Source organism: Phyllobates terribilis, unplaced genomic scaffold, assembly GCF_046119375.1.
Source record: "Phyllobates terribilis strain yellow unplaced genomic scaffold, ASM4611937v1 Scaffold_2__4_contigs__length_985480577, whole genome shotgun sequence".
Taxonomy (NCBI): Eukaryota; Metazoa; Chordata; class Amphibia; order Anura; family Dendrobatidae; genus Phyllobates; species Phyllobates terribilis.
Window position 1 is genome coordinate 13125245 of NW_027362762.1, and position 72089 is coordinate 13197333.

Genomic DNA, 72089 nt, shown 5'->3' on the forward strand with positions numbered 1-72089 from the left:
CGCCAATGTACTATATGTGCTAGATCTAAGTCCTCACATACTCCTGCTGCGGGGTTGCTTTGTCCTTTGGAGGTCCCCAGTGCTCCTTGGACACATTTGGCTATGGACTTTATAACTGACCTTCCCTCCTCTGAGGGTTTTACTGTCATCTGGGTGGTCGTGGACCGTTTTAGCAAGATGTGTCACTTGGTTCCCTTCGTCAAACTGCCCTGCGCTAAAACTCTCGCTAAGACCTTTGTCAAGGAAATTGTCAGACTTCATGGCGTTCCTACTGACATTGTTTCTGATAGGGGTCCTCAGTTCGTGGCTCGTTTTTGGCGTGCCTTTTGTGACAGGTTGGGAATTCATTTGTCGTTTTCGTCCGGATATCATCCTGAATCTAATGGCCAGACAGAAAGGAAAAACCAGGATGTTGAGCAGTTCTTGCGTTGTTTTGTGGCAGACAATCAAGAGGGGTGGTCTGAGTTTCTGCCACTTGCCGAATTTGCTCTGAACAATCATACATCTTCTTCTGCTGGTTGTTCGCCTTTTTTTTGTTGTTCTGGGAGACATCCGTCGTTTGGGTCGTTCTCCAAGTTGGGATCTGCCGTGCCTGAGGAGGAGAATTTTTCCGGTGATTTGGAGAGAGTTTGGATGGATGTGCGTGGTAATCTTCAGGAGGCCAACAGAAAATCTAAAGACTACTTTGATAGGAAACGACAGGAGGTTTTGTTCGCTGTTGGTGACATGGTTTGGTTGTCCTCTAGGAATCTGCGGTTGAGGATTCCTTCTAAGAAATTGGGTCCCAAGTTTGTAGGGCCCTTTAAGGTGCTTCAGGTTGTCAACCAATCTGCTGTTAGGTTGGAGGTTCCTACCTCCTGGAGAATTAATCCGGTCTTTCATGTCTCTCTGTTAAAAAAAGCTGTTGTGTCGGATTGTGACGCCTCTGCCTCTGTTCCTCCGGTGGTGGAGGACGGGGAATATGAAATTTCTCGCATCCTTGACTCTAGACAGTATAGAGGTAGTTTGCAGTATCTTGTGGCCTGGAAAGGTTTCGGACCCGAGGATAACTCTTGGGTGAGGTCAGATGATGTTTCCGCGTCCAGACTTATCAGAGCGTTTCACAGGAGATTTCCTGATAAGCCTGGTCCTAGGGGATCCGGAGGATCCTCTTAGAAGGGGGGGTACTGTTAGAACCTTGCTGTTAGGTTTTTTTTCCTTTGCTGGTCACATGACCTTGTTGGCCTATTTAATCCTGCTCCGCCCTTCTGGCTTTGCTGGACTTCATTGTATATCTACTTTCTAGCTAGCCTGTGCTCTGTATCTAACTCTGTTAGTTTGCTTGGTCTACGGACCTCTATGTTCTATCTATTTTGTTTGTTCGTCTGTCTGCTACTATTTCTGTTAGGAGGTGTCCCATATTCCTCCCAGTCCTTAGTACTTGTAGGGATTCCCTCCCCACATCTATAGGTCTCCGTACAGACTAGCTTAGGACTTTAGCAGGTCTGATCGCAGGATCAGGTTCCCTGTTACATCGTAGGGATTCAGCTGAGTCTTATAGTAGGGACAGATCTCCTCTCTTTCCTTAGCTTTGGTAGCAGAACATAACAATAACAGCTTTATACAGGGGCTGACACTATAACGGCTTTATACAGGGGCCGACACTATAACAGCTTTATACAGGGGCCGACACTATAACGGCTTTATACAGGGGCCGACACTATAACAGCTTTATACAGGGGCCGACACTATAACAGCTTTATACAAGGGCCGACACTATAACAGCTTTATACAGGGGCCGACACTATAACAGCTTTATACAGGAGCCGACACTATAACAGCTTTATACAAGGGCCGACACTATAACAGCTTTATACAGGGGCCGACACTATAACAGCTTTATACAGGATCCGACACTATAACAGCTTTATACAAGGGCCGACACTATAACAGCTTTATACAGGGGCCGACACTATAACAGCTTTATACAGGATCCGACACTATAACAGCTTTATACAAGGGCCGACACTATAACAGCTTTATACAGGGGCCGACACTATAACGGCTTTATATAGGATCCGACACTATAACAGCTTTATACAGGATCCGACACTATAACAGCTTTATACAAGAGCCGACACTATAACAGCTTTATACAGGATCCAACACTATAACAGCTTTATACAGGGGCCGACACTATAACAGCTTTATACAGGATCCAACACTATAACAGCTTTATACAGGAGCCGACACTATAACAGCTTTATACAGGATCCAACACTATAACAGCTTTATACAGGGGCCGACACTATAACAGCTTTATACAGGGGCCGACACTATAACAGCTTTATACAGGATCCTACACTATAACAGCTTTATACAAGAGCCGACGCTATAACAGCTTTATACAGGAGCCGACACTATAACAGCTTTATACAGGATCCGACACTATAACGGCTTTATACAAGAGCCGACACTATAACAGCTTTATACAAGAGCCGACGCTATAACGGCTTTATACAGGATCCAACACTATAACAGCTTTATACAGGGGCCGACACTATAACAGCTTTATACAGGGGCCGACACTATAACAGCTTTATACAGGATCCAACACTATAACAGCTTTATACAGGGGCCGACACTATAACAGCTTTATACAGGGGCCGACACTATAACAGCTTTATACAGGATCCTACACTATAACAGCTTTATACAAGAGCCGACGCTATAACGGCTTCATACAAGAGCCGACACTATAACAGCTTTATACAGGAGCCGACACTATAACAGCTTTATACAGGATCCGACACTATAACGGCTTTATACAAGAGCCGACACTATAACAGCTTTATACAAGAGCCGACGCTATAACAGCTTTATACAGGATCCGACACTATAACAGCTTTATACAAGAGCCGACACTATAACAGCTTTATACAAGAGCCGACACTATAACAGCTTTATACAGGAGCCGACACTATAACAGCTTTATACAAGAGCCGACACTATAACAGCTTTATACAAGAGCCGACGCTATAACAGCTTTATACAGGATCCGACACTATAACAGCTTTATACAGGGGCCGACACTATAACAGCTTTATACAGGGGCCGACACTATAACAGCTTTATACAGGGGCCGACACTATAACAGCTTTATACAGGGGCCGACACTATAACAGCTTTATACAGGGGCCGACACTATAACAGCTTTATACAGGAGCCGACACTATAACAGCTTTATACAGGATCCGACACTATAACGGCTTTATACAGGATCCGACACTATAACGGCTTTATACAGGGGCCGACACTATAACAGCTTTATACAGGGGCCGACACTATAACAGCTTTATACAGGGGCCGACACTATAACAGCTTTATACAGGGGCCGACACTATAACAGCTTTATACAGGGGCCGACACTATAACAGCTTTATACAGGGGCCGACACTATAACAGCTTTATACAAGGGCCGACACTATAACAGCTTTATACAGGGGCCGACACTATAACAGCTTTATACAGGGGCCGACACTATAACAGCTTTATACAGGAGCCGACACTATAACAGCTTTATACAGGAGCCGACACTATAACAGCTTTATACAGGGGGCCGACACTATAACAGCTTTATACAGGAGCCGACACTATAACGGCTTTATACAGGAGCCGACACTATAACAGCTTTATACAGGGGCCGACACTATAACAGCTGTATACAGGGGCCGACACTATAACAGCTTTATACAAGGGCCGACACTATAACAGCTTTATACAAGGGCCGACACTATAACAGCTTTATACAGGGGCCGACACTATAACAGCTTTATACAGGGGCCAACACTATAACAGCTTTATACAGGAGCCGACACTATAACAGCTTTATACAGGGGCCGACACTATAACAGCTTTATACAGGGGGCCGACACTATAACAGCTTTATACAGGGGCCGACACTATAACAGCTTTATACAGGGGCCGACACTATAACAGCTTTATACAGGAGCCGACACTATAACAGCTTTATACAGGGGCCGACACTATAACAGCTTTATACAGGGGGCCGACACTATAACAGCTTTATACAGGAGCCGACACTATAACGGCTTTATACAGGAGCCGACACTATAACGGCTTTATACAGGAGCCGACACTATAACAGCTTTATACAGGGGCCGACACTATAACAGCTTTATACAGGGGCCGACACTATAACAGCTTTATACAGGGGCCGACACTATAACAGCTTTATACAGGGGGCCGACACTATAACAGCTTTATACAGGAGCCGACACTATAACAGCTTTATACAGGGGCCGACACTATAACAGCTTTATACAGGGGGCCGACACTATAACAGCTTTATACAGGGGCCGACACTATAACGGCTTTATACAGGGGCCGACACTATAACGGCTTTATACAGGAGCCGACACTATAACAGCTTTATACAGGGGGCCGACACTATAACAGCTTTATACAGGGGCCGACACTATAACAGCTTTATACAGGAGCCGACACTATAACGGCTTTATACAGGGGCCGACACTATAACGGCTTTATACAGGAGCCGACACTATAACGGCTTTATACAGGAGCCGACACTATAACAGCTTTATACAGGGGCCGACACTATAACAGCTATATACATGGGGCCGACACTATAACAGCTTTATACAGGAGCCGACACTATAACAGCTATATACATGGGGCCGACACTATAACAGCTTTATACAGGGGCCGACACTATAACAGCTTTATACAGGGGCCGACACTATAACAGCTATATACAGGAGCCGACACTATAACGGCTTTATACAGGGGCCGACACTATAACGGCTTTATACAGGAGCCGACAGTATAACGGCTTTATACAGGGGCCGACACTATAACGGCTTTATACAGGGGCCGACACTATAACGGCTTTATACAGGGGCCGACACTATAACAGCTTTATACAGGAGCCGACACTATAACGGCTTTATACAGGGGCCGACACTATAACGGCTTTATACAGGGGCCGACACTATAACGGCTTTATACAGGAGCCGACACTATAACGGCTTTATACAGGGGCCGACACTATAACGGCTTTATACAGGAGCCGACACTATAACGGCTTTATACAGGAGCCGACACTATAACAGCTTTATACAGGGGCCGACACTATAACGGCTTTATACAGGGGCCGACACTATAACGGCTTTATACAGGAGCCGACACTATAACAGCTTTATACAGGGGCCGACACTATAACGGCTTTATACAGGGGCCGACACTATAACGGCTTTATACAGGAGCCGACACTATAACGGCTTTATACAGGGAGCCAACACTATAACAGCTTTATACAGGGGCCGACACTATAACAGCTTTATACAAGGGCCGACACTATAACAGCTTTATACAGGGGCCGACACTATAACAGCTTTATACAGGGGCCGACACTATAACTGCTTTATACAGGAGCCGACACTATAACAGCTTTATACAGGGGCCGACACTATAACAGCTTTATACAGGGAGCCAACACTATAACAGCTTTATACAGGGGCCGACACTATAACAGCTTTATACAAGGGCTGACACTATAACAGCTTTATACAGGGGCCGACACTATAACAGCTTTATACAGGGGCCGACACTATAACAGCTTTATACAGGGGCCGACACTATAACAGCTTTATACAAGGGCCGACACTATAACAGCTTTATACAGGGGCCGACACTATAACAGCTTTATACAGGGGCCGACACTATAACTGCTTTATACAGGAGCCGACACTATAACAGCTTTATACAGGGGCCGACACTATAACAGCTTTATACAGGGAGCCAACACTATAACAGCTTTATACAGGGGCCGACACTATAACAGCTTTATACAAGGGCCGACACTATAACAGCTTTATACAGGGGCCGACACTATAACAGCTTTATACAGGGGCCGACACTATAACAGCTTTATACAGGGGCCGACACTATAACAGCTTTATACAGGGGCCGGAGGATTTCCTTGATACACATTACATTGGGGGTTGCGGTTACATTAGACACAATGTTGCACTTATAGTTGTACATTAGTGCGGTAATAGTAATTACATAACTAGTATCATAATTCGGATGATTCGGGGGTCTAGGAGTTTTCGCCTTTTCTCGGGGTCAAGAAGGAATTTTTCCCCGTGATGTAAATTGGCTGAATGTGTCCGGGGGTCTTTGCTTTCTTCTGGATGAACAGATTTAGGCGCAGGGATTGTAGTAATACCATAACAGTAAGACAAAAATAAAAGTAATTAAAAAATGATAAACTGGTTTATTGGTAATTGTAATAACTAATAATACATTGTGAGGCCGAGTCCCAGTAACTAAGTGTAATGATGGTATGGGGGGAGGACAATTGGGGGAGGAAGGTTGAACTTGATGGACCGAGGTCTTTATTCAACCTACGTTACTATGTTACTGTGTGATGGACCGTAAATCAGTGGCAAAGTTAGGGGTCTCGTCCGCTACCATCTGCTCTATACAAGACTGGTTAAGTCTTTTTTTGGTAGGAATCAGGCAATAGATCTCTGCACAGCGCCCATTCCTTGTGCTTAGACTTTGCTGTACACTTCTTTCCTTGGCAAATAAATGACAAGAAAGAAAAAAAGCCACATCACCAAGAGAACTTTCAAGAAGATCACTTACCAGCGCGAGGCAATGAAATGGTACCGGAGTAAGAGGGGGACAAATCTCAGCCGAGAGACCATCTCAGGGAGACTGAAGACTCGTCCACTTCACTGGAGCTTCTCGGACTGGATCTTCTGCGGCCTGCAGAACTCCGTTTCTGACCGGTACAGCCGCCACTACTGCCACAGGGTCGATGCCGCTCCACCGGCTTCTGGGGCTTCCCATCCGGCAGCTGCTGCTCGGTGACATCCGTTATGCTGGAGGGGACAACGAGCACGGAAGCGGCGAACCTAAGCTCCTGCCACACTTAAATACTGGAGCAACGCTCCCCGCCAGTTCCAGGTCATCAGGCTCTTGTGCACTTCCGGTCACGCCCCTTCCGGCGCGTTTTAGCCCAAGCACGCCGAAATATTTGGTGAGCACCCGAGCATGCTCGCTGGCAAGGGTTAATGAAACATACTCGATCATCACTATTCACTGCATGTCCATAAGTATGTACACCACACACGTTGTTGGTCTGTTCTGGAATATAGTTTTGCCCCTTCATAGTCTCTCTGCGATCCCTGGCACAGTTGTTCTAGGCAGATTCCTCCTTTTCCATATTCTCCAGGTTAGTCATCGATTCTCCCTTCTTGAAGCCGTTCTCTTGTATCCCTCCCCTCACTGCGATTTTCAGTGATCTCTGCACCGTGGTCTGCAGGGATCTTCATTCTCATGTAGTGGCTGTTGACAGATCCAGTGTAGCATCGGCATCTCTGCCTCCTGCCGGGCAGAGACGCCGTTCCCCTCACCGCTGCGGTCTCGGTCCGGGGTCTTCCTGCTCTCCTCCTGCTGTTGCTGTGGTGCGCACCATGCACAGCTTCCCGGGCACTGTGCTTAGGGCGCGAGCGCGCTCCCTCCTCACTTCCCCTTTATAAGGCACCTCCTCCAAAATGGAGGTGCATGTGCAAGGTTGTTGTTTTGTGTGCTAACACGTTCTTCAGCCCTCAGGTCCCGCTGCCTGTCAGCCCTGCCTACCAGTCTGTCTATGAGCCGTGCCCGCCAGTCTACCTACCCGGAGCACCTGCCGTGCCCACCAGTCTGCCTACCTGGAGCACCTTCCAGTTACCTGCCGTGCCCGCCAGCCTGCTTACCTGGAGCACCTGCCAGTTACCGGCTGTGCCCGCCAACCAGCCTACCTGGAGCACCTGTTACCTGCCGTGCCTGCCTACCTGGAGCACCTGTCTGTTACCTGCCGTGCCCGCCAGCCTGCTTACCTGGCGCACCTGCCAGTTACCTGCCGTGCCCGCCAACCTGCTTACCTGGAGCACCTGTCTGTTGACTGCTGTGCCCGCCTGCTTACCTGGAGCACCTGCCAGTTATCTGCCGTGCCCGTCAGTCTGCCTACCTGCAGCACCTACCAGTTACCTGCCATGTCCGCCAGCCTGCTTACCTGGAGCACCTGCCAGTTACCGGCCGTGCCCGCCAACCTGCCTACCTGGAGCACCTGTCTGTTACCTGCTGTGCCCGCCAGCCTGCTTACCTGGAGCACCTGCCAGTTACCTGCTGAGCCCACCAGCCTGCTTACCCGGAGCACCTGCCAGTTATCTGCCATGTCCGCCAGCCTGCTTACCTGGAGCACCTGCCAGTTACCTGCTGTGCCCGCCAGCCTGCTTACCTGGAGCACCTGCCAGTTACCTGCTGTGCCCGCCAGCCTGCTTACCTGGAGCACCTGCCAGTTACCGGCCGTGCCCGCCAGCCTGCCTACCTGGAGCACCTGCCAGTTGCCTGCCGTGCCCGCCAGTCTGCTTACCCGGAGCACCTGCCAGTTACCTGCCGTACCCGCCAGCTTGCCTACCCGGAGCACCTATCTGGCTATCAGTCATACCTGCCTGCTTATCTACCCGGTCCACCCATCAGCCTTCCAGCCGTGCTCATCCGCTGTACCGGTCAGCTCCTGTCATCTGACCCGTGGGAGTCACCTGCTCTCATACAATGTCGGTCCCAGAGTGGCACCTGGTTCACGTGCCCGGTCCCTCCCTGGTTCACGGAGTCGACTAAGCCGCCGTGTGACCTGGGTCGGTCCGAGTAGGCACTTAGTCACACCCCTCTGGTTCCTCCTTGCACCGCAGCACAGAGGTTCCACCACCCGGACCCGTAACATACCAGTATGTTTATCCTGCAATGACTGCACCATTTTGGATTGTCCGACTGTCTCCACGTTACTGGTTTTGCTCTTTTGGGTTTGTGGTCATAAGGGGGTTAATACTGCTGAGTTTCGCCTTCTCTGCCTCATTGAATAAAGATCAATTTACAGAGATCTCCCTCTTGCACAGTAGGCCGCGCGCTTGATGGTTACAGTCTTCTTCTACAGGATCTACGAACGAACTCTGGTCCTTTGTTGCAGCCGCTTGACCTCTGTGGCCGGCGTCTCATCAGTGCCTCTGCTGCTCCCCAAGGCCTCGTGGTCAGAACTGGGTGCAGCGAGGCGTTTTGCTCCTATGGTCGCGGGGTGTGAATATTGGGCACAGGCGCTGCAGCTACAGCAGATACAAGAAGTCTGATAAACTTCAGGTTTTTATCATGTAAAAAATCCTATAAAGAAGAATCATTCCAGAACTTTTTCCCCCTTTATTGTTGCCCATAATCTGTACAAATCCCCTGAGAAACAAACTGAAATCATCCTGAGGGGAAAATATAAATAACAAAACTACAATAATGTGGTTGCATAAGTGTGCACACCCTCTTATAATTGTGGATGCGATTGTGATCACATTCCCCTCATGTTACATAGTTGTCGGCGCTCGGCCGTCGTCATTTACTGCGATTCTGATTAACCCCAGAGAACGTGTCGCTGCTCTAGGATTCTTCTGACATTTTCTGGTCTGTAAACAGCTGACAACACAGCAAAGGATCTCATTGTGGAAAGGTGTCAGTCAGGAGGAGGTACAAAAACATTTCCCAGACATTAAATCTAACATGGACACCGCGAGGACGACATCAAGAAGGGGCAGAAATACGGCAGCAGAGCGACATTACCGAGAACCGGACGTCACTCAGAAACTGATGAGAAGAAGAGAATCGGCCCTGGAGGCCACAAGAGGCGGCAACAACATTAGAGGAGCTGCAGGGAATCCTGGCCAGTCCTGGCTGTGCGCTGCATGGACCACAATCTCCCGTATTCATCATGTGTTCGGCCCATGGGCTCGGGGAGAAGATGGAGGTTCTGGAGCGGCCGAGCCCAAGGGGCAATGTGTGGTGACCTGAGGAGGGCGCTGTACACAGGAGATGCCCCCGCAGTCTGACAGATGAGGAGCCGCCACATATCGCCAATTGTAGATGTGCCGAGACCCCCGACCCAAAAACACTGAATGTCACAAATACACAGGGGACGGCAACAAAGGATCAGGGCACGTCCCCGGCACCACGGCGACCCCAGAGCAAATAATAGAGAAACCACAGAAACGCCCTCACACTCCCAGACCGCAGCCATGCTATACTGACACGTCAGTGACGTCATACGGCAAAGCCACAACTGTCCGTGACGTCACGGCACTGCCCATTGTCGACCTCCCCCTGGCGGCAGAGCGAAGAACTGGCGTCTACGAACTGACCAATAGCAGCAGAACGCGCGTGACGTCACGGGGAGCCCGGCAGAGCAGCGACACCTGGTGGACACGGCGAGCAGGACAGAGCGCGGAGCGGCGGGATGAGGGGAGAGGTGAGTGCGGGCGGCGGACCCGAGACTTGTTCTTCTGTCCTCTACACCCACCGGTGCCAGATGGTACACTCCACCCCCCGCAGGGACATACATGGTCCAGTCCCGGGCTCTTCCGGCCGCAAGGCATTACTGGGAAAGAAGAGCAGCCCCTCCCCCAACACCCCAACTTCATCACATCATAGCCCGAGTACAATACAAAGTCTGTGCCACACTCCGACCACCGGAGAGGGACAGAGACCCCCAAATACTGACACAGAGCCCCCCGGAGAGGGACAGAGACCCCCAAATACTGACAGAGACCCCCGGAGAGGGACAGAGATCCCCAAATACTGACACAGAGCCCCCCGGAGAGGGACAGCGACCCCAGGAGAGGGACAGAGACCCCAAATACTGACAGAGACCCCGGGAGAGGGACAGAGACCCCCAAATACTGACACAGAGCCCCCTGGAGAGGGACAGAGACCCCCAAATACTGACAGAGAGCCTCGGAGAGGGACAGAGACCACGGGAGAGGGAGAGAGACCCACAAATACTGACACAGAGCCCCCCGGAGAGGGACAGCGACCCCGGGACAGGGACAGAGACCCCCAAATACTGATAGAGAGACCCAGAGAGGGACAGAGAGCCCCGGAGAGGGAGAGAGACCCCCAAATACTGACAGAGAGCCCCGGAGAGGGACAGAGACCCCCAAATACTGACAGAGAGCCCCGGAGAGGGGCAGAGACCCCCAAATACTGACAGAGAGACCCCCGGAGAGGGACAGAGACCCCCAAATACTGACAGAGAGACCCCCGGAGAGGGACAGAGACCCCCAAATACTGACAGAGAGCCCCGGAGAGGGACAGAGACCCACAAATACTAGAGAAACCCAGGGAGGGACAGAGACCCCCAAATACTGACGAGACCCCCGGAGATGGACGGAGACCCCGGGAGAGGGACAGAGACCACCAAATACTGACAGAGACCCCCGGAGAGAGACAGAGACCCTGGGAGAGGGACAGAGACTCCCAAATACCGACAGAGACCCCCAGGGAGGGACCGAGACCCCCTAATACTGACAGAGACACCCAAATACTGACAGAGACCCTCCCCCGGAGAGGGACAGAGACCCCCAAATACTGACAGAGAAAACCCGGGAGAGGGACAGAGACCCCCAAATACTGACTGAGACCCCCGGAGAGGGACAGAGACCCCCAAATACTGACAGAGACCCCCAGGGAGGGACCGAGACCCCCAAATACTGACAGAGACCCCCAAATACTGACAGAGAGCCCCCGAAGAGGGACAGAGACTTCCTGAGAGTGACCAAGACACCCGGAAAGAGACAGAGACCCCCAAATACTAAGAGACCCCCGGAGAGTAACAGAGACCCCTGGATAGGGACAGAGAACCCCAAATACTGACAGAGACCCCCGGAGAGGGACAGAGACCCCCCCCGGAGAGGGACAGAGACCCCCCCCCCCGGAGAGGGACAGAGACTCCCCCCCCCGGAGAGGGACAGAGACCCCCCCCGGAGAGGGACAGAGACCCCCCCCCCCGGAGAGGGACAGAGACCCCCCCCCCCCGGAGAGGGACAGAGACCCCCCCCCCCGGAGAGGGACAGAGACCCCCCCCCCAGGAGAGGGACAGAGACCCCCCCCCCAGGAGAGGGACAGAGACCCCCCCCGGAGAGGGACAGAGACCCCCCCAGGAGAGGGACAGAGACCCCCCCCCCAGGAGAGGGACAGAGACCCCCCCCCAGGAGAGGGACAGAGACCCCCCCCCAGGAGAGGGACAGAGACCCCCCCCCAGGAGAGGGACAGAGACCCCCCCCCAGGAGAGGGACAGAGACCCCCCCCAGGAGAGGGACAGAGACACCCAGGGAGGGACAGAGACCCCCCCGGAGAGGGACAGAGCCCCCAAATACTGACAGAGAACCCCAAATACTGACAGAGAGACCCCCTGAGAGTGACCAAGACCCCCGGAGAGAGACCCCCAAATACTAACAGAGACCCCCGGAGAGGGACATAGACTCCCAGAGAGTGACAGAGACCCCCATATACTGACAGAGAACCCCAAATACTGACAGAAACCCCCGGAGAGAGACAGAGACCCCCCAGAGAGAGACAGAGACCCCCAAATACTGACAGACTCCCAGAGAGTGACATAGACCCCCATATACTGACAGAGACCCCCGGAGAGTAACAGACCCCTGGAGAGAGACAGAGACCCCCAGGGAGGGACAGAGCCCCCCAAATACTGTCAGAGACCCCCAAAGAGGGACAGAGACCCCCTGAGAGGGACAGAGACCCACTGAGAGTGACCAAGACCCCCAGAGAGTGACAGAGACTCCCAGAGAGTGACAGAGACCCCCAAATACTGACAGACTCCCAGAGAGTGACAGAGACCCCCATATACTGACAGAGACCCCCGGAGAGTAACAGACCCCTGGAGAGAGACAGAGACCCCCAGGGAGGGACAGAGCCCCCCAAATACTGTCAGAGACCCCCAAAGAGGGACAGAGACCCCCTGAGAGGGACAGAGACCCCCTGAGAGTGACCAAGACCCCCAGAGAGTGACAGAGACTCCCAGAGAGTGACAGAGACCCCCGGAGAGTAACAGAGACTCCTGGATAGGGACAGAGAACCCCAAATGCTAACAGAGACCCCCAAATGCTCACAGAGACCCCCTGAGAGGGACAGAGACCCCCAAATGCTGACAGACCCCCTGAGAGAGACAGAGACCCCCAAATGCTGACACAGAGACCCCCAGAGAGGGACAGAGACCCCCGGAGAAGGACAGAGACCCCCGGAGAGTAACAGAGACCCCCGGAGAGTGACAGACCCCCGGATAGGGACAGAGAACCCCAAATACTGACAGAAACCCCCGTAGAGAGGCAGAGACCCCCGTAAAGAGGCAGAGACCCCCAGAGAGGGACCGAGACCCCCAAATACTGACAGAGAGCCCCCGAAGAGGGACAGAGACCTCCTGAGAGTGACCAAGACCGCCGGGAAGAGACAGAGACCCCCAAATACTAAGAGACCCCCGGAGAGTAACAGAGACTCCTGGATAGGGACAGAGAACCCCAAATACTGACAGAGACCCCCGGAGAGGGACTGAGACCCCCCCGGAGAGGGACTGAGACCCCCCCGGAGAGGGACTGAGACCCCCCCGGAGAGGGACAGAGACACCGGGAGAGGGACAGAGACACCGGGAGAGGGACAGAGACCCCCAAATACTGACAGAGACCCCCGGAGAGCGACTGAGACCCCCCAAATACTGACCGAGAGACCCCCTGAGAGTGACTAAGACCCCCGGAGAGAGACCCCCAAATACTAAGAGACCCCCGGAGAGGGACAGTGACTCCCACAGAGAGTGACAGAGACCCCCATATACTGACAGAGACCCCCGGAGAGTAACACAGACCCCTGAATAGGGACAGAGAACCCCAAATACTGACAGAAACCCCCGGAGAGAGAGAGACCCCCCAGAGAGAGACAGAGACCCCCAAATACTGACAGAGACTCCCAGAGAGTGACAGAGACCCCCATATACTGACAGAGACCCCCGGAGAGTAACAGACCCCTGGAGAGAGACAGAGACCCCCAGGGAGGGACAGAGACCCCCAGGGAGGGACAGAGACCCCCAAATACTGACAGAGACCCCCGGAGAGCGACCGAGACCCCCCAAATACTGACAGAGAGACCCCCAGAGAGGGACAGAGACCCCCTGAGAGTGACCAAGACCCCCAAATACTAACAGAGACCCCTGGAGAGTGACAGAGACTCCCAGAGAGTGACAGAGACCCCCGGAGAGTAACAGAGACCCCTGGATAGAGACAGAGAACCCCAAATGCTAACAGAGACCCCCAAATTCTGACAGAGACCCCCGGAGAGAGGCAGAGACCTGCGTAGAGGGACAGAGAGCCCCCACATACTGACAGAGACCCCCAAATGCTGACAGAGACCCCCAAATGCTGACAGAGACCCCCTGAGAGTGACAGAGACCCCCGGAGAGTGACAGAGACCCCCGGAGAGTGACAGACCCCCGGATAGGGACAGAGAACCCCAAATACTGACAGAAACCCCCGGAGAGAGACAGAGACCCCGGAGAGAGACAGCGACCCCCGGAGAGAGACAGCGACCCCCGTAGAGAGGCAGAGACTCCCGTAAAGAAGCAGAGACCCCTGGAGAGGGACAGAGACCCCCGGAGATAGAGAGAACCCTGTAGAGTGACCGAGACCCCCGGAGAGAGACAGAGAGCCCCCAAATACTGACCGAGATCCCCGGAGAGCGACCGAGACCCCCGGAGAGAGACAGAGAGCTCCAAATACTGACAGACCACCGGAGAGAGACCGAGACACCCAGAGAGAGATGGAGACTCCCAAATACTGACACCCCCGGAGAGTGGCAGAGACCCCCAGAGAGGGACGGAGAGCCACAGAGAGCTTCCAAATACTGACAGAAAGACCCCCGGAGAGGGATAGAGAACCCCAAATACTGACAGAGACCTCTGGATAGGGTCAGAGACCCCCTGGAGAGCGACAAAGACCCCTGGAAAGCGACAGGCACGATAGAGACCCCGGGAGAGTGATAAAGACCCCCGGAGAGTCATAGAGACCCCCCCCCTGGAGAGTGACATACTGCCGGAGAGTCATAGAGACCCCCTGAGAGCGACAGAGACCCTGAGAGTCCCCTGGAGAGGGACAGTGACCCCCTGAGAGGGACGAAGACCCCTGGAAAGCGACAGGCGCGATAGAGACCCCCTGAAAGTGACAAAGACTCCCTGAAAATAACAAAGACCCCCTGAGAGACACCCGGAGAGTCATAGAGACCCCCCGGAGAGTGACATGCATACTGCTGGAGATTCATAGAAACCCCTGAGAGACCCCAGGAGAGTGACAGAGCAACAGACCCCCGGAGAGTGACATTTGCTTTCGACTAGAGACCCCCCCCACCCGGAGAGTGACACAGACCCCCCCCCCCCTGAGAGTCACGGAGACCCCCCGGAGAGTGAAGAGAGACCACCAGATACTGACAGCGACCCCTGTAGAGTGGGAGCGATCCCTGTAGAGTGACAAGAGACTCCCAGATACTGATAGAGGTCTCTGGATAGTGACAGAAACCCCCAGACAGTAACAAAGACAGCCAGAGAGTGACAGAGACCCCAGATAGTGACAGGGACTCCCAGAGAATGATAAAGATCCTCCCATACTGACAGAGACCCCCAGATAGAGACAGAGACCCACAGATACTGAAAGACCCCCTGATAGTGATAAAGACTCTCGGAGAGTGACAGACAGGGACAGGGACTCCCAGATAGTAATAGAGACCCCCGGAGAGTTGTAAAGACCCCCAGATAGTAACAGAAACCCTATGAATAGTGGCAGAGACCCCCTGATCATGGCAGAGACCCCCCGGAGAGTGACAGAGACCCCCAGGGTGTCGTCACTGAACCCCCCGCTGTTATCTTTGTGTTGAACAGCTCTCTGCTGCCCCCTATCGTCTTGACAATTATGCGATTGACTGATGACCAACGGAGGAGGCCGCAGGCTGTTTGCACTAATAGGCCGGTTATCGAGAAACTTAACAGTGAGTGTATGGAATATACACCTCCGATTCCAACGCATGGAATATATGTATATACCCTCGATACGGTCACTGCGAATTCTACAATAGCCCAAGACTACTCGCTACCACCACCAGTCGTGTTTTATACTGGCTGACTGGAGGCCTGGTGTGACAACACAGCTTTTCTTCTTAATTATGCCAGACATATTTCTGATGGCCTAGAGCAATATACCTTTATTTTTATGTTGACTTTTTTAACCTGTGTCCTTCTTTGGTTTCTCAACACCGACTATTGATCGGATGAACCTGAACGCTGATCACTTGAGTTGATATGGGTGATTGATGAATGGCTGCTATCCACATCTTCTATCAGCTCTTACCATGTATCGTCTGCCATACAGGGACTCTGGACAATGGATGTTTGTTAGATATGTTCACTACCATTGTAGGGTCTTTGCCAGTCAATCTTGGGGGGGGGGGGGGGTGAGCTTTGGATACTCGAGCCCTGTGGAATAATATCCCTAATCCTTGACCTGTGAATGTGTGCTTGAAAGAACAATTGTGAACGATTTAAGGGACACTGTAGCAGAGAGACTTGACAAAGACACAGCCAAGACAGACTATTGAGGACAGAAACGAGAACATATGGCTCCATCAAGAGGAATACAGATCTGCTCCAGTGAATATCACTGAACTCTTAGAGACGTCATGAAAAAATCCAGGTTGGGACACTCAGGTCACCTGGCCACATATCTCACTGTTGTATCCCAGGCGGGCCAGCGGACTTGTGAGGACTGTGTAATGTTGTACCATCTTGGGTATTTGCTGGGACTGTTCTGTGTGTTTATTGTCCTATTTTGTGGTTCAATAACGTTCAAAGGGCTCCACAACCAGGGAGGCATGTAGACAGACCCAGCAGACCATAGGTGAGGCATACAGCAGGCTTCGGACGCTACCAATTCTAACCCCACCAGCCCAGCCTTGGGAGGAGGACCGGAGGGAAAATACAGCCGCAATAATAAACAGAGACTACAGGAGCTATGCCTGCTTCGACAGATCGAATACCGGGCCACCGACACTCGGTCGGATTTGATACAGGAATTGGTCCGTTGGGATGCCCAGAATGTCGTGGAGGACAATGGAAACTCCACTGAGGTGGACCCAGGGGGATTAAACGGTTTGCCAAATCCAGGATCCGGTGGTAATCTGGAATCAAATACGCAGACCGAGTTCCAGTACCCCTACCGCCAGCTCGGACCCTACTTCAATGATGGCCCACAACCAAGGCAGTCTTCTTCGCTACAGTGACGTGCCAGTGTTTAATGAGTTCAACACAGAGGTTGATTGACATCTACAAGATTTTGAGAACCTGATGGTGATGCACCAGGTACCCACAGCTGACTGGGCTAAATACCTGTGGACTAGTTTGACTGTCCGGGCACGGGATGCTGTCCGGTCGCTTGGGCCTCAGGACTGCCTGGACTATTGGACTGTTAAGGTTACCCTGTTGGCACTTTTTACTGTTACCCCCGAGAGATATTGCACCAAGTTCCAGACTTTGTCTCGCCAGGGGGCCTCCTATGTAGAGTTTGGCAGCCAACTCCGATGACACTGCAACCGTTGGCTCAATGGTCGCGCTGCCCACTCAGCTGATGCCCTCCGAGACGTGATCATTCTGGAGCAACTTATGGAGAAAATGGCCCCAGAAATACGAGAATGGGTAGCCGACCGGAAGCCTGAAACCACAGAGCAAGCAGCCCGATTGGCCGACGAATTCACAGCCAATGATCCCCACTGGAGACCCTATATGCCCACCGATCCCAGGAAACCCCTTATCAAGGATTCAAGCAGCCACCAGCAATTCGAGTAGGACTATCCCGCTACCCAGCAGAACCCCAACCAGGACAAAGGTTTACAAACAGGACTCGTGATTTGCTCAACTCACAGAGCTGTTTTAAGTGTGGGCACCTGGGACACATGGCCAAAGATTGTCTACAGGGCCGGGACCCCATGCATGGAGCAAGTCTGCTGGCCCATCCGATTAACGTCTGCCAAGACGAGCCATCGGGGTCTGAGGGACCCTACGCTCAGGATACACCAGCAGAGGAGGAAGTGATATACCCTGTTCACACTATATGGCAGGTTCACCACCGTACCCCAGCCAACCTTCATAACCACATCCAGCCGGTCAGGGTCAGTGATATTAAGGCACAGGGACCTCAGAAAATTGAGCCTTCCATCACTCTAGCCAGTTCAGATATTGCACCCCCAGAACACCATTTACCAGGCCGCCAAGTGACTATCTCCCGGGCTTGGGGTCAGCACCCAGGGATTGTGGGCAATTTACCGGCCAATGTACGGAAAAAACAGCTGGTGGAGTTCCATCGGATCCGTACTATCGAGCTGAAGAATCGTGGGGGAGGTGGTGCCACACCGTTCGCCTTCATCAGCTTTAAGGATCCGCAGGGTGCGGAGGACGTAGTGTGTGGACGCAATGGATATGAGCTTGGTTCTCGTCGATTACGTGTGGAGTTTCCCAGGTCAAGCCAGAGACCATAGGGAGAATATGGAGGAGTCCCCAGGAGGAGCGGACTCCCTCCCCGGCGAACTGAATACAGAGTCCTCGTCTCCTAAGCTTCCACCATCGGGAAGTTGGCAGGATCGAAAAGATCATATGAGAGAAGCTGGAAGTGTCTGCTTTGCTGATGTACACAAGGATGGAATGAGGATTGTGGAGTTTATCCGCGTGGAAGATATGGAATATGCTTTGAGGAAACTGGATGATACAAAGTTTCGTTCTCATGAAGGTGAGACCTCTTACATTCCTGTCTGTGCTTAAAGACATACCCAATAAGGGTGATAGGAAACATATCATCTCTGGCTAATTAAGAAGGGGGAGGTATATGACAACCCAGCTTTTCTTCTTAATTATGCCAGACATACTTTCTGATGGCCAAGAGCAATATACCTTTATTTTTATGTTGACTTTTTTAACCTGTGTTCTTCTTTAGTTTCTCAACACCGACTATTGATCGTATGAACCTGAACGCTGATCACTTGAGGTGATATTGGTGATGGATGAATGGCTGCTATCCACATCATATATCAGCTCTTACAATGTATCGTCTGCCATACAGGGACTCTGAACAATGAATGTTTGTTAGATATGTTCACTACCATTGTAGGGTCTTTGCCAGTCAATCTTGGGGGGGGGGGGGGGTGAGCTGTGGATACTCGAGCCCTGCGGAATAATACCATCCCTAATCCTTGACCTGTGAATGTGTGCTTGAAAGAACAATTGTGAACTCTTTAAGGGACAAGACCTCTGTAGCAGAGAGACTTGACAAAGACAGACTATTGAGGACAGAAACGAGAACATATGGCTCCATCCAGAGGAATTCAGATCTGCTCCAGTGAACATCACTGAACTCTTAGAGACATCATGAAGAAATCCAGGTTGGGACACTCAGGTCACCCGGCCACATATCTCACTGTTGTATCCCAGGCGGGCCAGCGGAAGGGTGAGGACTGTGTGATGTTGCACCATCTTGGGTATTTGCTGGGACTGTTCTGTGTTTATTGTCCGCTTTGTGGTTCAGTAAAGTATTGCCACGCTGTTTTACCCTCACCCTGTGTTGTGAGAGTGGTAGTACGCCCACGGAAGACCCCGGGTCTTCACACCTGGATTCTTGTTAGCGTATGGCTTCGAGACGCAGTTTTACGGAACAGAACTATTAAATTTTATATTTAATCCAAAGGGAGGCAGCGTTTATGAAAAAATATACAAAAGATGTTACAAAGGGGACAAAACCCTACAGAATAGACAGTTACATAAAATAAAACACATGAAACTGACTATGCTGACCACAGAGACGAGTCAACGTAGTGGATGGAAGCAATCGGTTGGAAACGTCTGGTTAACGAGATCAAGCCTACACTGACATGCATCTTCCTCAGCATTGAACACAGATCATAATTTGCCTTTATCTTTTCTGAGCACCTGAGTTACCCCCACACGCCCTCACGTGGGGCGGGTTGTGAGCCGTCCTCCGCTTTTCAGGATTTTATGAAAATCCCGATTTATGCGATAACTCCTTTAGGGTTTGGTACTCACTTGGCTGCGGTTGAGGTCGGCACAGAAGCGTTTTCAGTGAAATCCAGGCTTTTTTTTTATTAAACAGCATAAACCGCCCAGGAAGCAAAACAATAAAACAGCCTTATCCAGCACAAAGTGGAACCAGTAAGTAAAATGTCCATGCAACATTGCGGGTTCGCTTGCTCGGGTTAGTGTCCAGTCCTCAGGTCCTAACAAACCAACACTCTGGAGATCCACACATCTCCAGACACAGACTTTATTTACACAAAACCACTCCCCAGGGTAGGGATATGTGAGCAGTCATTACCACCCATCTCTTATGACTGCACGTAAAAACCGGCCCTGATACACCCTATTAACCCTCTCAGCACTACACGTTCTGGAGCATGCTATCCTGGTTTTACATCACCGATGTTACCAACTTCGGTGACACAGATCTCCCCTCAAGGACCTGACCGGCGGCCATCTTACATACCCCCCCTCTGCCCAAAGCCGGGGGGCTTGGCACCTTCCGCTAACAAACAGTGGACCCTCGATAATGCGTCAACATTGCCATGCAGTTTCCCAAACCTATGCTCTAGATGGAAGCTGAAATCCTGACACGCTGCGAACCACCTGGTCACTTGGGCATTGTTCCCCTTCTTCTAGCTTATCCACCTTAGAGGGGCATGGTCTGACACCAGCCTGAACTTCCTGACTAAGAGGTAGTATCTTAGGGTGTCCAATGCCCACTTGATGGCCAAACATTCCTTTTCCACTATGGAGTAATTTCTTTCACAATATGTCAGCTTCTGGCTTAAATACATTATGGAGCTCTCTTCCCCGTTCATCTCTTGTGATAGGACAGCATCCAGCCCGACTTCTGACTCGTCCATCTGGACCACAAACTCCTTCGAGAAATCCGGTGCCACCAACACCGGCTGTTTACACGGGGCTTCCTTGAGTTCCTGGAAGGCCGTTTCAGCTTCTGGAGACCACTTGGCCATAGCTGATTTTGTCCCTTTAAGGAGGTCTATCAAAGGGGTGACTATCAAGGCGAAGTTAGGGATGAACCGGTGGTAGTAGACCACGATGCCCAGAAACTCTCTGACCTGCTTTTTTGAGAGAGTTTGAGGCCAACCCCGGATCGTGGCTATTTTATTTATTTGGGGCTTAATCATGCCTCTACCTACGACATAGCCCAAATATCTGGCCTCCTTCATGCCCATGGCATATTTCTTCGGGTTGATGGAAAACCCTGCCTTCCGTAAAGCATCGAATATCGCCTGGACTTTGCTCAGATGGCTTTCCCAATCCTGGCTATAGATCACGATATCATCCGGGTAGGCTGCTGCATACTTCCTGTGGGGAGCTAGGATCCGGTCCATGGCTCTCTGGAAGGTAGCTGGTGCTCCTTGCAACCCAAATGGCACCCTGGTGTATTGGAAGCACCCAACTGGCATTGAAAAGGCCGTCTTCTTCTTGGCCTCTTGTCACATAAGAATCTGCCAATACCCTTTTGTGAGGTCAACGGTGGTTATGTACCTGTCCGGCCCTAGCCTTTCAATTAGTTTATCTACCCTGGGCATTGGGTACGAATCGAACTTAGAGATCTCATTCAGTTTCCTGTATTTATTGCAGAAGCGCCACTCTCCATCTGGTTTCGGCACTAAGACTATGGGACTGGACCAGCCACTCTTGGATTCTTCAATGACCCCCAGATTCAGCATGCACTTCACCTCTCGGCGGGCTTTGGGAATCCGATATGGCTTCATGTTCACTCGGACATGAGGCTCCGTAAGCACCTCATGCTCTATGACCTGAATACATCTGAGCCGCAGATGTATTATTTCCCTTACGTAGACAAAAGTGTCTAGTGTAAATGTATAACATTCCTCCTGACAGGACAATGTATTTCCTGTGAACAGAAGGCTTCTTCCACTTCTGTTTCTATGTGTAAAAACATGTCCCTGTTGTTGTCCAACCCTATGAAAAGACTTCTGTGAAGAATATTGTAAACATAATCCCATGTCAATCATTCTGCCCTGTTTGTGGCGGATTATACAGATCTACAGTGTACAGCTGTAGCTGTACACTTTTGCAGCAAGCAAAAGGGAGGGGGCTGAGGGACAGTGAGTGACAAAACCCCCACCCTCAGCTGTGGAGCTGCCACAAGAAGACCCCCTGTGGACTCCAGCCATGCGGCTCCCTTTGTGCCAGATACTATAATTCAATACAGAGTTATGGGAATACTACACTGCTCAAAAAAATAAAGAGAACAGTGAAATAACACATCGTATATCTGAATGAATGAAATATTCTCATTGAATACTTTGTTCTGTACAAAGCTGAATGTGCTGACAACAAAATCACACAAAAATCATCAATGGATATCACATTTATTAACCAATGGAGGCCTGGATTTGGAGTCACCCCCAAAATTAAAGTGGAAAAACACACTACAGGCTGATCCGACTTTGATGTAATGTCCTTAAAACAAGTCAAAATGAGTCTCGGTATTGTGTGTGGCCTCCACGTGCCTGTATGACCTCCCTACAACGCCTGGGCATGCTCCTGATGAGGCTGAGTGTTGTGTGTGGCCTCCACATGCCTGTATGAACTCCCTACAACGCCTGGACATGCTCCTGATGAGGCTGAGTATTGTGTGTGGCCTCCACGTGCCTGTATGACCTCCCTACAACGCCTGGGCATGCTCCTGATGAGGCTGAGTATTGTGTGTGGCCTCCACGTGCCTGTATGACCTCCCTACAACGCCTGGGCATGCTCCTGATGAGGCTGAGTGTTGTGTGTGGCCTCCACGTGCTTGTATGACCTCCCTACAATGCCTGGGCATGCTCCTGATGAGGCTGAGTATTGTGTGTGGCCTCCACGTGCCTGTATGACCTCCCTACAACGCCTGGGCATGCTCATGATGAGGTTCGGGTGGTCTCCTGTAGGATCTCCTCCCAGACCTGGACTAAAGCATCCGCCAACTCCTGGACAGTCTGTGGTGCAACGTGACGTTGGTGGATGGAGCGAGACATGATGTCCCAGATGTGCTCAATTGGATTCAGGTCTGGGGAACGGGTGGGCCAGTCCATAGCTTCAATACCTTCATCTTGCAGGAACTGCTGACACACTCCAGCCACATGAGGTCTGGCATTGTCCTGCATTAGGAGGAACCCAGGGCCAACCGCACCAGCATATGGTCTCACAAGGGGTCTGAGGATCTCATCTCGGTACCTAATGACAGTCAGGCTGCCTCTGGAGAGCACATGGAGGGCTGTGCGGCCCTCCAAAGAAATGCCACCCCACACCATTGCTGACCCACTGCCAAACCGGTCATGCTGAAGGATGTTGCAGGCAGCAGATCGCCCTCCACGGCGTCTCCAGACTCTGTCACGTCTGTCACATGTGCTCAGTGTGAACCTGCTTTCATCTGTGAAGAGCACAGGGCGCCAGTGGCGACTTTGCCAATACTAGTGTTCTGTGGCAAATGCCAAGTGTCCTGCACGGTGTTGAGCTGTGAGCACAACCCCCATCTGTGGGCGTCGGGCCCTTATACCACTCTGATGCAGTCGGTTTCTAACCATTTGTTCAGACACATGCACATTTGTGGCCTGCTGGAGGTCATTTTGCAGGGCTCTGGCAGTGATCCTCCTGTTCCTCCTTGCACAGAGGCGGAGGTAGCGGTCCTGCTGCTGGGTTGTTTCCTTCCTACGGCCCCCTCCACGTCTCCTGGTGTACTGGCTTGTCTCCTGGTAGCGCCTCCAGCCTCTGGACACTACGCTGACAGACACAGCAAACCTTCTTGCCACAGCTCCCATTGATGTTCCATCTTGGATGAGCTGCACTACCTGAGCAACTTCTGTGGGTTGTAGAGTCCATCTCATGCTACCACGAGTGTGAAAGCACAACCAACATTCAAAAGTGACCAAAACATCAGCCAGAAAGCATTGGTACTGAGATGTGGTCTGTCGTCCCCACCTGCAGAAGCACTCCTTTATTGAGGGTGTCTTGATAATTGCCAATAATTTCCATCTATTGTCTATTCCATTTGCAGCATGTGAAATTGATTGCCAATCAGTGTTGCTTCCTAAGTGGACAGTTTGATTTCACAGAAGTTTGATTTACTTGGAGTTATATTCTGCTGTTTAAGTGTATATATTCCAGTTATTCATAACCTAGATTTTTGAGATCCCAAGAGAATGGGGAATGTCACTCTGGCTTCCAGTCCCGTCTAGCGCGTAGGGTAGGGAGATACATGGCACAGCCTTTCGGAAACCTCTAGGGCCACTGTGTTTGGCCTCCACGCGTAGCAGGGGCCTGGCTGGATCCAATGACACCAGAACCGGCTCCCTAGGACTGTCTATTCAGGAAGTATAGCCCAGTTTAGTTTTTGGAGTTTTTAGCTGAGAGAGACCAGGGGTGGAGATTTAGGTTCAGCCAGGGAACAGGAGGGGGAGTGACCCAGAGGAGTTAAGAGCTCCAGCAGCCCTAGCTTTGGGTTTTTTTTTCCGGAGAGGTCGTGATGACACGTCATGTGGGAGAAGTCCTGCAACAAAGGGTACCACAAGCCTCCCATGTGGCAGCAAGCCATGCCTTCCATCTGACTGGTAACTGACTCTTAATATCTGCGTATATCTTTTGTACCACTACTATTGTGTTTGCATGTATTACCCTTATGTATATAATGTAATGTCTAGTGTGCCCTTAAGGAGATTAAATATATAATTTAACCTTGGGCTGCTCTTTTATCTTGATCCACGAACTGTCACGTTCGTTGTTCGGTCCCACGAACACACTACCGGGCTGGTTTCTGGCCCAATATAATCCCCTGGTCCTAGCGGGAATTATATCTAATAGAAACTGGTGCCAGCTCTACCAGGCCAACAAGGTTCTTCTTCACTGGGGCTAGTGAAGGGGCCTCTCAGCCTGTCAGGGGTGTGAGCGAGTATGGTGCCACATCTGTGATTGAGTGGGCCACCTCTTCTCACTCCCGGTGTCTTCCTGTACCCGGTTGGACAGCGGGTGTCTGTGTAGAACTGTACCAATCTGACCTTACACGTCCCCGAGGAATGTCATGTTGGTGCAAAGGGCAGATTCGTATCACGTGATCCATCTGACGTAATTGTGACGTCAGGCGGGTTGCGAGGTGTGGATCCTTCACAAGTACTGGCAACAGTGGGATTCTGCGGGTTCTCTCTGCTGCCATTCTTCACAACTTCTCTCGTCTCAATTACCTTCTCAAATCACAACTCTTTGTCTATGCCCAATAGACATCTTCGTTAGTAATGCTGGTGTCTTTTGTCCCAAAAGGATCTCTTGTATGTTAATTAAGATGGTTCACTATCTCGTTGCATCTAATTTCCTACTAGTATTAATCTATTCCAAGACTGTCAAATTGCAAACTCTTGTCCTACTGCTAATCTGTGTGACAGAGGAGGAGGGGGGGTGGATGTGGTTGCAGAGATTTTAATATTTTCTATGACACTGACAGAGACCCCACTGAGGGTGATAGGGACTCCCTATGTGTTATGCTGCCCCTCATGTCATGCAGGGGGCGGTGACCTTCGAGGACGTGGCGGTGCGATTCTCGGAGGAGGAGTGGCGCTGTCTCCGCTCTCAGCAGAAAGATCTGTACAGAGAAGTGATGACTGACAATTACCACAACCTGACGTCTCTGGGTAAGAATCAGACGCAGTGATGTCACGCTGTGCGATGGTGGGGCGTAGTGATGTCACGCTGTGTGGTGGTGGGGCGCAGTGATGTCACGCTGTGCGATGGTGGGGCGCAGTGATGTCACGCTGTGTGGTGGTGGGGTGCAGTGATGTCACGCTGTGCGGTGGTGGGGCGCAGTGATGTCACGCTGTGCGGTGGTGGGGCGCAGTGATGTTACGCTGTGCGAGGGTGGCCGTGTGGGGTTGGGGCGCAGTGATGTCACGCTGTGCGGGGGTGGAGCGCAGTGATGTCACGCCGTGGGGATGGGGTGCAGTGATGTCACGCTGTGGGGTGCAGTGATGTCACGCTGTGCGGGGGTGGGGCGCAGTGATGTTACGCCTGTGTGGTGGTGGGGTGCAGTGATGTCACGCTGTGCGGTGGTGATTCGCAGTGATGTCACGCTGTGCGGGGTTGGGGAGCAGTGATGTCACGCTGTGCGGTGGTGATTCGCAGTGATGTCACGCTGTGCGGGGTTGGGGAGCAGTGATGTCACGCTGTGCGGGGGTGGGGTGCAGTGATGTCACGCTGTGTGGGGGTGGGGCTCAGTGATGTCACGCTGTGCGGGGGTGGGGCTCAGTGATGTCACACTGTGCGGTGGTGAGGCGCAGTGATGTCACGCTGTGCAGTGGTGAGGCGCAGTGATGTCACGCTGTGCGAGGGTGGGGCGCAGTGATGTCACGCTGTGCGAGGGTGGGGCGCAGTGATGTCACGCTGTGCGGTGGTGGGGCGCAGTGATGTCACGCTGTGCGGGGGTGGGGCGCAATGATGTCACGCTGTGCGGGGGTGGGGCGCAGTGATGTCACGCTGTGCGGGGGTGGGGCGCAGTGATGTCACGCTGTGCGGGGGTGGGGCGCAGTGATGTCACGCTGTGCGGGGGTGGGGCGCAGTGATGTCACGCTGTGCGGGGGTGGGGCGCAGTGATGTCACGCTGTGTGGGGGTGGGGCGCAGTGATGTCACGCTGTGCGGGGGTGGGGCGCAGTGATGTCACGCTGTGCGGGGGTGGGGCGCAGTGATGTCACGCTGTGCGGGGGTGGGGCGCAGTGATGTCACGCTGTGCGGGGGTGGGGCGCAGTGATGTCACGCTGTGCGGGGGTGGGGCGCAGTGCGGGGGTGGGGCGCAGTGATGTCACGCTGTGCGGGGGTGGGGCGCAGTGATGTCACGCTTCCCTCTTGCTCTGCTCACAGGACTTACGTGTTCGCCCCCGGGGATCGTGGTGAAGATGGAGCGCGGGGAGGATCCGTGCCTTGTGGCTGCAGGTGTGTGATACTGCTGATGGGGGACACGGTACTGTAACTGTGGCACCGATTTTAGCCACGCCCCTTTATTGGGAGTGTTGGAGTCTCCGCCCCTCGGATTCCTGCGCATCATCTGACACCCAGGACGACTGTGATCGCGACGCTCGGTGCAGGCGACGACTCTGCTGCCGCCACATTTTGCTGTAATGTCACGGTGCAACGCAGAACAAATCTACCGGATCCCACGCGCTGCCCTGCGCCCCCCGGCTGTGACACCGTGTCGCCACAACCTTAAAGGGGTTGTCTAGAGCCGATCACCTCTGTACAGGGGCGTGCGCGGCGCTGACAATGGCAGATTTCCTCCAGGACACGAGCGCGGCAGCGGCTGATCGTGGACAACCCCTTAATCAGCCACATTCAGGCCGCGAGCGGTGGAGGGAATGTTACCACAACTTCCAGCCACCTCCAGAACTCCAGCCACCACTGTGTCCGCAGCTCTGGAGGTGACTGGAGGATAAGACATGATGTAACAGCAGAATAGTGACTGCAGCTCTGGAGGTGACTGCAGGATAAGACATGATGTAACAGCAGAATAGTGACTGCAGCTCTGGAGGTGACTGCAGGATAAGACATGATGTAACAGCAGAATAGTGACTGCAGCTCTGGAGGTGACTGCAGGATAAGACATGATGTAACAGCAGAATAGTGACTGCAGCTCTGGAGGTGACTGCAGGATAAGACATGATGTAACAGCAGAATAGTGACTTCAGCTCTGGAGGTGACTGCAGGATAAGACATGATGTAACAGCAGAATAGTGACTGCAGCTCTGGAGGTGACTGGAGGATAAGACATGATGTAACAGCAGAATAGTGACTGCAGCTCTGGAGGTGACTGGAGGATAAGACACGATGTAACAGCAGAATAGTGACTGCAGCTCTGGAGGTGACTGGAGGATAAGACATGATGTAACAGCAGAATAGTGACTGCAGCTCTGGAGGTGACTGCAGGATAAGACATGATGTAACAGCAGAATAGTGACTGCAGCTCTGGAGGTGACTGGAGGATAAGACACAATATAACAGCAGAATATTAACTGCAGCTCTGGAGGTGACTGAAGGATAAGACACGATGTAACAGCAGAATAGTGACTGCAGCTCTGGAGGTGACTGAAGGATAAGGCACGATGTACGGTAACAGCAGAATAGTGACTGCAGCTCTAGAGGTGACTGGAGGATAAGACACAATGTAACAGCAGGATAGTGACTGCAGCTCTGGAGGTGACTGGAGGATAAGATGTTATGTAACAGCAGAATAGTGACTGCAGCTCTGGAGGTGACTGGAGGATAAGACCTGATGTAACAGCAGAATAGTGACTGCAGCTCTGGAGGTGACTGAAGGATAAGGCACGATGTACGGTAACAGCAGAATAGTGACTGCAGCTCTAGAGGTGACTGGAGGATAAGACACAATGTAACAGCAGGATAGTGACTGCAGCTCTGGAGGTGACTGGAGGATAAGATGTTATGTAACAGCAGAATAGTGACTGCAGCTCTGGAGGTGACTGGAGGATAAGACCTGATGTAACAGCAGAATAGTGACTGCAGCTCTGGAGGTGACTGGAGGATAAGACCTGATGTAACCACAGAATAGTGACTGCAGCTCTGGAGGTGACTGGAGGATAGGACATGTGATACAGCCTTATGGTGGCTGCAGCTTTGGTGGTGACTGGAGTCTGATGCTTTCTGTCTGCAGGTGCTCGGATGGTGAACGGTGACGCTGCGCAGAGCTGTGAGGACGTGTGGAGCACGGGGCGGTGTTCTTCGGCAGAGGACGTTGCGGGGGCTGTTGTGGAGGATGTTTCGGAGGACGTTGCGGGGGCTGTTGTGGGGGGTGCTGCGGCTGTCCGCCCCGCGGGGGTCGTGGTCACCAGAAGGTCTTTACGATTAGTGAAGCGTAACTCCGGACAACGGACGGAAAAGAAGAGAAGGAATCTGCAGATGGACGGTCCGTCGAGCCCCCGGGGTGCTGAGTGCAGCGTCCGTCCCCCGTCCTGTAGGACAGATGCCGCCCCGGAGACCCCTGACCCGGACAGCGAGGGTCAATCTCACACCTGCGCTCAGTGCGGCGACAGCTGGAGCCGCCTCATCGACTTCCTGAGCCACCAGATGAGCAACTGCCAGGACCGGCCGCACCGCTGCGGCGTCTGCGCCAAGACCTTCGCCAAGAAGCAGCATCTGAACGCGCATCGCCGGACGCACACGGAGGAGCGACCATACACCTGTCAGCAGTGCGGCCGCAGCTTCCGGCAGAACTCCACCCTGACCACGCACCTGTGGAGCCACGCCGGCCACAAGCCCTTCCACTGCTCCTGCTGCACCAAGAGCTTCAGCCGCAAGACCGACCTGGTGGCGCACATGCGCAGGCACACGGGCGAGCGGCCCTACGAGTGCCCCTACTGCTGGGACCGCTTCATCCGCAAGAAGTCCCTGCAGCGCCACCTGCAGAAGCACGCGGGGGAGAGTCTGCGCACCGGCTGGGAGACTGACTACCCCCGCTGGAAGCAGAGCCCCAGCCTCACCGAGGGGACCCTCAAGACGGAGGAGCCCCCTGCAGAGGAGGTGTCAGCGCGTCCGACAACCGAGCCTGCCAGAGAGGTACGGGGCCGACACCTAGGGGCCAACACCTAGGGGCCAGAGCTCATCCTGAGCCTCCCGGTGCATCAGCAGAACTGCACCAGGGAGAACACGGACAACATTCAGGGAGCGCTGAAGCTGCCTGACAACTGGTGATGAAATCATTGGCACTGGTGGTTGTCACTCCGTATCGGTAACCTCAGACCTGAGACGAGGGGTTAATTAGGATGAAAGCACTTTTAAAGGGATGCACAGGGTGTGAATGGGAAAATAGAAGGGTGTCGTCCATCGTGACATTACGTGGTGCTGCATGATGTCATCACATGATGTCATTATGGACGACGTCTGCTCATCCCTCCGGGATGTAATCATTGAGGCGTAGCGGAATAATCCACCGGTCAATATAGCTCTAAAAAAGAGAACTGTGGCATCAAAAGTGATGGATGCTGCAGTTCTCACAGTGGCCATTAGATGGCAGCACATTCCTGCTTGAGTTGCCATCTAGTGGCCATTGTGAGAGCTGCAGCATTCATCTGTGTGCCATCCGGTGGCCAATGTGAGAACTGCAGCATTAATCTCTGAGCCATCTGGTGGCCACTGTGAGAACTGCAGCATTCATCTCTGAGGCATCTGGTGGCCACTGTGAGAACTGCAGCATACATCTCTGAGCCATCTGGTGGCCACTGTGAGAACTGCAGCATTCATCTCTGAGCCATCTGGTGGCCACTGTGAGAACTGCAGCATTCATCTCTGAGCCATCTGGTGGCCACTGTGAGAACTGCAGCATTCATCTCTGATCCTTCTGGTGGCCACTGTGAGAACTGCAGCATTCATCTCTGAGCCATGTGGTGGCCACTGTGAGAACTGCAGCTTTCATCTCTGAGCCATCTGGTGGCCACTGTGAGAACTGCAGCATTCATCTCTGAGCCATCTGGTGGCCAATGTGAGAACTGCAGCTTTCATCTCTGAGCCATCTGGTGGCCACTGTGAGAACTGCAGCATTCATCTCTGAGCCATCTGGTGGCCACTGTGAGAACTGCAGCATTCATCTCTGAGCCATCTAGTGGCCATTGTGAGAGCTGCAGCATTCATCTGTGTGCCATCCGGTGGCCAATGTGAGAACTGCAGCATTCATCTCTGAGCCATCTGGTGGCCACTGTGAGAACTGCAGCATTCATCTCTGATCCTTCTGGTGGCCACTGTGAGAACTGCAGCTTTCATCTCTGAGCCATCTGGTGGCCACTGTGAGAACTGCAGCATTCATCTCTGAGCCATGTGGTGGCCACTGTGAGAACTGCAGCTTTCATCTCTGAGCCATCTGGTGCCCACTGTGAGAACTGCAGCATTCATCTCTGAGCCATCTGGTGGCCACTGTGAGAACTGCAGCATTCATCTCTGAGCCATCTGGTGGCCACTGTGAGAACTGCAGCATTCATCTCTGAGCCATCTGGTGGCCACTGTGAGAACTGCAGCATTCATCTCTGAGCCATCTGGTGGCCACTGTGAGAACTGCAGCATTCATCTCTGAGCCATCTGGTGGCCACTGAGAACTGCAGCATTCATCTCTGAGCCATCTGGTGGCCACTGTGAGAACTGCAGCATTCATCTCTGAGCCATCTAGTGGCCATTGTGAGAGCTGCAGCATTCATCTGTGTGCCATCCGGTGGCCAATGTGAGAACTGCAGCATTAATCTCTGAGCCATCTGGTGGCCACTGTGAGAATTGCAGAATTAATCTCAGCCATCTGGTGGCCACTGTGAGAACTGCAGCATTCATCTCTGAGCCATCCGATGGCCACTGTGAGAACTGCAGCATTCATCTCTGACCCATCTGGTGGCCACTGTGAACTGCAGCATTCATCTGTGAGCCATCTGGTGGCCACTGTGAGAACTGCAGCATTCATCTCTGAGCCATCTGGTGGCCACTGTGAGAACTGCAGCTTTCATCTCTGAGCCATCTGGTGGCCACTGTGAGAACTGCAGCATTCATCTCTGAGCCATCTGGTGGCCACTGTGAGAACTGCAGCATTCATCTCTGAGCCATCTGGTGGCCACTGTGAGAACTGCAGCATTCATCTCTGAGCCATCTGGTGGCCACTGTGAGAACTGCAGCATTCATCTCTGAGCCATCTGGTGGCCACTGTGAAAACTGCAGCATTCATCTCTGAGCCATCTGGTGGCCACTGTGAGAATTGCAGAATTAATCTCAGCCATCTGGTGGCCACTGTGAGAACTGCAGCATTCATCTCTGAGCCATCTGATGGCCACTGTGAGAACTGCAGCATTCATCTCTGAGCCATCTGGTGGCCACTGTGAGAACTGCAGCATTCATCTCTGAGCCATCTGGTGGCCACTGTGAGAATTGCAGAATTAATCTCAGCCATCTGGTGGCCACTGTGAGAACTGCAGCATTCATCTCTGAGCCATCTGATGGCCACTGTGAGAACTGCAGCATTCATCTCTGAGCCATCTGGTGGCCACTGTGAGAACTGCAGCATTCATCTCTGACCCATCTGGTGGCCACTGTGAACTGCAGCATTCATCTGTGAGCCATCTGGTGGCCACTGTGAGAACTGCAGCATTCATCTCTGAGCCATCTGGTGGCCACTGTGAGAACTGCAGCATTCATCTCTGATCCTTCTGGTGGCCACTGTGAGAACTGCAGCTTTCATCTCTGAGCCATCTGGTGGCCACTGTGAGAACTGTAGTATTCATCTCTGAGCCATGTGGTGGCCACTGTGAGAACTGCAGCATTCATCTCTGAGACATCTGGTGGCCACTGTGAGAACTGCAGCATTCATCTCTGAGCCATCTGGTGGCCACTGTGAGAACTGCAGCTTTCATCTCTGAGCCATCTGGTGGCCAATGTGAGAACTGCAGCATTCATCTCTGAGCCATCTGATGGCCACTGTGAGAACTGCAGCTTTCATCTCTGAGCCATCTGGTGGCCACTGTGAGAACTGCAGCATTCATCTCTGAGCCATCTGGTGGCCACTGTTAGAACTGCAGCTTTCATCTCTGAGCCATCTGGTGGCCACTGTGAGAACTGTAGCATTCATCTCTGAGCCATGTGGTGGCCACTGTGAGAACTGCAGCTTTCATCTCTGAGCCATCTGGTGGCCACTGTGAGAACTGCAGCATTCATCTCTGAGCCATGTGGTGTCCACTGTGAGAACTGCAGCATTCATCTCTGAGCCATCTGGTGGCCACTGTGAGAACTGCAGCATTCATCTCTGAGCCATCTGGTGGCCACTGTGAGAACTGCAGCATTCATCTCTGAGCCATCTGGTGGCCACTGTGAGAACTGCAGCATTCATCTCTGAGCCATCTGGTGGCCACTGTGAGAACTGCAGCATTCATCTCTGAGCCATCTGGTGGCCACTATGAGAACTGCAGCATTCATCTCTGAGCCATCTGATGGCCACTGTGAGAACTGCAGCTTTCATCTCTGAGCCATCTGGTGGCCACTGTGAGAACTGCAGCATTCATCTCTGAGCCATCTGGTGGCCACTGTAAGAACTGCAGCATTCATCTCTGAGCCATCTGGTGGCCACTGTGAGAACTGCAGCATTCATCTCTTTGCCATCTGGTGGCCAATGTGAGAACTGCAGCATTCATCTCTGAGTCATCTGGTGGCCACTGTGAGAACTGCAGCATTCATCTCTGAGCCATCTGGTGGCCACTGTGAGAACTGCAGCATTCATCTCTGAGCCATGTGGTGGCCACTGTGAGAACTGCAGCATTCATCTCTGACCCATCCTGTGGCCACTGTGAGAACTGCAGCATTCATCTCTTTGCCATCTGGTGGCCACTATGAGAACTGCAGCATTCATCTCTGAGCCATCTGGTGGCCACTGTGAGAACTGCAGCATTCATCTCTGAGCCATCTTGTGGCCACTGTGAGAACTGCAGCTTTCTTCTCTGAGCCATCTGGTGGCCACTGTGAGAACTGCAGCATTCATCTCTGAGCCATCTGGTGGCCACTGTGAGAACTGCAGCATTCATCTCTGAGCCATCTGGTGGCCACTATGAGAACTGCAGCATTCATCTCTGAGCCATCTGATGGCCACTGTGAGAACTGCAGCTTTCGTCTCTGAGCCATCTGGTGGCCACTGTGAGAACTGCAGCATTCATCTCTGACCCATCTGGTGGCCACTGTAAGAACTGCAGCATTCATCTCTGAGCCATCTGGTGGCCACTGTGAGAACTGCAGCATTCATCTCTTTGCCATCTGGTGGCCAATGTGAGAACTGCAGCATTCATCTCTGAGTCATCTGGTGGCCACTGTGAGAACTGCAGCATTCATCTCTGAGCCATCTGGTGGCCACTGTGAGAACTGCAGCATTCATCTCTGAGCTATCTAGTGGCCATTGTGAGAGCTGCAGCATTCATCTGTGTGCCATCCGGTGGCCAATGTGAGAACTGCAGCATTAATCTCTGAGCCATCTGGTGGCCACTGTGAGAACTGCAGAATTAATCTCAGCCATCTGGTGGCCACTGTGAGAACTGCAGCATTCATCTCTGAGCCATCTGATGGCCACTGTGAGAACTGCAGCATTCATCTCTGAGCCATCTGGTGGCCACTGTGAGAACTGCAGCATTCATCTCTGACCCATCTGGTGGCCACTGTGAACTGCAGCATTCATCTGTGAGCCATCTGGTGGCCACTGTGAGAATTGCAGCATTCATCTCTGAGCCATCTGGTGGCCACTGTGAGAACTGCAGCATTCATCTCTGATCCTTCTGGTGGCCACTGTGAGAACTGCAGCTTTCATCTCTGAGCCATCTGGTGGCCACTGTGAGAACTGTAGCATTCATCTCTGAGCCATGTGGTGGCCACTGTGAGAACTGCAGCTTTCATCTCTGAGCCATCTGGTGGCCACTGTGAGAACTGCAGCATTCATCTCTGAGCCATGTGGTGTCCACTGTGAGAACTGCAGCATTCATCTCTGAGCCATCTGGTGGCCACTGTTAGAACTGCAGCTTTCATCTCTGAGCCATCTGGTGGCCACTGTGAGAACTGTAGCATTCATCTCTGAGCCATGTGGTGGCCACTGTGAGAACTGCAGCTTTCATCTCTGAGCCATCTGGTGGCCACTGTGAGAACTGCAGCATTCATCTCTGAGCCATGTGGTGTCCACTGTGAGAACTGCAGCATTCATCTCTGAGCCATCTGGTGGCCACTGTGAGAACTGCAGCATTCATCTCTGAGCCATCTGGTGGCCACTGTGAGAACTGCAGCATTCATCTCTGAGCCATCTGGTGGCCACTGTGAGAACTGCAGCATTCATCTCTGAGCCATCTGGTGGCCACTGTGAGAACTGCAGCATTCATCTCTGAGCCATCTGGTGGCCACTATGAGAACTGCAGCATTCATCTCTGAGCCATCTGATGGCCACTGTGAGAACTGCAGCTTTCATCTCTGAGCCATCTGGTGGCCACTGTGAGAACTGCAGCATTCATCTCTGAGCCATCTGGTGGCCACTGTAAGAACTGCAGCATTCATCTCTGAGCCATCTGGTGGCCACTGTGAGAACTGCAGCATTCATCTCTTTGCCATCTGGTGGCCAATGTGAGAACTGCAGCATTCATCTCTGAGTCATCTGGTGGCCACTGTGAGAACTGCAGCATTCATCTCTGAGCCATCTGGTGGCCACTGTGAGAACTGCAGCATTCATCTCTGAGCCATGTGGTGGCCACTGTGAGAACTGCAGCATTCATCTCTGACCCATCCTGTGGCCACTGTGAGAACTGCAGCATTCATCTCTTTGCCATCTGGTGGCCACTATGAGAACTGCAGCATTCATCTCTGAGCCATCTGGTGGCCACTGTGAGAACTGCAGCATTCATCTCTGAGCCATCTTGTGGCCACTGTGAGAACTGCAGCTTTCTTCTCTGAGCCATCTGGTGGCCACTGTGAGAACTGCAGCATTCATCTCTGAGCCATCTGGTGGCCACTGTGAGAACTGCAGCATTCATCTCTGAGCCATCTGGTGGCCACTGTGAGAACTGCAGCATTCATCTCTGAGCCATCTGGTGGCCACTGTGAGAACTGCAGCATTCATCTCTGAGCCATCTGGTGGCCACTATGAGAACTGCAGCATTCATCTCTGAGCCATCTGATGGCCACTGTGAGAACTGCAGCTTTCGTCTCTGAGCCATCTGGTGGCCACTGTGAGAACTGCAGCATTCATCTCTGAGCCATCTGGTGGCCACTGTAAGAACTGCAGCATTCATCTCTGAGCCATCTGGTGGCCACTGTGAGAACTGCAGCATTCATCTCTTTGCCATCTGGTGGCCAATGTGAGAACTGCAGCATTCATCTCTGAGTCATCTGGTGGCCACTGTGAGAACTGCAGCATTCATCTCTGAGCCATCTGGTGGCCACTGTGAGAACTGCAACATTCATCTCTGAGCCATCTGGTGGCCACTGTGAGAACTGCAGCATTCATCTCTGACCCATCTTGTGGCCACTGTGAGAACTGCAGCATTCATCTCTTTGCCATCTGGTGGCCACTATGAGAACTGCAGCATTCATCTCTGAGCCATCTGGTGGCCACTGTGAGAACTGCAGCATTCATCTCTGAGCCATCTTGTGGCCACTGTGAGAACTGCAGCTTTCGTCTCTGAGCCATCTGGTGGCCACTGTGAGAACTGCAGCATTCATCTCTGAGCCATCTGGTGGCCAGTGTGAGAATTGCAGCATTCATCTCTGAGCCATCTGGTGGCCACTGTGAGAACGGCAGCATTCATCTCTTTGCCATCTGGTGGCCACTATGAGAACTGCAGCATTCATCTCTGAGCCATCTGGTGGCCACTGTGAGAACTGCAGCATTCATCTCTGAGCCATCTGGAGGCCACTGTGAGAACTGCAGCATTCATCTCAGCCATCTGGAGGCCACTGTGAGAACTGCAGCATTCATCTCTGAGCCATCTGGTGGCCACTGTGAGAACTGCAGCATTCATCTCTGACCCATCTGGTGGCCACTGTGAGAACTACAGCTTTCATCTCTGAGCCATCTGGAGGCCACTGTGAGAACTGGAGCATTCATCTGTAAGCCATCTGGTGGCCACTGTGAGAACTGCAGTATTCATCTCTGAGCCATCTGGTGAGAACTGTGAGAACTGCAGCATTCATCTCTGAGCCATCTGGTGGCCACTGTGAGAACTGCAGCATTCATCTCTGAGCCATCTGGTGGCCACTGTGAGAACTGCAGCATTCATCTCTGAGCCATCTGGTGGCCACTGTGAGAACTGCAGCATTCATCTCTGAGCCATCTGGTGGCCACTGTGAGAGCTGCAGCATTCATCTCTGAGCCATCTGGTGGCCACTTTGAGAACTGCAGCATTAATCTGTAAGCCATCTGGTGGCCACTGTGAGAACTGCAGCATTCATCTCTGAGCCATCTGGTGGCCACTGTGAGAACTGCAGCATTAATCTGTAAGCCATCTGGTGGCCACTGTGAGAACTGCAGCATTCATCTCTGAGCCATCTTGTGACCACTGTGAGAATTGCAGCATTCATCTCTGAGCCATCTGGTGGTCACTGTGAGAACTGCAGCTTTCATCTCTGAGACATCTGGTGGCCACTGTGAGAACTGCAGCTTTCATCTCTGAGCCATCTGGTGGTCACTGTGAGAACTGCAGCTTTCATCTCTGAGCCATGTGGTGGCCACTGTGAGAACTGCAGAATTCATCTCTGAGACATCTTGTGGCCACTGTGAGAACTGCAGCATTCATCTCTGAGCCATCTGGTGACCACTGTGAGAACTGCAGCATTCATCTCTGAGACATCTGGTGGCCACTGTGAGAACTGCAGCTTTCATCTCTGACCCATCTGGTGGCCACTGTGAACTGCAGCATTCATCTCTGACCCATCTAGTGGCCACTATGAGAAATGCAGCATTCATCTCTGAGCCATCTGGTGGCCACTGTGAGAATTGCAGCATTCATCTCTGAGCCATCTGGTGGCCACTGTGAGAATTGCAGCATTCATCTCTGAGCCATCTGGTGGCCACTGTGAGAATTGCAGCATTCATCTCTGAGCCATCTGGTGGCCACTGTGAGAACTGCAGCATTAATCTCTGAGCCATCTGGTGGCCACTGTGAGAACTGCTACATTCATCTGTGAGCCATCTTGTGGTCACTGTGAGAACTGCCACTTTCATCTCGAAGTCATCTGGTCGTCACTGTGAGAACTGCAGCATTCATCTCTGAGCCATCTGGTGGCCACTGTGAGAACTACAGCATTCATCTCTGAGCCATCTGGTGTCTACTGTGAGAACTGCAGCTTTCATCTCTGAGCCATCTGGTGGCCACTGTGAGAACTGCTGAATTCATCTGTGAGCCATCTGATGGTCACTGGGAGAACTGCCTCTTTCATCTCGAAGCCACCTGGTGGTCACTGTGAGAACTGCTGCATTCATCTGTGAGCCATCTGGTGGCCACTGTGAGAACTGCTGAATTCATCTGTGAGCCATCTGGTGGTCACTGTGAGAACTGCCGCTTTCATCTCGAAGCCATCTGGTGGTCACTGTGAGAACTGCAGCATTCATCTGTGAGCCATCTGGTGGTCACTGTGAGAACTGCAGCATTTATCTCGAAGCCATCTGGTGGTCACTGAGAACTGCAGCTTTCATCTCTGAGCCATCTGGTGGCCACTGTGAGAATTGCAGCATTCATCTGTGAGCCATCTGGTGGTCACTGTGAGAACTGCAGCATTCATCTCTGAGCCATCTGGTGGCCACTGTGAGAACTGCAGCATTCATCTCTGAGCCATCTGGAGGCCACTGTGAGAACTGCAGCATTCATCTCTGAGCCATCTGGTGGCCACTGTGAGAACTGCAGCATTCATCTCTGAGCCATCTGGTGGCCACTGTGAGAACTGCAGCATTCATCTCTGAGCCATCTGGTGGCCACTGTGAGAACTGCAGCATTCATCTCTGAGCCATCTGGAGGCCACTGTGAGAACTGCAGCATTCATCTCTGAGCCATCTGGTGGCCACTGTGAGAACTGCAGCATTCATCTCTGAGCCATCTAGTGGCCATTGTGAGAGCTGCAGCATTCATCTGTGTGCCATCCGGTGGCCAATGTGAGAACTGCAGCATTCATCTCTGAGCCATCTGGTGGCCACTGTGAGAACTGCAGCATTCATCTCTGATCCTTCTGGTGGCCACTGTGAGAACTGCAGCTTTCATCTCTGAGCCATCTGGTGGCCACTGTGAGAACTGCAGCATTCATCTCTGAGCCATGTGGTGGCCACTGTGAGAACTGCAGCTTTCATCTCTGAGCCATCTGGTGCCCACTGTGAGAACTGCAGCATTCATCTCTGAGCCATCTGGTGGCCACTGTGAGAACTGCAGCATTCATCTCTGAGCCATCTGGTGGCCACTGTGAGAACTGCAGCATTCATCTCTGAGCCATCTGGTGGCCACTGTGAGAACTGCAGCATTCATCTCTGAGCCATCTGGTGGCCACTGTGAGAACTGCAGCATTCATCTCTGAGCCATCTGGTGGCCACTGAGAACTGCAGCATTCATCTCTGAGCCATCTGGTGGCCACTGTGAGAACTGCAGCATTCATCTCTGAGCCATCTAGTGGCCATTGTAAGAGCTGCAGCATTCATCTGTGTGCCATCCGGTGGCCAATGTGAGAACTGCAGCATTAATCTCTGAGCCATCTGGTGGCCACTGTGAGAATTGCAGAATTAATCTCAGCCATCTGGTGGCCACTGTGAGAACTGCAGCATTCATCTCTGAGCCATCCGATGGCCACTGTGAGAACTGCAGCATTCATCTCTGACCCATCTGGTGGCCACTGTGAACTGCAGCATTCATCTGTGAGCCATCTGGTGGCCACTGTGAGAACTGCAGCATTCATCTCTGAGCCATCTGGTGGCCACTGTGAGAACTGCAGCTTTCATCTCTGAACCATCTGGTGGCCACTGTGAGAACTGCAGCATTCATCTCTGAGCCATCTGGTGGCCACTGTGAGAACTGCAGCATTCATCTCTGAGCCATGTGGTGTCCACTGTGAGAACTGCAGCATTCATCTCTGAGCCATCTGGTGGCCACTGTGAGAACTGCAGCATTCATCTCTGAGCCATCTGGTGGCCACTGTGAGAACTGCAGCATTCATCTCTGAGCCATCTGGTGGCCACTGTGAGAACTGCAGCATTCATCTCTGAGCCATCTGGTGGCCACTGTGAGAACTGCAGCATTCATCTCTGAGCCATCTGGTGGCCACTGTGAGAACTGCAGCATTCATCTCTGAGCCATCTAGTGGCCATTGTGAGAGCTGCAGCATTCATCTGTGTGCCATCCGGTGGCCAATGTGAGAACTGCAGCATTAATCTCTGAGCCATCTGGTGGCCACTGTGAGAATTGCAGAATTAATCTCAGCCATCTGGTGGCCACTGTGAGAACTGCAGCATTCATCTCTGAGCCATCTGATGGCCACTGTGAGAACTGCAGCATTCATCTCTGAGCCATCTGGTGGCCACTGTGAGAACTGCAGCATTCATCTCTGACCCATCTGGTGGCCACTGTGAACTGCAGCATTCATCTGTGAGCCATCTGGTGGCCACTGTGAGAACTGCAGCATTCATCTCTGAGCCATCTGGTGGCCACTGTGAGAACTGCAGCATTCATCTCTGATCCTTCTGGTGGCCACTGTGAGAACTGCAGCTTTCATCTCTGAGCCATCTGGTGGCCACTGTGAGAACTGTAGTATTCATCTCTGAGCCATGTGGTGGCCACTGTGAGAACTGCAGCTTTCATCTCTGAGCCATCTGGTGGCCACTGTGAGAACTGCAGCATTCATCTCTGAGCCATGTGGTGTCCACTGTGAGAACTGCAGCATTCATCTCTGAGCCATCTGGTGGCCACTGTTAGAACTGCAGCTTTCATCTCTGAGCCATCTGGTGGCCACTGTGAGAACTGTAGCATTCATCTCTGAGCCATGTGGTGGCCACTGTGAGAACTGCAGCTTTCATCTCTGAGCCATCTGGTGGCCACTGTGAGAACTGCAGCATTCATCTCTGAGCCATGTGGTGTCCACTGTGAGAACTGCAGCATTCATCTCTGAGCCATCTGGTGGCCACTGTGAGAACTGCAGCATTCATCTCTGAGCCATCTGGTGGCCACTGTGAGAACTGCAGCATTCATCTCTGAGCCATCTGGTGGCCACTGTGAGAACTGCAGCATTCATCTCTGAGCCATCTGGTGGCCACTGTGAGAACTGCAGCATTCATCTCTGAGCCATCTGGTGGCCACTATGAGAACTGCAGCATTCATCTCTGAGCCATCTGATGGCCACTGTGAGAACTGCAGCTTTCATCTCTGAGCCATCTGGTGGCCACTGTGAGAACTGCAGCATTCATCTCTGAGCCATCTGGTGGCCACTGTAAGAACTGCAGCATTCATCTCTGAGCCATCTGGTGGCCACTGTGAGAACTGCAGCATTCATCTCTTTGCCATCTGGTGGCCAATGTGAGAACTGCAGCATTCATCTCTGAGTCATCTGGTGGCCACTGTGAGAACTGCAGCATTCATCTCTGAGCCATCTGGTGGCCACTGTGAGAACTGCAGCATTCATCTCTGAGCCATGTGGTGGCCACTGTGAGAACTGCAGCATTCATCTCTGACCCATCCTGTGGCCACTGTGAGAACTGCAGCATTCATCTCTTTGCCATCTGGTGGCCACTATGAGAACTGCAGCATTCATCTCTGAGCCATCTGGTGGCCACTGTGAGAACTGCAGCATTCATCTCTGAGCCATCTTGTGGCCACTGTGAGAACTGCAGCTTTCTTCTCTGAGCCATCTGGTGGCCACTGTGAGAACTGCAGCATTCATCTCTGAGCCATCTGGTGGCCACTGTGAGAACTGCAGCATTCATCTCTGAGCCATCTGGTGGCCACTATGAGAACTGCAGCATTCATCTCTGAGCCATCTGATGGCCACTGTGAGAACTGCAGCTTTCGTCTCTGAGCCATCTGGTGGCCACTGTGAGAACTGCAGCATTCATCTATGAGCCATCTGGTGGCCACTGTAAGAACTGCAGCATTCATCTCTGAGCCATCTGGTGGCCACTGTGAGAACTGCAGCATTCATCTCTTTGCCATCTGGTGGCCAATGTGAGAACTGCAGCATTCATCTCTGAGTCATCTGGTGGCCACTGTGAGAACTGCAGCATTCATCTCTGAGCCATCTGGTGGCCACTGTGAGAACTGCAGCATTCATCTCTGAGCCATCTAGTGGCCATTGTGAGAGCTGCAGCATTCATCTGTGTGCCATCCGGTGGCCAATGTGAGAACTGCAGCATTAATCTCTGAGCCATCTGGTGGCCACTGTGAGAATTGCAGAATTAATCTCAGCCATCTGGTGGCCACTGTGAGAACTGCAGCATTCATCTCTGAGCCATCTGATGGCCACTGTGAGAACTGCAGCATTCATCTCTGAGCCATCTGGTGGCCACTGTGAGAACTGCAGCATTCATCTCTGACCCATCTGGTGGCCACTGTGAACTGCAGCATTCATCTGTGAGCCATCTGGTGGCCACTGTGAGAACTGCAGCATTCATCTCTGAGCCATCTGGTGGCCACTGTGAGAACTGCAGCATTCATCTCTGATCCTTCTGGTGGCCACTGTGAGAACTGCAGCTTTCATCTCTGAGCCATCTGGTGGCCACTGTGAGAACTGTAGCATTCATCTCTGAGCCATGTGGTGGCCACTGTGAGAACTGCAGCTTTCATCTCTGAGCCATCTGGTGGCCACTGTGAGAACTGCAGCATTCATCTCTGAGCCATGTGGTGTCCACTGTGAGAACTGCAGCATTCATCTCTGAGCCATCTGGTGGCCACTGTTAGAACTGCAGCTTTCATCTCTGAGCCATCTGGTGGCCACTGTGAGAACTGTAGCATTCATCTCTGAGCCATGTGGTGGCCACTGTGAGAACTGCAGCTTTCATCTCTGAGCCATCTGGTGGCCACTGTGAGAACTGCAGCATTCATCTCTGAGCCATGTGGTGTCCACTGTGAGAACTGCAGCATTCATCTCTGAGCCATCTGGTGGCCACTGTGAGAACTGCAGCATTCATCTCTGAGCCATCTGGTGGCCACTGTGAGAACTGCAGCATTCATCTCTGAGCCATCTGGTGGCCAATGTGAGAACTGCAGCATTCATCTCTGAGCCATCTGGTGGCCACTATGAGAACTGCAGCATTCATCTCTGAGCCATCTGATGGCCACTGTGAGAACTGCAGCTTTCATCTCTGAGCCATCTGGTGGCCACTGTGAGAACTGCAGCATTCATCTCTGAGCCATCTGGTGGACACTGTAAGAACTGCAGCATTCATCTCTGAGCCATCTGGTGGCCACTGTGAGAACTGCAGCATTCATCTCTTTGCCATCTGGTGGCCAATGTGAGAACTGCAGCATTCATCTCTGAGTCATCTGGTGGCCACTGTGAGAACTGCAGGATTCATCTCTGAGCCATCTGGTGGCCACTGTGAGAACTGCAGCATTCATCTCTGAGCCATGTGGTGGCCACTGTGAGAACTGCAGCATTCATCTCTGACCCATCCTGTGGCCACTGTGAGAACTGCAGCATTCATCTCTTTGCCATCTGGTGGCCACTATGAGAACTGCAGCATTCATCTCTGAGCCATCTGGTGGCCACTGTGAGAACTGCAGCATTCATCTCTGAGCCATCTTGTGGCCACTGTGAGAACTGCAGCTTTCTTCTCTGAGCCATCTGGTGGCCACTGTGAGAACTGCAGCATTCATCTCTGAGCCATCTGGTGGCCACTGTGAGAACTGCAGCATTCATCTCTGAGCCATCTGGTGGCCACTGTGAGAACTGCAGCATTCATCTCTGAGCCATCTGGTGGCCACTGTGAGAACTGCAGCATTCATCTCTGAGCCATCTGGTGGCCACTATGAGAACTGCAGCATTCATCTCTGAGCCATCTGATGGCCACTGTGAGAACTGCAGCTTTCGTCTCTGAGCCATCTGGTGGCCACTGTGAGAACTGCAGCATTCATCTCTGAGCCATCTGGTGGCCACTGTAAGAACTGCAGCATTCATCTCTGAGCCATCTGGTGGCCACTGTGAGAACTGCAGCATTCATCTCTTTGCCATCTGGTGGCCAATGTGAGAACTGCAGCATTCATCTCTGAGTCATCTGGTGGCCACTGTGAGAACTGCAGCATTCATCTCTGAGCCATCTGGTGGCCACTGTGAGAACTGCAACATTCATCTCTGAGCCATCTGGTGGCCACTGTGAGAACTGCAGCATTCATCTCTGACCCATCTTGTGGCCACTGTGAGAACTGCAGCATTCATCTCTTTGCCATCTGGTGGCCACTATGAGAACTGCAGCATTCATCTCTGAGCCATCTGGTGGCCACTGTGAGAACTGCAGCATTCATCTCTGAGCCATCTTGTGGCCACTGTGAGAACTGCAGCTTTCGTCTCTGAGCCATCTGGTGGCCACTGTGAGAACTGCAGCATTCATCTCTGAGCCATCTGGTGGCCAATGTGAGAATTGCAGCATTCATCTCTGAGCCATCTGGTGGCCACTGTGAGAACGGCAGCATTCATCTCTTTGCCATCTGGTGGCCACTATGAGAACTGCAGCATTCATCTCTGAGCCATCTGGTGGCCACTGTGAGAACTGCAGCATTCATCTCTGAGCCATCTGGAGGCCACTGTGAGAACTGCAGTATTCATCTCAGCCATCTGGAGGCCACTGTGAGAACTGCAGCATTCATCTCTGAGCCATCTGGTGGCCACTGTGAGAACTGCAGCATTCATCTCTGACCCATCTGGTGGCCACTGTGAGAACTACAGCATTCATCTCTGAGCCATCTGGTGGCCACTGTGAGAACTGCAACTTTCATCTCTGAGCCATCTGGTGGCCACAGTGAGAACTGCAGCTTTCATCTCAGCCATCTTGTGGCCACTGTGAGAACTGCAGCTTTCATCTCAGCCATCTGGTGGCCACTGGGAGAACTGCAGCTTTCATCTCAGCCATCTGGTGGCCACTGGGAGAACTGGAGCATTCATCTCTGAGCCATCTGGTGGCCACAGTGAGAACTGCAGCATTCATCTCTGAGCCATCTGGTGGCCACTGTGAGAACTGCAGCTTTCATCTCAGCCATCTGGTGGCCACTGTGAGAACTGCAGCATTCATCTCTGAGCTATCTGGTGAGAACTGTGAGAACTGCAGCTTTCATCTCTGAGCCATCTGGTGGCCACTGTGAGAACTGCAGCATTCATCTCTGAGCCATCTGGTGGCCACTGTGAGAACTGGAGCATTCATCTGTAAGCCATCTGGTGGCCACTGTGAGAACTGCAGTATTCATCTCTGAGCCATCTGGTGAGAACTGTGAGAACTGCAGCATTCATCTCTGAGCCATCTGGTGGCCACTGTGAGAACTGCAGCATTCATCTCTGAGACATCTGGTGGCCACTGTGAGAACTGCAGCATTCATCTCTGAGCCATCTGGTGGCCACTGTGAGAACTGCAGCATTCATCTCTGAGCCATCTGGTGGCCACTGTGAGAGCTGCAGCATTCATCTCTGAGCCATCTGGTGGCCACTTTGAGAACTGCAGCATTAATCTGTAAGCCATCTGGTGGCCACTGTGAGAACTGCAGCATTCATCTCTGAGCCATCTGGTGGCCACTGTGAGAACTGCAGCATTAATCTGTAAGCCATCTGGTGGCCACTGTGAGAACTGCAGCATTCATCTCTGAGCCATCTTGTGGCCACTGTGAGAATTGCAGCATTCATCTCTGAGCCATCTGGTGGTCACTGTGAGAACTGCAGCTTTCATCTCTGAGACATCTGGTGGCCACTGTGAGAACTGCAGCTTTCATCTCTGAGCCATCTGGTGGTCACTGTGAGAACTGCAGCTTTCATCTCTGAGCCATGTGGTGGCCACTGTGAGAACTGCAGCTTTCATCTCTGACCCATCTGGTGGCCACTGTGAACTGCAGCATTCATCTCTGACCCATCTAGTGGCCACTGTGAGAACTGCAGCATTCATCTCTGAGCCATCTGGTGGCCACTATGAGAACTGCAGCATTCATCTCTGGGCCATCTGGTGGCCACTATGAGAAATGCAGCATTCATCTCTGAGCCATCTGGTGGCCACTGTGAGAATTGCAGCATTCATCTCTGAGCCATCTGGTGGCCACTGTGAGAATTGCAGCATTCATCTCTGAGCCATCTGGTGGCCACTGTGAGAATTGCAGCATTCATCTCTGAGCCATCTGGTGGCCACTGTGAGAACTGCAGCATTAATCTCTGAGCCATCTGGTGGCCACTGTGAGAACTGCTACATTCATCTGTGAGCCATCTTGTGGTCACTGTGAGAACTGCCACTTTCATCTCGAAGCCATCTGGTCGTCACTGTGAGAACTGCAGCATTCATCTCTGAGCCATCTGGTGGCCACTGTGAGAACTACAGCATTCATCTCTGAGCCATCTGGTGTCTACTGTGAGAACTGCAGCTTTCATCTCTGAGCCATCTGGTGGCCACTGTGAGAACTGCTGAATTCATCTGTGAGCCATCTGATGGTCACTGGGAGAACTGCCTCTTTCATCTCGAAGCCACCTGGTGGTCACTGTGAGAACTGCTGCATTCATCTGTGAGCCATCTGGTGAGAACTGTGAGAACTGCAGCTTTCATCTCTGAGCCATCTGGTGGCCACTGTGAGAACTGCAGCATTCATCTCTGAGCCATCTGGTGGCCACTGTGAGAACTGGAGCATTCATCTGTAAGCCATCTGGTGGCCACTGTGAGAACTGCAGTATTCATCTCTGAGCCATCTGGTGAGAACTGTGAGAACTGCAGCATTCATCTCTGAGCCATCTGGTGGCCACTGTGAGAACTGCAGCATTCATCTCTGAGACATCTGGTGGCCACTGTGAGAACTGCAGCATTCATCTCTGAGCCATCTGGTGGCCACTGTGAGAACTGCAGCATTCGTCTCTGAGCCAACTGGTGGCCACTGTGAGAGCTGCAGCATTCATCTCTGAGCCATCTGGTGGCCACTTTGAGAACTGCAGCATTAATCTGTAAGCCATCTGGTGGCCACTGTGAGAACTGCAGCATTCATCTCTGAGCCATCTGGTGGCCACTGTGAGAACTGCAGCATTAATCTGTAAGCCATCTGGTGGCCACTGTGAGAACTGCAGCATTCATCTCTGAGCCATCTTGTGGCCACTGTGAGAATTGCAGCATTCATCTCTGAGCCATCTGGTGGTCACTGTGAGAACTGCAGCTTTCATCTCTGAGACATCTGGTGGCCACTGTGAGAACTGCAGCTTTCATCTCTGAGCCATCTGGTGGTCACTGTGAGAACTGCAGCTTTCATCTCTGAGCCATGTGGTGGCCACTGTGAGAACTGCAGAATTCATCTCTGAGACATCTTGTGGCCACTGTGAGAACTGCAGCATTCATCTCTGAGCCATCTGGTGGCCACTGTGAGAACTGCAGCATTCATCTCTGAGACATCTGGTGGCCACTGTGAGAACTGCAGCTTTCATCTCTGACCCATCTGGTGGCCACTGTGAACTGCAGCATTCATCTCTGACCCATCTAGTGGCCACTATGAGAAATGCAGCATTCATCTCTGAGCCATCTGGTGGCCACTGTGAGAATTGCAGCATTCATCTCTGAGCCATCTGGTGGCCACTGTGAGAATTGCAGCATTCATCTCTGAGCCATCTGGTGGCCACTGTGAGAATTGCAGCATTCATCTCTGAGCCATCTGGTGGCCACAGTGAGAACTGCAGCATTAATCTCTGAGCCATCTGGTGGCCACTGTGAGAACTGCTACATTCATCTGTGAGCCATCTTGTGGTCACTGTGAGAACTGCCACTTTCATCTCGAAGCCATCTGGTCGTCACTGTGAGAACTGCAGCATTCATCTCTGAGCCATCTGGTGGCCACTGTGAGAACTACAGCATTCATCTCTGAGCCATCTGGTGTCTACTGTGAGAACTGCAGCTTTCATCTCTGAGCCATCTGGTGGCCACTGTGAGAACTGCTGAATTCATCTGTGAGCCATCTGATGGTCACTGGGAGAACTGCCTCTTTCATCTCGAAGCCACCTGGTGGTCACTGTGAGAACTGCTGCATTCATCTGTGAGCCATCTGGTGGCCACTGTGAGAACTGCTGAATTCATCTGTGAGCCATCTGGTGGTCACTGTGAGAACTGCCGCTTTCATCTCGAAGCCATCTGGTGGTCACTGTGAGAACTGCAGCATTCATCTGTGAGCCATCTGGTGGTCACTGTGAGAACTGCAGCATTCATCTCGAAGCCATCTGGTGGTCACTGAGAACTGCAGCTTTCATCTCTGAGCCATCTGGTGGCCACTGTGAGAATTGCAGCATTCATCTGTGAGCCATCTGGTGGTCACTGTGAGAACTGCAGCATTCATCTCTGAGCCATCTGGTGGCCACTGTGAGAACTGCAGCATTCATCTCTGAGCCATCTGGAGGCCACTGTGAGAACTGCAGCATTCATCTCTGAGCCATCTGGTGGCCACTGTGAGAACTGCAGCATTCATCTCTGAGCCATCTGGTGGCCACTGTGAGAACTGCAGCATTCATCTCTGAGCCATCTGGTGGCCACTGTGAGAACTGCAGCATTCATCTCTGAGCCATCTGGAGGCCACTGTGAGAACTGCAGCATTCATCTCTGAGCCATCTGGTGGCCACTGTGAGAACTGCAGCATTCATCTCTGACCCATCTGGTGGCCACTGTGAGAACTGCAGCATTCTTCTCTGAGCCATCTGGTGGCCACTATGAGAAATGCAGCATTCATCTCTGAGCCATCTGGTGGCCACTGTGATAACTGCAGCATTCATCTCTGAGCCATCTGGTGGCCACTGGGAGAACTGGAGCATTCATCTCTGAGCCATCTGGTGGCCACAGTGAGAACTGCAGCATTAATCTCTGAGCCATCTGGTGGCCACAGTGAGAACTGCAGCATTAATCTCTGAGCCATCTGGTGGCCACTGTGAGAACTGCAGCTTTCATATCTGAGCCATCTGAAGGCCACTGGGAGAACTGGAGCATTCATCTCTGAGCCATCTGGTGGCCACTGTGAGAACTGCAGCATTCATCTCTGAGCCATCTGGTGGCCACTGTGAGAACTGCAGCATTCATCTCTGAGCCATGTGGTGGCCACTGTGAGAACTGCAGCATTCATCTCTGAGCCATCTGGTGGCCACTGTGAGAACTGCAGCATTCATCTCTGAGCCATGTGGTGGCCACTGTGAGAACTGCAGCATTCATCTCTGAGCCATCTGGTGGCCACTGGGAGAACTGGAGCATTCATCTCTGAGCCATCTGGTGGCCACTGTGAGAACTGCAGCATTCATCTGTAAGCCATCTGGTGGCCACTGTGAGAACTGCAGCTTTCATCTCTGAGCCATCTGGTGGCCACTGTGAGAACTGCAGCATTCATCTCTGAGCCATCTGGTGGCCACTGTGAGAACTGCAGCTTTCATCTCTGAGCCATCTGGTGGCCAATGTGAGAACTGCAGCATTCATCTGTGAGCCAACTAGTGGCCACTGTGAGAACTGCAGCCTTCATCTCTGAGCCATCTGGTGGTCACTGTGAGAACTGCAGCATTCATCTCTGAAACATCTGGTGGTCACTGTGAGAACTGCAACATTCATCTCTGAGCCATCTGGTGGCGAATGTGAGAACTGCAGCTTTCATCTCTGAGCCATCTGGTGGCCACTGTGAGAACTGCAGCTTTCATCTCTGAAACATCTTGTGGTCACTGTGAGAACTGCAGCATTCATCTCTGAGCCATCTGGTGGCGAATGTGAGAACTGCAGCTTTCATCTCTGAGCCATCTGGTGGGCACTGTGAGAACTGCAACATTCATCTCTGAGCCATCTGGTGGCCACTGTGAGAATTGCAGCATTCATCTCTGAGCCATCTGGTGGTCACTGTGAGAACTGCAGCATTCATCTCGAAGCCATCTGGTGGTCACTGTGAGAACTGCAGCTTTCATCTCTGAGCCATCTGGTGGCCACTGTGAGAATTGCAGCATTCATCTCTTTGCCATCTGGTGTCCACTGTGAGAATTGCAGCATTCATCTCTGAGCCATCTAGTGGCCACTATGAAAACTGCAGCATTCATCTCTGGGCCATCTGGTGGCCACTGTGAGAATTGCAGCATTCATCTCTGAGCCATCTGGAGGCCACTGTGAGAACTGCAGCTTTCATCTCTGAGCCATCTGGTGGCCAATGTGAGAACTGCAGCATTCATCTCTGAGCCATCTGGTGGCCAATGTGAGAACTGCAGCATTCATCTCTGAGCCATGTGGTGGCCACTGTGAGAACTGCAGCATTCATCTCTGAGCCATCTGGTGGCCACTGTGAGAACTGAAGCATTCATCTCTGAGACATCTGGTGGCCACTGTGAGAACTGCAGCATTCATCTCTGAGCCATCTGGTGGCCACTGTGAGAACTGCAGCTTTCATCTCTGAGCCATCTGGTGGCCAATGTGAGAACTGCAGCATTCATCTCTGAGCCATCTGGTGGCCACTGTGAGAACTGCAGCATTCATCTCTGAGCCATCTGGTGGCCACTGTGAGAACTGCAGCATTGATCTCTGAGCCATCTGGTGGCCACTGTGAGAACTGCAGCATTAATCTCTGAGCCATCTGGTGGCCACTGTGAGAACTGCAGCATTAATCTCTGAGCCATTTGGTGGCCACTGTGAGAACTGCAGCATTCATCTCAGCCATCTGGTGGCCACTGTGAGAACTGCAGCATTCATCTCAGCCATCTGGTGGCCACTGTGAGTACTGCAGCATTAATCTCTGAGACATCTGGTGGCCACTGTGAGAACTGCAGCATTCTTCTCTGAGCCATCTGGTGGCCACTGTGAGAACTGCAGCTTTCATCTCTGAGCCATCTGGTGGCCAATGTGAGAACTGCAGCATTCATCTCTGAGCCATCTGGTGGCCACTGTGAGAACTGCAGCATTCATCTCAGCCATCTGGTGGCCACTGTGAGAACTGCAGCATTCATCTCTGAGCCATCAGGTGGCCACTGTGAGAACTGCAGCATTCATCTCTGAGCCATCTGGTGGCCACTGTGAGAACTGCAGCTTTCATCTCTGAGCCATCTGGTGGCCAATGTGAGAACTGCAGCATTCATCTCTGAGCCATCTGGTGGCCACTGTGAGAACTGCAGCATTCATCTCAGCCATCTGGTGGCCACTGTGAGAACTGCAGCATTCATCTCTGAGCCATCTGGTGGCCACTGTGAGAACTGCAGCATTCATCTCTGAGCCATCTGGTGGCCACTGTGAGAACTGCAGCATTCATCTCAGCCATCTGGTGGCCACTGTGAGAACTGCAGCATTCATCTCTGAGCCATCTGGTGGCCACTGTGAGAACTGCAGCATTCATCTCTGAGCCATCTGGTGGCCACTGCGAGAACTGCAGCATTCATCTCTGAGCCATCTGGTGGCCACTATGAGAACTGCAGCATTCATCTCTGAGCCATCTGGTGGCCACTGTGAGAACTGCAGCTTTCATCTCTGAGCCATCTGGTGGTCACTGTGAGAACTGCAGCATTCATCTCTGAGCCATCTGGTGGCCACTGTGAGAACTGCAGCTTTCATCTCTGAGCCATCTGGTGGTCACTGTGAGAACTGCAGCATTCATCTCTGAGCCATCTGGTGGTCACTGTGAGAACTGCAGCTTTCATCTCTGAGCCATCTGGTGGTCACTGTGAGAACTGCAGCATTCATCTCTGAGCCATCTGGTGGCCACTGTGAGAACTGCAGCATTCATCTCTGAGCCATCTGGTGGCCACTGTGAGAACTGCAGCATTCATCTCTGAGCCATCTGGTGGCCACTGTGAGAACTGCAGCATTCATCTCTGAGCCATCTGGTGGCCACTGTGAGAACTGCAGCATTCATCTCTGAGCCATCTGGTGGTCACTGTGAGAACTGCAGCTTTCATCTCGAAGCCATCAGGTGTCCACTGTGAGAATTGCAGCATTCATCTCTGAGCCATCTGGTGGCCATTGTGAGAACTGCAGCATTTATCTCTGAGCCATCTGGTGGCCACTGTGAGAACTGCAGCATTCATCTCAGCCATCTGGTGGCCATTGTGAGAACTGCAGCATTTATCTCTGAGCCATCTGGTGGCCACTGTGAGAACTGCAGCATTCATCTGTGAGTCATCTGCAGGGGTTGGGTCAGGTCTGCTGCGGTGCATTGTGGGACATGTGACCTCAGATGGGTGGGGGACAGACTGTGTTGCGGTGCATTGTGGGACATGTGACCTCAGATGGGTGGGGGACAGACTGTGTTGCGGTGCATTCTGGGACATGTGACCTCAGATGGGTGGGGACAGACTCTGCTGCGGTGCATTGTGGGAGATTCCCGGGGAGGGTTATACCATCTTGTGAGTCATGTGACCTCGGTTTCTTTCAGCTGCGCGGCTGCTGGGATACGGAGAGGAGGGCGGAGCACACAGAGCGCGCACCGCCACCGCCGCCGCCTCTGCAGGAGGTCATTCAGTTGTCACAACCAGTGAAGATGGAGGAGGAGGAGGAGCATCAGCGGCCGGTGGCTCCTGCCCGGATGGAGCAGAGCACGCAGACAGAGGTAACTCCCAGGCATGGGGTGCTAATAAGGGGGTGTCTATTGTCTCTAGTCTCTGTTATCAGCCATGTTGTCTTCTACCTTTGATCACAGAACAAGAGGCCCAGCCGGCTGCAGCAGGAGATGCTACGGGAGCTGAAGAGGTTCCGCAGGAGCGCGGCGCAAGCTCAGCACGAGCGGGACCTTATGAGATCCGCCATGGACCAGATGGGCCAAGAGATGAAGGAGCTGAAGGAGATGGTGGCCTCGCTCTGCTCCCCCGCCGGTTACCGCTCTTCAGCCCTGCCGTCCGCCATCTTGGTGCAGAACTCATGTCCGGTGTGGAGCCGGCCCATGGAGGACAGACACTCCACCGAGTCCAGCCGGGCGTCTCCGGAGAGCAGCCTGCAGTGCGGATACCCGCTGGAAGCCATCACTGAGCAGAGCCGCCAGCAGGTGTCCTGGATGTACGAGAATCCCCTCCATGACGAGGACGACATGTTACCCACCACCACCATCAAACGTGAGGAGGAAGAAGAGGAGGATGAGGAGCTCAGCCTGTCCCCCGAGGCCGAATACTACCCTCAGTACGACTCCTGCAGGATCGGGGAGCGGCTCCCCAACATCCCCCTGCAGCCGCTCAGCGCAGAGATGGAGTGGGGCCTCCTCAGCCGGAGCGCAGGGAAGCCGGGGAGGTTCGCGGCCCTGGTCTTCCGGGCCCTGGTCCCCTTTGATATCTACAAGGGTTGGGTGAACAGAGTAAACCTGGACGGCCTGAGAGGGCGACAGGGGATCCCACTGAACGTGAAGAGGCGGGTGATGGCCGTGGTGGAGCGTCACTTCATCCTGCGCAAGGTGGATCACAGCGAGATCCGCAACAGACTCAACGAACAGCTGCGCACCCGGCGCAAGAGCGACAAACACACCCAACCCGGACAGCCCGAAATACAGCCCCTCCACAGGTAGAAGCTGCGGACCTGAGGCCGGGCGAGCGCGGAGCTACCCGAAATACAGCCCCTCCACAGGTAGAAGCTGCGGACCTGGGGCCGGGCGAGCGCGGAGCTACCCGAAATACAGCCCCTCCACAGGTAGAAGCTGCGGACCTGGGGCCGGGCGAGCGCGGAGCTAGCACTCTATGGGATCCCATGTATGATACCACACGAGCAGCCTTCTGATGTACAGCGCAGCACCGCGCACTGGAAAGGTCAGCGGCTCGATGGCCGACCTCCACAAAGCCTTCAGTCATCACATCCCGCGCGTCTTCTGTGCACGCCATGTCTCGTGGTTGCGTTCCTGGGCTGGCGGGCGAAGCGCGGGGATCTGACCCTGCAGACTGGTAATACAGACATGTGTGAGAGTTGCTCCAGCCTCGGTGACCACCACACTACAGTCACTATATGCAATAAAGTGGTGACTGGAAGCTGTAACGGAGACTGCCTCTACCTACAGCACAGACTTGTTCAGTAGAAAGGCTGGGAAGCCAGCTGACAACCTGTATGGACACTGCAATGGCAGCTGTCAGTGGTTGTCACACAGCATGGTTGCTGGACTTTGGAGGGGGGTCTTCATTATATTGGAGGGATCCTCTCGTCAGGTCACTCTTTACATGTTTTTATTACATTTTTATTTTGTTGCATCTTTCCATATAAAATAAAAGATGTCATGATGCAGTTCTCACATCGGCCACTAGATGTCGACCACTTCAGACTGGTGAAATGATAGCAGCTCACTTTACAGCCTGTGGAAAAGTTGGATGTTGTGTAATTATCCTGTAAACCATTGCCACAATGTGATGCCCAGTCTCAGTCTACATGTGGCAGATGCCCTCACTGTGTGTACATCACTCTTGAGGCAGCGGTGTAATGAGGAATCATCTGTGCAGTCCTGATGGGATGAATAGTCATCTGAGCACTGATGATTTGCTTAGCCATCTAGTGGTGATGGAGTCATGTGAGCGGTGCTGGTGTGATGAGGAGTCATGTGGGTGGTGCTGGTGTGATGAGGAGTCATGTGGGTGGTGCTGGTGTGATGAGGAGTCATGTGGGTGGTGCTGGTGTGATGAGTCATGTGGGTGGTGCTGGTGTGATGAGGAGTCATGTGGGTGGTGCTGGTGTGATGAGGAGTCATGTGGGTGGTGCTGGTGTGATGAGGAGTCATAGTAACATAGTTAGTAAAGCCGAATAAAGACTTGCGTCCATCAAGTTCGACCTGTAAGTTCTGTAATTGCTAAAGTTGATCCAGAGGAGGCAAAAACCCCAAATGATTTGGCCAATCTTCACCTGAGGAAAAATTCCCTCCCGACTCTGAAACCAGCAGTCAGAATAAATCCCTGTATCAACCTACTATTTTATTATATTTTTAAGTATATGCAGAAATCTGCCTGGTATCTAGAAATGCATCCAGTCCCCGCTTGAACTGGTGTAGTGAATCCGACATTACCGTCTCCTCACTTAGTGAATTCCATATTCTCACTGCTCTTACCGTAAAGAACCCCTTCCTATGCTGGTGCTGAAACCTTTTCTCTTCCAGTCTTAGTGAGTGCCCTCTTGTTACCGTAATATCCCTCCTTTTGAACAAATTCCTGGCAAGATCTCTATACTGTCCCCTAACATATTTGTACACATTTATTATGTCCCCCCTCAACCTTCTCTTTTCCAGGCTGAATAGTCCTAGTTTTGCCAACCTCTCTGGGTATTGCAGTCCCTCCATTCCCTTTATTAATTTTGTTGCCCTCCTTTGTACCTTTTCAAGCTCATTTATATCCTTTCTATATATTGGGGCCCATAACTGAGCACAGTATTCCAAGTGTGGTCTGACCAGTGCTTTGTACAGTGGAAGAACAATGTTCTCCTCCTTTGCAGCTATACCTCTTCTGATACATCCCATTACCCTGTTTGCCCTTACAGCAGCCGCCTGACTTTGGGCACTCCAATTTAGTTTGCTATCAATCAAGATGCCCAAGTCCTTCTCCATCTCTGAATTCCCCAATGATTTCCCATTCAGTGAGTACTGGTGACTTCCATTTCTCCTTCCCATATGTATGACCTTACATTTCTCCTCGTTAAACCTCATTTGCCATTTAATGCTCCACCTACCCAGCTTATCCAAATCCCTCCGTAGGTCTGCACTGTCCTCTTTTGTATTAATTGTTTTACATAACTTTGTGTCATCTGCAAATATTGATATTTTACTATTTATCCCGTTGACTATGTCGTTAATAAAGATATTAAATAACATTGGGCCTAGTACAGACCCCTGTGGTACCCCACTAGTGACGCTTACCCAATCTGAGTATATTCCATTTATAACCACCCTCTGCCTTCTATCCTTTAGCCAGTTAGCTACCCACTTGCAGACATTTTCCCCCAGCCCCATCATTCTCATTTTGTATACCAACCTATTATGTGGCACGCTATCGAACGCTTTTGAGAAGTCGAGATACACGACATCCACTGGTTCCCCCTGATCTACTCGAGAGCTAACCTCCTCGTAGAAGTCAATCAGGTTTGTTTGGCAGGAGCGATTCCTCATGAATCCATGTTGGTTCAGGGTTAATAGATTATTAGCATCAAGATGCTCCATGATTGCCTCATTAATAAAGCCTTCAAAAATTTTGCCCACAACGGACGTCAGACTCACCGGCCGATAGTTTCCGGCGTCACTTTTCGCTCCCTTTTTGAATATTGACACTACATTCGCCTGTCGCCAATCAAGTGGCACAGACCCAGTCTCAACAGAGTCCTTAAATATAAGATATAACGGTCTGTCTATCACATGACTTAGTTCCCTTAGTACCCGTGGGTGTATGCCATCAGGTCCTGGTGATTTGGTTTATTTTAATGTTACTGAGGCGTTTCTGTACCCCAGCTTGGGTTAGATTTGTCATACTTAGTGGAGGATTAAGTTTGTCACTTCTCATTTCTCCTGTTAGTTCTTTTTCCTTTGTGAAAGTTGTCGAAAAAAAATTATTTAATAGATTAGCTTTATCCTCATCTTTCTCTATGATTTTGCCTTCATCACTTTTTATCGGTCCAATATTATCCGGTTTAATCCTTTTACTATTTATATACGTAAAGAACAGTTTGGGATTTGATCTACTTTCCCTAGCAATACGTCTCTCTGTTTCCTCCTTCACTATTTTTATTTGTTTTTTGCAGGTTCTCGTTTTTTCCTTGTAACACATTAGTGCCTCCTTACTGTTTTCCTGTTTTAATCTCTTGAATGCCTCTTTTTTGCTATTTAACGCCCCTTTTACGTTCTTGTTCAACCATATTGGTTTCCTCTTATTTCTGGCCCTTTTATTCCCATACGGTATATACCTCTCGCACTGAGTATTCAGAATTCTTTTGAAGGTTTCCCATTTACTATTCGTATTCCTTTGATTAAGAACTTTGTCCCAGTCTATAAGTTGAAGGCTTTCTATCAGCTGATCAAACTTCGCCCTCCTAAAGTTTAATGTTTTTGTTGTTCCCTTATTGATAACCCTACTGAAGGGCATTTTGAAATTGATAATATTATGGTCGCTATTACCTACGTGCCCCCCTATCTGTACCTCAGTTATTCTATCAGGCCTATTAGTCAATATTAAGTCCAACACGGCCTTCCCTCTCGTTGGTTCCTGCACTAGTTGGGAGAGATAATTATCCTTGATATTTGTCAAGAACCGTTTTCCTTTCTGCGATCTACAGGTTTCTGTTTCCCAGTCAATATCCGGGTAGTTGAAGTCCCCCATTACAATCACCTCATTATGTTTTGCTACTTTGTCTATTTGTCCTAATAGCAGTTTCTCATTCTCCTCTGTTATATTAGGTGGCATATAGCAGACCCCCAGTAATATTTTATTATTATTTTTTGCCCCCTCTATCTCTACCCACATGGACTCGACCCCCTCTTCTCCCTCTCCTATATCTTCCCTTAGTCTGGGCTTTAGACATGACTTTACATATAAGCAGACTCCTCCGCCCTTCCCCTGTTTCCGGTCCCTTCTAAATAAACTATAATCTAATAAATTTACCGCCCAGTCGTAGCTATCGTCTAGCCAAGTCTCTGTTATACCTACGATGTCATACCTCTCCTCCGATATAAGCGCCCGCAGCTCATCCGCCTTATTGGTCAGGCTTCTTGCGTTGGTCAGCATGCAAGATAAAACTTTGGGGTTATTTAGCATCCTATTCTTCTCTAACGATCTAACTGTACTATCCACACCCCCCTCTCCACCCTCATTATATTCACTTCTCCCCTTCCCCCTTGCTTGCCTCACATCCCACCTATTTCCTTGGTGGTGCTGGTGTGATGAGGAGTCATGTGGGTGGTGCTGGTGTGATGAGGAGTCATGTGGGTGGTGCTGGTGTGATGAGGAGTCATGTGGGTGGTGCTGGTGTGATGAGGAGTCATGTGGGTGGTGCTGGTGTGATGAGTCATGTGGGGGGTACTGGTGTGATGAGTCATGTGGGTGGTGCTGGTGTGATGAGTCATGTGGGTGGTGCTGGTGTGATGAGTCATGTGGGTGGTGCTGGTGTGATGAGTCATGTGGGTGGTGCTGGTGTGATGAGTCATGTGGGTGGTGCTGGTGTGATGAGGAGTCATGTGGGTGGTGCTGGTGTGATGAGGAGTCATGTGGGTGGTGCTGGTGTGATGAGTCATGTGGGTGGTGCTGGTGTGATGAGTCATGTGGGTGGTACTGGTGTGATGAGTCATGTGGGTGGTACTGGTGTGATGAGTCATGTGGATGGTGCTGGTGTGATGAGGAGTCATGTGGGTGGTGCTGGTGTGAGGAGTCATGTGGGTGGTGCTGGTGTGATGAGTCATGTGGGTGGTGCTGGTGTGATGAGTCATGTGGGTGGTACTGGTGTGATGAGTCATGTGGGTGGTGCTGGTGTGATGAGGAGTCATGTGGGTGGTGCTGGTGTGATGAGGAGTCATGTGGGTGGTGCTGGTGTGATGAGTCATGTGGGTGGTGCAGGTGTGATGAGTCATGTGGGTGGTGCTGGTGTGATGAGTCATGTGGGTGGTGCTGGTGTGATGAGGAGTCATGTGGGTGGTGCTGGTGTGATGAGTCATGTGGGTGGTGCTGGTGTGATGAGTCATGTGGGTGGCATTTCAGTGGTAAGCAGTCATCTAGTATTCATGGTGTCCCACCAATTCCAGAATTCTGGGGGCTGCTTCTGATGTGCGGTTAATGGCACATGGCCTCCTTGCCTTTGAGCTGCAGGTTCAGATCTTGGCGTCGTTTAGGAGTTAATCGGTCAGGGAGAGATGAATATGGTGATGAGGGTAGCACAGCGCCGGTCACACTTAGGCCAGGGCCCCCGGGGTCTTGACTCTGACTGGCGGCTCATTAAATGTTTCCTCAGTAGGTAGCAGGAGCCGAGTGAAACTCCGCAGAGAGAGCAGCTCGCACCTGATGTCATGCGAGTCATTATCGGGAAACCAGCCGAGGAAAAACGAAAAAACACCTAGAAGGCAACAAATTGAATCACAGCAGAAGCCGATGGTGAACATTAACCCTACAGTGTGACGTGCGGTGTCTGCGCCCCCAGAACATCCACACTGCAACACTGTGCCAAAATCACTAGGACAACTGTCCCAGTTTTCACGTAAAGAGGTAGCCTGACCCATATCTGTGCTGGGGCCCATCATACTCCAGCTCCCACGCATTATACTAAGCCTATTCACTGCTATCCAAGACGTGCCCCCCCGGGCAACCATTGGACCCCATCTCTCCAGTCACCACCACACAGCATAATAAACATTGTGGAAAAAACAAAAACTTGCTGCACAAATGTCCCACCACTGCAGTCCTCTGCCCTCTGCTGGTGCTTTGTACATCTCCCCACCCCCGGGGTATTCTTAGCTTCAGCCCTGCACACGGCATCATCTTGTCTGTGACTCGCCCCCTGGGCCGCGGGGCACTCGAGACCGGGCCTCTGTACGATGCTGGGGGTAGTAGTGGTGGCAGCCCGGTCCCGTGGCTCAGGGTGGTCAGACCAAATGGCGGTCTATCAATCAGCGCTTTAAATGTCCGACTACGCCACCCGTGGATTGCGGTCAAGGATAACCGCCGCTGCAGGGCAGACCACTGGGGCTGGTGTTGGTGTGCAGCACAGAGGTAGGATAACTCCCCACGGGAGGAGTGTAGCCCCAGGGTAGTGTAGGTGGATGTTGGGGGTGATAGTTCCGTCCGTGACGGTCAGAATGCAGAGTCCGCTTAAACAGTTCAGGGTCTTTATTATAACAGATGGTAATGACCCAACAACAGTACCGGCTAGAAGGGGGCCTGGATGTCTGAGAACACTCGGGAAGCCCCTCTGGTCAGGGTGAGGGTGTAGGCCTGCCGTGCTCTCTAAGCTCTTTCTGACTATTTCCCCCTTTAGTGGTAAAATAGCCCACATCCCTGAGCGTGCCGTTATTATCGCCCGTATGGCTTGCAACTTGGGCTCCTTTTACCTCTGGCCTCTCTTGGCTTTGCTGGTCCCTTCTGTTGTGGCGGAGCCTCCGGGCTTCTTAGGCCAAAGGACATGAAATCCCTTGTGGATTGGTTCTCTGCTGCTGGACTTAGAGTCTTTACAGCCTCTGACCCCAATGTCCGGTAGATTATTCTCCCTTTCTGCCAGGACATGCTCTCGGCGCCATACGTCCCTGGCTAGCAGTTCCTCCACTGCCTCACGACCTCCTCAGCTACAGCTGAACTGTCCCTCCTTCTCTGGGACTAGTCTCACTCCTGAGCTAGGTCATCCAGTTCTCTCTAACCCTGCCCCCAGTTCCAGCTTTTATAGGGGCAGCCAGCTCCCCCTACTGGCCTGGGACAGGAGGTGCTGTATGCTAATTGTCTCTAACCAGGGAACCTCCCTCCTGCTCTCAGACACAGCCTTTATTATTTGTGGCATCCAGGCCTGGGGTGACACATTCCCCCCTAGTAAAAGTTTAGTACTCTGGGACTAAGCCTTTTTGGCCAAAAACAACCGGGTAACATATGCACGACCATAAACACAACATTGATACATGGCAACAGACAAAACACAATTGAGTTCTTTAGGTCACAGTGTGGTCTGAGACCGGGTGTCCATATCACCAACACGAGGGGAGCCTTAACCAGGTGGGGGTCTGTCCTTGCCCCGAGTCCTTGACAGTCTTTATTCATTCCTTTGGTTAAGCTCCGAACATATTTTACAAGAAAGTCCCGGTTACTCAAAGTTCATAACCTGTTAGTCCATATAGTCAACTGAAAGAAACTGAAAAAACATAATTACTGGTCATGCAATTAACTGTTTGAACATTTGACAATTATTTACAAGGGTTATTTACAGTTCTTTATACACCCTATATCTTCCAGCGAGCGGGTATCTGCCCCCTAGTCCTCCGGGTTGACCTGCGTAACCCACTGTCTGGTGGTGGTCTAACCTGGCTTTCCCCACTAGCATTTAGGGTACAGCTACTAGCTGGGTTTACAGGCAGTTCAGGCAGCTGTCTGCGGGTCCTTTTGCTTACCGCAGGCATGGCAGGCTCACTGTCAGCAGAGGGTTGACTCTCCTGGGCTGCTGGCATGGGTTCTTCTGCCTCTGGGGCTGCTTGTTCTTCTGATTCTTCCTGCTCTCCTGTAGGTTCCTGCTGGGTTGGTTGAAGGAAGTGTAGGACTGGTACCACTATTGCGTCGTTTATCCGAGTCCAGGACCGGGGGAACTCCCCAAGAACTGTGCTGATCATTTCTTCCTTGTCCTCTGCGGGTTCAAGGTCATCTTGATCTTCTCCTGCGCTCTAAAACGGGGCACCGTTTTAGGTGGTCTCTGGAGACAGTTCTAGTGGTTTCTCCTCCATCCTTGGTAATTACACATATCTTCGAGTTGTCGTGGTTGGACGGCAGTACTGTGTACGGGTCTCTCTCCCACTGGTCATCTAGCTTGTGAAGCTTTCTCTTCCGCTTCAGGACCTGCTCACCAGGTTCCAGGGGACCAGCAGGGGTGTGTTGGTTGAAGAGCTTCTCTTGCTTTTCTCTCGCTTGAGCCAGACTCCTCTCCACACTCTCCTGTACCTTCTTGTACTGTAGCCGCCGTTCCGTATCCCAGTCCGCGTCTGGGGAGGTGTCCTCGGGTGTCAGGACTCCCATCTCCAGGTCTACCGGCAGCTTACCTGGTCTTGCTCGCATCAGGTAAGCCGGGGTGCAATTTGTAGCATTCACCGGGATATGGTTGTATAAGTCTATCAGGTCTGGCAGCTTCTCCGGCCACAGGCTGCGTTCTTCCAGGGGCAACGTCTTGAGGAGATCAATGACGATATTATTCATTTTCTCACACAGCCCGTTGGTTTGCGGGTGGTAAGGCGTTGTCCGAATCTTCTTACAGCCGTAGAGGTTGCAGAACTCCTGGAAGATTTCCGCCTCGAACGCTGGACCTTGATCTGTCAAGACCTGTTCCGGATACCCATGTGGTCGGCAGAAGTGTTGTTGGAAGGCTCTGGCCGCTGTTTGGGCTGTCAAGTCTTTAACAGGAACCACCACCAGGAACCGGGAATAGTGATCCACTATTGTCAGGGCATAGACGTAGCCCGACCGGCTTGGAGCTAATTTCACATGATCCAGAGCTACCAGCTCAAGAGGCTGCCTGGTGACGATGGGTCTCAAGGGTGTCTTCTGGCTGGTACAGTCCTTCCTTCTGAGGTTACATGGGCCGCAGTCCCTGCACCACTTCTCTATGGCCCCTCTCATACCGATCCAGAAGAACCGCTCTCTCAGTAGGAACTCCAGTTTCTTCCACCCGAAGTGTCCCACTCTGTCATGGTAGGCCTCAAGGACCATTGCCGCATCTCGTCTTGGGACCACTACCTGCCAGGTCAGCTCGTGCGTCCGGTGGTTGACAAGCCTTCTGCACAGCTTACCTTCGTAGAGGAATAGCCTGCTTTTCTCCTTCCATAACTGCTTGGCTTCCTCTGGAGCGTCCGGGCCAGGGCTAGCGTCTGCCTGGGTTAACATGTCTTTCACCAGGCGAATTGCAGGGTCACTATCTTGCATTTCAGCCCAGTCGTGGTGGGGTAAGGGGTTGAACATGACGGTAGTTAGGTCTTTGTCTCTTACCCGATGAGAATACTGAGTGGCTCCATACCGGTGGAACACAGGGAGCTCTACTTCCTCCAGCTCTTCTGAGTCTTCTTCTCCTTCGGGTAGGTGAGGCATCCTGGATAGGGCGTCTGCATTGGCATTGGTTCGGCCCGCTCGGTATTTGATCGTGAAGTCATAATTTGACAGCCGAGCCATCCACCGCTGCTCTAGGGCACCAAGTCTAGCATTGTCCAGATGCGTCAACGGGTTGTTGTCCGTATACACCGTGAATTTTGCAGAGGCCAGGTAATGTTTAAACCATTCTGTTACGGCCCACACCACTGCCAAGAACTCTAGCTTGAAGGAGCTGTAATTCTCCGGGTTTCTTTCGGTGGGCGTCAGCTTCCGGCTGGCATACGCTATCACTCGTTCCCTGCCCTGTTGATTTTGGGACAGTACGGCTCCTAGCCCCACATTACTGGCATTGGTGTGGAGGATAAAAGGCTGACCATAATCAGGGTAGGCCAGAATTTCATCCCCCGTGAGGGCCATTTTCAGCTGGCGGAAGGAATCCTCTTCCAACTTATCCCACTTGAAGGGTGGCTTGTGACTTCTGGATTTAGACTGACCTATCAGGAGGTCCTGCATTGGACCTGCCATCTTAGTGAACCCGGGGATGAACCTTCGGTAGTAGCCTACCAACCCGAGGAATTGCCTCACTTCTTTGATGTTAGAGGGGCTTGGCCAGCTCTTGATGGCTATAACCTTGTCGGGGTCGGGGGCTACTCCCTCAGCACTCACCACGTGCCCCAGGTACTGTACCTTTGGTTTCAACAGGTGACACTTTGAGGGTTTCACTTTCAGGCCATGGCCTGCCAGGGCTTCGAACACCTCTGCCAGGTGTTTTAGATGGTCCTCGTAGGTCTTCGAATATACAATCACGTCGTCCAAGTAAAGTAGGACCGTCTCAGAGTTTGGGTACCCTAGGCAGCATTCCATCAGTCTCTGGAAGGTCCCCGGTGCGTTGCAGAGCTCGAAGGGCATACAGTTGAATTCACTTAATCCCATCGGGGTGGTGAAGGTGGTCTTCTCCTTGTCAGCCTCTGCCACAGGAACCTGCCAGTACCCGCTAGTAAGGTCCAAAGTAGAGAAGAAATTAGCTGATTTTAGTGCGGCCAAAGACTCCTCTATACTAGGTAACGGGTATGCGTCTTTATGGGTGATACGATTGATTTGTCTATAGTCCACGCACATTCTCATGGTACCGTCTTTCTTTTTTACCAGAACCAAAGGGGCTGTCCAGGGGCTACAGCATTCCCTGATCACTCCCGCCTCTTTCATCTCTCTTAGCATGCCCTTTGCGTTCTGATAGTGTGCGGGGGTACAGGTCTGTATCTCTCTTTTATTGGTGGGTGGCTCCCCGTGGGGATGTGGTGTTCTACCCCTTTCACTTGGCCGAAGTCTAACGGGTGCTTGCTAAAAACTCTTTCTTATTCGCGCACCACCCGATAGACTCCTTGTTTTTGATGCAGGGGAATGGAGTCAGCACCCACGTGGAGTTTCTGCCACCAGTCCTCCTTGGGTTTCTGGGAGCCATTACCCTCCGCCTGGGGAGATGGAGGCAAGGGTTCCACGGCCCTGACAGCATTATGTTCAACAGTATACAATTTGTCTAGTGTAGCGTACCGGGGCAAGTGTACTTCCCTTTCCCCAATGTTTAAGATCCGGACAGGCACCCTTCCATGGCGGACATCAACCACCCCCCCGGGCTGTCAAAATGGTGGGCCTGCTGTCTGAGTACACGGGTTCTACCATGGCTTGGTAGTCTCTCCCTCTTAACCCGATTGCAGTCCGACACCAGATCATCATTTCCCTTTTGGGAGGCATGGCAATGGGGAACGGGTCGCTCATCCTCACGCTACCGATCTCACCACCAGACAGTTCTACCTGTTGCCGTCTCATCAGGGCTCTTATCTTTTTCTGGAGGACCCTCTCTTGGCTGGAGCTCGTATTCATCGCCACCTGCTGCAAAATCACAATTACTTCTGAAACACAATTTTCAATCACGTTAGTACCCAAGGTTATTTTAGGGTGACTTTCTCGACTGTCAATGTCCACAATGATCACTCCCTGTGCCGGCAGTTCAACTTTACCAATCTTAATGGTCATCTCTCTGAACCCCACCTGCGGCACGGGTTGGCCATTGCTGGCGATGATGCTCAAGTCATTGTCTGGATAGCGGGTTATGTCAGTGTCACTCCAGTACTGCTTGAAAAGTACATAGGGGATGGTAGTCACTTGGGACCCGGTGTCCAGCAGTGCACTCATGGGGATACCGTCCAGCACTACGGGTAAAACCGGGCGCCCCTCCACATACTTATCATGCCAATTAGACGGGCCTGATGACCCTATGCCTGGGGGTTGGCCCTCTGCCCCAGGTCGGACCCGTTTAAAGTACAGTACCTGGCTATGTGTCCCGGCTGGCTGCAATGGCGGCAAATCGGCTGTCCATCCTCAGTGTAACGGTCGGTGGGCCTCCCTCTGAATGACGGGATCCTCCTCCGTCGACGCCACGGGACATCCTCCGGACTGGAAGCCAGCTTGATTGGTCCTGACGGGTCCATCTGTAACGACTGTACGGTCCTGGTCAATGCAGCAACACTCTTCGTTAGTTCTTGGACCTGATGGTGCAGGTTTGCAGGCGGGGATGGGTTTAGGGCCTGCGCATCAGCCCCCACAAGGTCTGCGGGGTAGGGCGCCGCCCCCTGGTGGTAAGTGATGGCAGGGCGCTGGGAAGCTACAGCGCCACCCGGTGCAGGTTCTCGGAGCACCCGGATGGCCCTATCTTTGAACTGTGCAAAAGTCAAATCGGGGTTCTGTAGGGCCATGAGGCGCAGCTGGGTCCTGTGGGCGCTGGACAGCAGACCTTCTATGAACTGGTCAGTCAATAGTTTATCGGTGTCCTGCACGCTACCAGGGTCAGCTTGCTTAATTGCCCCCAAGGCTTCCTGTAAATTTAGGGCATAATCTCTGATGCTATCTTGAGCTCGCTGCTTACATCCATAGAACCGCATTTTAATTTCAGCGGAGGTGGGGGTGTCAAAGGTACCCCGCAGCTGGGCCAAAATGTCCTTTACAGTCCTTCTCTCCTCAGCTGGCCATGATTTTACCTCCCGCTGGGCCGCTCCGGTTAGCTGCCCTGTCAGTATGCTTACTTTCTGTTCTTCTGTCAGGGGATAAACTTTGAACAAGCTATACAGCCTTTCTTTAAAGTCGCTCAAGGTATGCAACTCGCCGGCATACTGGGGCAGCCAGGCCGCCCCGGGGGATATAGGGCATGGAAAACGGCATTACAGCTGCAGCGGCTACGCTGGTGGTAGAGGGTCCCTCCGTGTCCGACATCTTCCTCCCCCCTAGCTAACCGTGGCCTACCTTCCGTTGATCCTCTTCCATAGGCCGCGGTTCCGCTAGCACTGCTCTGGGCGAGGACCTTACGTTGCATCCTGGTGACGTCAGCGTCGCTCTCTCTCCTTCCAGGACCTTGCGCAGCGTCCGGACGTAGGGTGGGGCTTCAGGTCTCGCGTGGTTTTGGTGTCCACGCCCCTCTTCTTCCCGCGCGGCGTCCCGAAGATGGCGCCTTTTGGCGGGAAACGGCCCCGAATGGCGGGAAACTTCACTCAGGTAAGTATAAAGTCTTTTCAGGCACGCAATACCCGTTTGTGGCGGGTTGGTCACAATCCTGCCGACTACGCCAAAGCTGACTCGCCCCCTGGGCCGCGGGGCACTCGAGACCGGGCCTCTGTACGATGCTGGGGGTAGTAGTGGTGGCAGCCCGGTCCCGTGGCTCAGGGTGGTCAGACCAAATGGCGGTCTATCAATCAGCGCTTTAAATGTCTGACTACGCCACCCGTGGATTGCGGTCAAGGATAACCGCCGCTGCAGGGCAGGCCACTGGGGCTGGTGTTGGTGTGTAGCACAGAGGTAGGATAACTCCCCACGGGAGGAGTGTAGCACCAGGGTAGTGTAGGTGGATGTTGGGGGTGATAGTTCCGTCCGCGACGGTCAGAATGCAGAGTCCCTTAAACAGTTCAGGGTCTTTATTATAACAGATGGTAAAGACCCAACAACAGTACCGGCTAGAAGGGGGCCTGGATGTCTGAGAACACTCGGGAAGCCCCTCTGGTCAGGGTGAGGGTGTAGGCCTACCGTGCTCTCTAAGCTCTTTCTGACTATTTCCCCCTTTAGTGGTAAAATAGACCACGTCCCTGAGCGTGCCGTGTATTCTCACCCGTATGGCTTGCAACTTGGGCTCCTTTTACCTCTGGCCTCTTTTGGCTTTGCTGGTCCCTTCTGTTGTGGCGAAGCCTCCGGGCTTCTTAGGCCAAAGGACATGAAATCCCTCGCGGATTGGTTCTCTGCTGCTGGACTTAAAGTCTTTACAGCCTCGGACCCCAATGTCCGGTAGATTATTCTCCCTTTCTGCCAGAACAGGCTCTCGGCGCTGTACGTCCCTGGCTAGCAGTTCCTCCACTACCTCACGACCTCCTCAGCTACAGCTGAACTGTCCCTCCTTCTCTGGGACTAGTCTCACTCCTGAAATAGGTCGTCCAGTTCTCTCTAACCCTGCCCCCAGTTCCAGCTTTTATAGGGGCAGCCAGCTCCCCCTACTGGCCTGGGACAGGAGGTGCTGTATGCTAATTGTCCCTAACCAGGGAACCTCCCTCCTGCTCTCAGACACAGCCTTTATTATTTGTGGCATCCAGGCCTGGGGTGACACGTCTGTTTCTAGTGCTGAGTAGACTTCGGATGTCACCACCTCGGGGGAACGTCAGAACATGAAATGCCTCACTTGGCTCCAGGATGTCCAGCACAAAGTGAAGATGTCTCTTGAAAGTGATGATGAGGATGTCCTATGCGGAGTCGAAGGAAAGAGGAGTGTGATGTCACGATGGTGTTGGGACTATGGGCGCTAACCTTGGTTTCTAGAACTAGGGGCGCCCTAGTCCATCCCTGTCCCCCGGATTACTCCTGAAGGTGGAGACGCTTGGTTCACGTTCCTTGCTATGCTTCTATAACAACCCTTATCTGTCCCCACCCCCACCCAGGGTAGTGGGAAGCTGAAGTGTAGAGGAACACACTAACCAGACAATCAAGGGAAGACTAACAGGGATAAATAAAAATACCAACCATACAAAATTCACACACCAAAGAACAGAGTGTGACACGGGAGTTAAAGGAAGGAGAAACCAAACAGGAGAGGATGAGGATGTGCACACAGACAAAACTCCATGCAACAATCTCCTGAACAAATTTCCAAAACGTCAACTCCAACCACAAACTACACCTCCAACTCCAGAACCAGGCAGTAAAAACTAACACTGGCAATCTCTAAGTGCCAGAGGCAAGCATGTATAGCAGAGGGGAGTGGCCAATGCTGAACAGCTGAGACAATCCAGGTAGGAAAGCTCCTGGATCTTCAACTGAACAGATTAACCCTTGCACTGCTAGCAAGGAAAAAGCCTGCATTATTTAATATATATTCCAAATATAAAAGATTTTTATGATCGGTGATTACCATGACCAGATTTACTACCCCCTCCAAAAAATGTTGCCACTCTTCAAAAGCCCACTTTATTGCCAAGAGTTCTCTATACCAATGTCATAGTTTTTCTCAGCAGACAACAGATTATTTGAAAAGTATGCACATGGACGCCATTTACATAGAACCCCCACTTCAGACGCGTCAATCCCTATAATGAATGGCTGAGTCACGTTAGGCTGTATAAGAAACGGCGCGGAAGCAAAACATCAAAGTATCAAATGCTTCACTGGCCGGACTGGACGATTTGGAAAAGTCCGTCCCTTTCCTGGTCATATCCGTCAGAGGTTTGGTCAATACTGAAAAGTTTTTGATGAACTTACAGTAGTAGTTGGCTAAACCTAAAAACCTTTGTAAAGCCTTTAAGTCCTCAGAACAATCCCAATCCAGTACCTCTTGGACTTTTGCTGGATCCATTCGAAAACCAATGGACTAAATAACCCAGAAAAGGGATCTCCTGAACCAAAAACATACATTTCTCTGGTTTGACAATATTGTCTCTGAGTATCTGTAAGACCTGATGTGACTCGAGGTCAGGCGAATAAATCAATATATCATCAAGATAGACCACCACAAATCTATCTGCCAGGTGACAAAAATTGTAATTTACAAAGTGCTGAAAGACGGCGGGGGCATTAGTCAACCCGAATGGCATCGCAAGCTTTTCACAGTGTCCCTCAGGTGTATTAAAGGCTGTCTTCCACTCATCTCCCTCCTAGATTCAAATGAGATTATATGCCCCCCTGAGGTCCAGTTTATTAAACCATTTTGCCCTAACGATATGGTTAAAGAGATCCGGAGAGGACAGGATGTGGATCCCGGACCGTGACCTAATTAAATTTGTAGAAATCTAGACAGAGGCATAACCCCCCCATCATTTTTCCTAACAAAGATAAAATCTGCTGCAGTGGGAGATGAGGAAGGTCTGATATGGCCCTTACCCAGACTTTCAATGATACAGTCCTTCATGGCCAGAAATATAATCTGTTCTTAGCCAGCTTGGCCCCAGCAATAAGATTAACTGCGCAATCATAAGGACGATGAGGAAGGAGTTCTTGACACCCCTGTTCCGAAAACATCCCAAAAGTCAGACAGGTATTCTGACACAGACCGGGTATCCTCCCTGGCAAACCTGGTGCCAAAGCAGTGTCCTTGAAAGTTCTCACTCCACCTTACCACCTCCAGAGTCTGCCAGTCCACTATGGGATTATAGAATGTAAGCCAAGGTAGTCCAAGAACCAGAGGAGAGGGCAAGCCCTCTAGCACATAATAATCGATTAATTCTGAGTGCATGGTACCTACCGGCAGATGTATCCCTCAACCTGAGTAAAATACCCCTAGTGTAGATTCGGCCAGAGAGATGCAGTCGGGGTTGTCGTATATATTACCTTTACCCTCAAAGGTGCTGAGTCAATGGCAATTCTGGGTATAGGTCTGGATAGTTTATGTGGCTGGAGACCCTGGTCCTGGACGAACCTGGTGTCTATCAGATTAAACCCAACACCCACTGTCCAAAAAGGCTGAAAAAAACACTTTGCTTTTGCCAAAATGGATCTTGGCCAGTAAAATGACCCTTCCCACCACAGAAAAACACACTCCCCCTTTACGCCGAACTACAGGAGGACCCGGAAAACGAGTCTTTGTCCCCAACTGTATGGGTTCTTCGGTTGACTCAGCCCTAGGTTCCCTTGACTCCAGGGCCCTCAAAAGTTGGAGTGTCTATTTATGTCTCTGACGAAGGCGGCGGTCCACACGAATAGCTAAAGACATAGCCGCCTCCAGAAAAAACAGGGTCTTGTACAGAGCAGAGGCATCCTTTACCCTCACAGAAAGCCCCTGACAGAACTGACTATGGAGCACCGGGTCATTCCACGTAGTATCCGTGGACCATCTACGGAACTCAGAATTATATTCCTCTGCTGGCCGGTCTCCCTGCCAAAGCTGACCTAGTGTAGATTCGGCCAGAGAGATGCAGTCGAGGTTGTCGTATATATGACCCAGAGCCAGAAAAAATTCCCTCAACCATCCAAAGCTACTGAGAATCTGACGGGAGAGAAAATGGCCAGGCTTGGGGGTCACCCTGGAGGAGAGAAATCACGAACACCACCCGTTGCTCCTCGGTACCTGAGGAGTGAGGATGTAATTTAAAATAGAGTTTACAAGCCTCCCTGAAAAAAACAAACTTATCCCAACCACCAGAAAACCTATCCGGTAGAGCGATCTTGGGCTCCACCATGGGTTGCCCGAGAACTGCGGGTCCTAAACCTGAGGTGTTTGGGTGCTGCAAAACAACAGTGCATAAGTGCCACCTCTAGACTGAGTTGCTGCAGTTGGCCTCCCGGAGCAGCCACCGGATCCATAATGCATCAAAAGAGGCATGGACCAGTGTTAATGTCACTCTGAACAGCTGAGACAACCCAGGTATGAAAGCACCAGGAGCTTTAACTGGACATATTAACCCTTGCACTGCCAGCAAGGAAAAAAACTGCACTGTTAATAAGATGGTGAAGTACTTCTAACCAGTGCAGGAGTTTCTGAAACCAGACGCCGCGGTTTTCTGGCTCTTCTCTGTCACGGTATCCCCATGACAGGTGAAGGGTGCCACAGGGATTTTGGACATGGAGGCAATGGCAGCGGGACAGATGAGTGGCGTGGAATTTTTTCAGCCTCCGCACAAATCTGCAAAAGGTCCCAAATCAAATCACACAATATTCAGATTCAGCAGAATTCAGTCACCTCAAACCTCATCTCTGGCGCCATCTCACCTGCACAGTCCCAGATGGCCACGGTCCATTCCCGGTGATTCTCCATCCACCAGTCACATGACGTTGGGCATTATGGATGCACCTCGTCGCTCTTGCACCTTTTCCAATTCATTCTCTGTGGATCGATCTATAGTATCCATCTTGTTTTCACCGTCTCCACCGCTTTCATTCAATCATTGCCTCCTGCATGGACCACAGCCTTGTCCAGGTGGCCGCACTTCTCTGCCTTCATCACCATTCTCACTGCCATTTAAAATGTCTTCTGCCGGATGAGTGGACCTTGCTTTCCAGTAGAACCAGCTGTAATCGGTAGGGTCTTCCCCTCGCGCTCTGATCTGCCCAATAGACAAAAGAGTGACCAACTAGCCACACCAGCCTGGAATCTGGAGAACAATAGTGACGTACTGTGCCCAGTGTCATATTTTGCCAAGATAAGGTGCCCATATAGTGCCAAACTGTGGTAAGTAGCTCCTGAATACATAGTACATAGAGTTGCTCGATCATACGCCCTGCATCCAGGAAAGTCATCCTTGAAAGTCATACTCCTGGTGCTGCCAAGTGATCAGCTCTGTGTTCCCTCAACATCACAAATGGCAAACTGCAATGCCACCTATATCAGTGCCAGATGCAGTTCCACCTTTTAAATGCCAACCACAGTGTCTTCAATACCAGTACACACCACTATACCACCCATCAGTGCCAGTCACAATACCACCCATACCAGTGCCAGTCCCAATACAATATATGCCAGTAACAGTCACAATACATACCTTACCAGTACCAGTCACAATGTCACCCATACTAGTGCCAGTCCCAATACAACCCATACCAGTGCTGGCCAAAATACCTCCTATACAAGTGCCAGTCACAAGACCACCTATACCAGTGCTGGCTACTATACCACCCATACCAGTGCTGCCCATAGTACTGCCTATACCAGCTATACAAGTGCTAGTCACAATACCACTTATACTAGTGCCAGTCACAAGACCACCTATACCAGTGCTGCTACTATACCACCCATACCATTGCCAAGTGCTGGCCACAGTACTGCCTATACAAGTGCCAGTCACAAGACCACCTATACCAGTGCTGACTACTATACCACCCATACCAGTGCTGGCCATAGTACTGCCTATACCATTGCTGGCCACAATGCCACCCATACCAGTGCTGGTCACACCCATACCATTGCTGCAACCAATATCACCTATACAAGTGCCAGTCAAAATATCACCCATTCCACTGCTGGCCACAATACTAGCCAATTTACATTTTCTTCCAGACGTCTAGGGTCTCATCAGTGTTTTGCCTCCAGTAGTGTAAATACCAAGCATTGTGTCTCTCAGTAGTTCAACTACTAAGCGTTGTGCCTCCCAGTAGTAAATGCCAAGCGCTGTGCCTCTTACTAATATAACGCCCAAGTTTTGTGCCTTAATATTGAAGTGTAATGATCAAGTGTTGGGCGATATAACGTATGAGTGT

General features: G+C 51.8%; 1 protein-coding gene and 1 pseudogene across 1 annotated transcript; both read left to right on the forward strand.

Annotated features, from left to right (window-relative positions):
- The first annotated feature begins 10244 nt into the window (after window positions 1–10244).
- LOC141188883 (uncharacterized) lies at window positions 10245–53880 on the forward strand. Its single transcript, XM_073661094.1, has 6 exons — window positions 10245–10354; window positions 25539–25665; window positions 26886–26957; window positions 28690–29591; window positions 52061–52234; window positions 52325–53880. Exons 1-6 carry the CDS (start codon window positions 10343–10345, stop codon window positions 53174–53176), a joined length of 2139 nt encoding a protein of 712 aa, XP_073517195.1. The 5' UTR covers window positions 10245–10342; the 3' UTR covers window positions 53177–53880.
- Window positions 17881–18757, forward strand: LOC141238875 (serine/arginine-rich splicing factor 9 pseudogene; annotated as a pseudogene).
- Window positions 53881–72089: the final 18209 nt, after the last annotated feature.

What these genes read in the sequence shown, in the direction of transcription:
- LOC141188883 (XM_073661094.1), top strand. An exon ending in TCCGTGCCTTGTGGCTGCAG is followed by an intron (nt 26,958 to 28,689) that starts GTGTGTGATACT and finishes TTCTGTCTGCAG; the next exon opens with GTGCTCGGATGGTGAACGGT. An exon ending in AGCAGAGCACGCAGACAGAG is followed by an intron (nt 52,235 to 52,324) that starts GTAACTCCCAGG and finishes CTTTGATCACAG; the next exon opens with AACAAGAGGCCCAGCCGGCT.